The 70,053-nt window shown below is 42.1% G+C and overlaps 8 protein-coding genes across 11 annotated transcripts in view; 4 read left to right on the top strand and 4 right to left on the bottom strand.

The window, feature by feature from the left end:
• osbpl11 (oxysterol binding protein-like 11) overlaps positions 1-914 on the bottom strand; it is an 11,153-nt gene extending 10,239 nt beyond the window's left edge. For both annotated transcript variants that reach the window (XM_076263745.1, XM_076263746.1), the window contains exons 1-3: positions 500-914; positions 112-180; positions 1-11 (exon numbers count right to left, since the gene is read on the bottom strand). The exon at positions 1-11 is cut by the window's left edge and continues 165 nt beyond it. In XM_076263745.1, the coding sequence (XP_076119860.1) occupies positions 1-11; positions 112-180; positions 500-618 (199 nt within the window). In that variant the 5' untranslated portion in view covers positions 619-914. The remainder of the gene's footprint in view (positions 12-111; positions 181-499) is intronic.
• Positions 915-2,796: 1,882 nt separating this feature from the next.
• On the bottom strand, positions 2,797-11,282 carry lmln (leishmanolysin-like (metallopeptidase M8 family)). The gene is made up of 17 exons (XM_076263744.1): positions 10,967-11,282; positions 10,453-10,550; positions 10,311-10,341; positions 10,098-10,180; positions 9,851-9,968; positions 9,239-9,417; positions 8,842-8,947; positions 8,610-8,704; positions 8,261-8,378; positions 7,994-8,101; positions 7,697-7,773; positions 7,492-7,602; positions 7,071-7,203; positions 6,702-6,861; positions 6,343-6,473; positions 5,796-6,006; positions 2,797-5,502 (listed from the first exon to the last, which is right to left on the bottom strand). The coding sequence occupies exons 1-17, from the start codon at positions 11,096-11,098 to the stop codon at positions 5,408-5,410; spliced, it is 1,986 nt and encodes a 661-aa protein (XP_076119859.1). The 5' UTR covers positions 11,099-11,282; the 3' UTR covers positions 2,797-5,407.
• A 2,477-nt stretch (positions 11,283-13,759) lies between these two features.
• Positions 13,760-16,626, top strand: gpbar1 (G protein-coupled bile acid receptor 1). Of its 2 annotated transcripts, none has more exons than XM_076262627.1 (2): positions 13,760-13,941; positions 15,211-16,626. In XM_076262627.1, exon 2 carries the CDS (start codon positions 15,255-15,257, stop codon positions 16,266-16,268), a length of 1,014 nt encoding a protein of 337 aa, XP_076118742.1. In that variant the 5' UTR covers positions 13,760-13,941; positions 15,211-15,254; the 3' UTR covers positions 16,269-16,626. The 2 variants fall into 2 exon arrangements, with proteins under 2 accessions (XP_076118742.1, XP_076118741.1); XM_076262626.1 differs by having other exon boundaries at positions 13,929-13,941; positions 15,179-16,626.
• A 4,279-nt stretch (positions 16,627-20,905) lies between these two features.
• Positions 20,906-28,525, bottom strand: LOC143099898 (keratin, type II cytoskeletal 8-like). The gene is made up of 9 exons (XM_076262807.1): positions 26,916-28,525; positions 26,170-26,378; positions 25,696-25,756; positions 23,916-24,011; positions 23,647-23,811; positions 23,332-23,457; positions 22,945-23,165; positions 22,814-22,857; positions 20,906-21,060 (listed from the first exon to the last, which is right to left on the bottom strand). Exons 1-9 carry the CDS (start codon positions 27,396-27,398, stop codon positions 20,906-20,908), a joined length of 1,560 nt encoding a protein of 519 aa, XP_076118922.1. The 5' UTR covers positions 27,399-28,525.
• Positions 28,526-29,616: 1,091 nt separating this feature from the next.
• Positions 29,617-33,459, top strand: LOC143100507 (keratin, type I cytoskeletal 18). 2 transcript variants are annotated; one of them, XM_076263741.1, is made up of 8 exons: positions 29,617-30,108; positions 30,263-30,345; positions 30,541-30,697; positions 30,785-30,949; positions 31,041-31,166; positions 31,524-31,795; positions 32,252-32,286; positions 32,966-33,459. In XM_076263741.1, the coding sequence occupies exons 1-8, from the start codon at positions 29,701-29,703 to the stop codon at positions 33,295-33,297; spliced, it is 1,578 nt and encodes a 525-aa protein (XP_076119856.1). In that variant the 5' UTR covers positions 29,617-29,700; the 3' UTR covers positions 33,298-33,459. The 2 variants fall into 2 exon arrangements, with proteins under 2 accessions (XP_076119856.1, XP_076119857.1); XM_076263742.1 differs by lacking the exon at positions 32,252-32,286 and having other exon boundaries at positions 32,966-33,087.
• Positions 33,456-44,637, bottom strand: arpc2 (actin related protein 2/3 complex, subunit 2). The gene is made up of 10 exons (XM_076263743.1): positions 44,394-44,637; positions 42,929-42,963; positions 42,537-42,649; positions 41,663-41,708; positions 40,822-41,008; positions 39,371-39,464; positions 36,096-36,222; positions 35,130-35,230; positions 34,728-34,828; positions 33,456-34,079 (listed from the first exon to the last, which is right to left on the bottom strand). The coding sequence occupies exons 1-10, from the start codon at positions 44,465-44,467 to the stop codon at positions 34,058-34,060; spliced, it is 900 nt and encodes a 299-aa protein (XP_076119858.1). The 5' UTR covers positions 44,468-44,637; the 3' UTR covers positions 33,456-34,057.
• A 7,534-nt stretch (positions 44,638-52,171) lies between these two features.
• cxcr1 (chemokine (C-X-C motif) receptor 1) lies at positions 52,172-56,292 on the top strand. The gene is made up of 2 exons (XM_076263739.1): positions 52,172-52,500; positions 53,460-56,292. Exons 1-2 carry the CDS (start codon positions 52,494-52,496, stop codon positions 54,554-54,556), a joined length of 1,104 nt encoding a protein of 367 aa, XP_076119854.1. The 5' UTR covers positions 52,172-52,493; the 3' UTR covers positions 54,557-56,292.
• cxcr2 (chemokine (C-X-C motif) receptor 2) lies at positions 55,588-62,035 on the top strand. The gene is made up of 2 exons (XM_076263740.1): positions 55,588-55,717; positions 60,373-62,035. The coding sequence occupies exon 2, from the start codon at positions 60,374-60,376 to the stop codon at positions 61,412-61,414; it is 1,041 nt and encodes a 346-aa protein (XP_076119855.1). The 5' UTR covers positions 55,588-55,717; position 60,373; the 3' UTR covers positions 61,415-62,035.
• Positions 62,036-70,053: the final 8,018 nt, after the last annotated feature.

Raw genomic sequence — 70,053 nt, 5'->3', positions numbered from 1 at the left:
GGACAAAGAACCTTAAAAGTAAAAAATGTGTGGGAGCACTTAACTTTGTTGTGGAATTCCAAACAATATACATTGTATACATTGCATCCACACCGCTCGCTTTAGGCTCACCTGTATTGCCACCCAGTGACCAGGTTGGTATACTTCATCAGATAGCCATCGACATTTTCCATGTGATCACTGTAAAAACAAAAACAGGGTGATACAAGACCACGTTCTTGGATTAACCATGGGTGTTAGACAAAATATTAAGATAGCCAGGCCAGGCATGCGAATGCCGACTATGACAAAACCGAATTTGTGTTGTGGTCAATTCTGTGCAGAATGACATGGTGGTAACACATACCCAATCCTTTCGCACGTTTTAAATAGCACACACTTTATTGACAAGTAGTTTCGATAACGTACAATCGGGTGTGGTAAGGAGCAGTGGCACTGATTTGTGACACCAGTAACGTTAGTGGTGGGTGGGTGGCTAATGTTAGCAATAGCAAATCACCTGTATTGCCAACTTTTAGAGCTTCCTCTTGTAATGGAACCCTGTGTCCTGCTCTGGGTTAGGCCATCGAGTTTTCCTTCGCTTTCAGACATTCGTATTCCTGTGGTTTCACCTTGCATGGTTGCCCTCCCGGCCTCCCGGAGAATGCCAGATTAACGTTAGATGGATTTTGCACCGCGATTGCTAGCTTCCTGTGCTACGATAATATGACGCTAAGTATATAGATTCCTTGACTTTGTACGGCAAAGACAAGCGTTCCGTCTGTTAACGATAACATTTATAAAAGTAATAGGCAGAGAGGGCAAATTGCAGCTGGCCTTTCTATGTTAGCAGGCTTTAAAATGTCTAGTGTCTCGTTAAAACATCATTAGGGCAAATGTTTACTCCGCTACAGGTCCTAGGACCGCCATGCCTGACGTGCATTAGATAGGAAGTCAACGCACCTTCGGATCACGTTACCATCAAAATATATCAAAATAAAATTCTTGCAAAACACCAACAGTTAAATTATGGGATTCAACGACAAAGTTGAATATAGGCCTGTATATACATAGGCCCAGATGAACGTCTGTGGTAAACGGGAAAAGTCCAGGGTTTTCCCTTTTCAGCAAACCGTAGATGAAATTATACACTGGAACTCTATTTTAACAACTTTTATTTTGACATCATAGAGTGGTCATGTGAAACTCCTACAGAAATCATGACATTTGTTTTTCTCAACTTTGTGCAACATTATTTGAATTATTGCGTATTGCATTTTGTATAAACATTTTGTTGAATGATTATAAGCCAGTGTTAGATAGACAGCAAAATAAAAGTTAGGGATAGCGTTCGTTAAATAACGGCAAAATCACAAAGCTAAACATGGTAGGCTAGTAGGTGACTTTCAGTGGATCTCAAAGTGTGTGGGGGCGGGTTCCACTAGTGACATGTCCAGACATCCCAACCTGCAAAAAGTAATTTCAGGGAGGTATCACGAAGCCCCCCCCCCAAAAAAAATAAATAAAAATAAAAATAAAAATAAATAAATAACAATACTAAAAACCATAATAACAATACACCAAATAAGGAAGGCCTATAGATAGTAGCCTAATTGTGAAAATAAAATATGTAGATCTTGCAGTTTGGTCTTCATGTAGCCTTTGCAATTAAGCCATCTAATATAGGCCTGAATAATATGCACATGAATTGACACTAGTTAAACTCACCTCAACATGTCTTTGCAATCATTGAACCCACCATGGGCAATGCTAACACTGTTACAAACAGTGCAGCATGCAAGACTAGGCCTATCATTATTTTTTACTCTTATAAACAAGGGTACACTTTGAAATGGGTTTTACATTTTCCTTTTTGGGGGGGACTGACTCTGTCGTGACTCTCCTGTTCCTAGATACACTGAACTGATTAGGATCAGGATCAGGATGCTCTCTGTCTTGGATGCGCTCAGACACACATGCACCACCACCCCTCTCTCTCTCCCCTGTCGTGTGCGCGCTACACTCAGATGCACACGCGATTTTAGGTCTCCCTCTCGCGTGCGCGCTCTTGATCGCTCGCTCTAGATTCCGGGAGATTTTATTTAATTTGCGGGCGTCAGGGAGCCGCTATCAATATGCGGGAGACTCCCGGAACTTCCGGGAGACTTGGGATGTCTGCATCATGTCAGGTGGGCGCGATCAGGGCGAGATCATCAGGAGGAAATTTTTTTTAATCCTTATTAATGCCTTTCTTTTTTTGACAAGATCATAGATTCAAAACAAAATAGCCACACACAAACATAGAGTCATAAACAGACCGACATATGAATTAAAATACGATCATGGTTATGGGATTTGGCAGACGCTTTTGTGCCCCCCCCCCCCAATTGTTTTTTTTTTTTTTTAAATAAAAGATAATACAGAAATTGTCTTGAATCTTCTCAGAGCAATTAATTGTGATAAGCATAGGCTAATAAGTTGCCCTAATCAAAATTTACAATGGACACATATCTAGGCCTGCAAGCAAACTGATGTTTGTAGCCCTAATCTACTGCTAACCTGCATAGACATATCTCTGTGTTATGCATTAATATGTGTTAATATCATGTTCAGTCCAATTGCAGTTAAAAGATTAGTAGGAGGCTATATACACATATTTTTGTTGTCTTTTGGTCAGAGCACAAAATGAAGAAAGATTATTATTAGACTCACTGTAGGAATGACACTTTGTTCATTTTCACATTCATTGCATGTCATCAGTTTTTTAACAGAGACTATTCAGAGACATTTTTTTTATTCAGTTATAAATATCTTAAGACAGAAGACATGGAAAAAGGGAACATTTTGAATGGCTGTTTGAAAGTACAGAATCATTTTTTCTTGGCCTCAAAGAATGCCTGAGAAAAAGTAAATTTTATTAGTTTAACAATTCCTTTAATTTGCAATCTATACAGATATAGTAAAGAAAAGCCAGCCCCTTCCACCACAAAGTACTATTAGACTATCAATCTCTTCAGCTAAGCAAACAAATTCTACTGGCCACACAAATACATTTGTTCAAAATGAAAAAGATGTCTATGATATATCACAAATTATATCACACATTCTAACACATTTAAAAAAAAAAATAGATCATGTCAATGTAACACATATCAAGTAAAATGTAAGAGACATGATCTAAACCCTTAGATTACTGTATGTATAAAACTGTATGCACACTCTCACTGTCTCTCACACACACACACACACACATTTACTGTAGAGCCATCAGAACTATTTTGTTACAAATGCTTCAATAAAATATAGCTCACAATCGTCATCAGAGGTCTCCATTAATTCTGTCAGATCAGGGATAATATTATAATTCACACCAGCGCCAGACAAGAATAGCAAGTAAAACACTGCATATAACGTTGTGTCCTGAATTAACCAACAAGAGGGGAATTCAACTTTCAAGAGGATTAACAATTATTATATTATGTAATAATACAGTAACAGAGGTCAGAGTTGGATGAGCATAATCAAACTAGTAAGTGTGATAACAATAATTTATACAAATGCACAAATACAATACAGGGGGGAAATAAACACTGAATTAATCTCGGGGAACTACACTTCACATGAAAATGTGGTCCTTCCATTTAGTCAGTCATATGGGAGGATACTCCCTCATTTCAGAATGTATCTGAAAACAAAAACACAACAGAGATGTTCAGAACCTACCACATTACCACTTTTTTTTTTAAATCATTTAGAAAAAAAAAAAGATATAATGATTGGTAGGCATTGTGGTGCAGAATTCCTAAATAAACTGCCCCTGTTCTCAGTAGAACTGGACTCCTGGCATATTAAGGCTCATTTGTTCTGTGCGATAAAAATCACTACTGGCAAAGCAGAGTTGATGTGGGGGGCTGGGGTTTAAATAGATATATATACACACACATACGTATACACATAAATCATTGCAAGTATCGTGCCAGCCCTTTCCATAAAATCAATTTCTGCTGTAATTAAAAATAAATAATTAATATAAAAAATTAAAAAGTAACATTCTGATAATCTGTGCAACTTCATTTGCCTCCTGACCCATTGTTAGCAGTTCAGGAATAGGGTTTCTCCTTCAACTGTAAACAACACAAAGTATGTCAGCATAGCTGCCACCGCATAACCATCCGTGTGGCCGAATTTATATCTCCACTGGGTTTCTAAAGATAGTTCATCTTGATACATGGAAAGAAATGTAGAAATAAATGTAATATAAGGGTGGAAAAAAGGTCAACAATTAAACAGTCTGCAAGGAGGAGAGCAAGTTGATTCTTTGTAAACAAACAGCAGAAGTTTTGAGCCTCTGCAGTTTAACTTCACTCTAGAACTTGAGGCAATTGACATGTTTAACATCTCTACATTTCTAAATGTTCAGCAGTTCAAATGTTCAACAGCTGGATGGAGTGCAGGATAAAAATTATATTCAGCCAACTCCACTGAACAAAACTTAACTACAGATGAGTGTCACTACACATTTTGGGATCAACATAACATAAGGATCTGATTGAACAGAACTACTGGTTGTTCAACCAAGGAAAACATGAGGAACCATGATTCAAATCTAAAATCTTTTGTCCCATTTGTAGCTAAACTTGATGTCCTTCACATTCACATATTTGTTTTACGGTACTTGCCTAATCTCAGGCACACAACTCACATTATACACACATACCACTAGTTTCCAGACCAAACAACATTAAACATCTTAAAAAACTCAGCACATTTTAGAGTCTTAATAGACCCCATGTCCTAATAGAATCCGGGCAAGCGACTGTCTTGTATGTCTGTTTTATTGGTAAATTTTGCTCGCATCACATCCTGTTAGGAGATAGTGTTAGCCACCATTTTTGTTTACCCAATGCACAATTACAGAACAACTTTCATACCAATCCATCAGAATCATAGAAAACAAAGTTTGTCTATTTCTCACTCAACAGAAAAGCACAACTCTTGGTCAGCAGGAGGACAAGGTATTTGCCTGACATGTCCCCAGTACTGTAGAAAATGCTACCTTCTCCCTGGGGATGGATGGACAGTTGGACGTCATTTAGCACCTTGCGCATCAAGAGAACACCTGCCTCTCTCCAGCCCTGGAGCCTATGGCTTCTGACAGTGAACTATGACATACTGGCACTTAGCTAGATTATAAAGGAGTGCAATCAATGGCTTTTCCCACAGCATCTCTCTGCCACAGGCTCTGCTGGGTGTACCTCCCTGCTTGTTACAGTTGGGACCATGGATGTTAACTGCTGTTCTTTGCAGAGACCCTGCTGCACTCAGGTTCCCTCCCCCTGCAGCAGGATCGGGGTCCCAGTAGTTCACGGGCTGGGAGCTGGCCCTCGGGTTGGACTCCCTCCAGGCTCATGAGATGGGCTAACCCCTGTTAGCCACACAGGAGGTACCCAGCCAGGAGGGGGGTGAGGTTTAACAGCAGCAGCCAGAGAGTCACCACCAGGCCAGAGGAGCTGGAGCAGGGGTCTGTGAAGGCGAGACACAGAAATACCATTAGAAGAGATGCTCAGAGTGAGGTGTTCATTAGAAATGCTCACTGATTTACGCACTGTATAGACATTTGCATTACATCCAGCATTAGTGATGAGTGTAATTTGGCTGATAAAAGTAGCAAACTGTGAACTCTTAGCATGACAGCATCCCTTAGTTGGTATTAGATAGATAGATAGATGCTTTATTGATCCCCAGGGGAAATTCAAGTAAATTCAATTCAAGGTATTACAGTATTGGCTCGTGGAACAGATCGACAGGAGGCTCACCAATCTTAGCGCTCCGTGTGTTGTTGATTAGCGGCAGCTGGTGTGGGAGTGGGCAGGAGCCGCAAAAGTCTGAGCAGGCAGGGCAGACCAGCATGCCGCTGTAGACCCAGTCGTTGGAGCGCACGTTGATATTGAGGAGCTGGCCAGCTTGCCCACACAGAAAGGACTGGCCTTGCACCCACACTGTCAGCCCTTGGTCAGAGCAGGACATCTGCAGAGGAACAACACACACCCACAGCTAAGGCTCAACCTCTGTGATCAGCTGTACAATACTGAGGAGCCCTGCAGGGGAAACAAAAACAAAGACTGGGCCTGACATCACAACAGCGCTGCAGGACAGGAAGGGAGTGACCTGACCGCTCCCTGGGCTGACCTCACTGACTCACATTCTGAATTTGGACAGCAGGTGATGCTACCAAAATCTTTAAAACAGAGAAGGAAAATGCCCTGTGGCAGAATGGACTCAGAGTGGCGTCAGAGCTTTACACTGCGGGTGAAACCAAAGAGCCGGTCATCCTGACTGAGTGTCACCGCAGCGTTGGTGTACCTTGTAGCAGCCGCTGCCCCAGTCGGGGTAGGTCATGCGTCTGGTGCACTGCTCCATGGTGAAGGGGGACTTCTGGTACAGACACACTGAGTTGGGCCCATACTGCTCTGCCCCATAATTCCTCCATGCGTCTGCAAGGCAGTAGCAGTTCAAGTTACATTACTCCGGGAGTATATGTACGTAGAACTGTACAGTTGTACAATACTCTCAGGAGGGACAATCACACATGTAATGATAAACTAGTACAGAGAATACACATATTGCTCATTGACCTCTGAAACGGCAGCACAATGAGTTTTAGCAGCATGCTAAAATAAGCAGAGGGTGTGTGTGTGTGTGATGGCTTAGTCACGCCTCACCTGGCTGGTTCTCCTGGATGCGGCAATAGGAGCTGCGCTGGTACTCCCCACTCAGGTGCCAGCTGAACTCCTGACTGAACGGGCAGAAGTCTGCGATCTCTACAGCACCACCGTACGAGGGCAGCTCCGACGATGGCACACCAGCAATTTGGTCAAAATACTGCGGGGGGGTCAGATGGCTCGGTTGAAGATGAAAGGCCGCTTGTGTGTCATCAATCAGCCACTCAACCAATTTTATGAGCATTGTTTATGTATTGAGCCACACTTTACTATGAATTCCAAACATGCCTGAAACAAACCAAGTGATTCCTACTTCCCCGTTTATCACGTGCAGTGAGTGACTGTGTGGTGTGCCGTGCCCTGTTTTACCTGGTACTCCAGGGGGAGAGCCAGAGGGTATTTCTGCAGGTTGCACACAGCCACGGCCAGCTGGTCCTGCCTGCAGGTAAGCTGGAGGGGTGTGCTCCTCACAGAGTCACAGTATGGGGTCAGACTACGCCTCCTGGGAGAAACCAAAACACAGGTCAGACACACAAGAGAAACACAACGCCCTCTAGTGGCCTTTAGTGAATGACAAGGTAACACAGGGTGAAATGTCAGGCAAGGGTTAGACAATGCTCCTTTTGAGGGGAACATCCCATATTGGGTCAACCCAAGACAGATCTCCAGAATGTATACTAGGGGCTCCTGTATTAGGCAATGCATGAGGCCTACCCAATGGTGAAGCGTTATTAGTCATTACTTGGACCTCCTACATATTTGCAAGGTTATGCGCCATCCATTGTCTTACGTCTGGCGCTGATGGTCCATCCAGAATTTGCAGCTCTTCATGACAAAGTCACATCCCAAACCTTTGCCCCATTCCAAGTTCTCTGCCATGCTGTAGTTTGCTCTGTACCACCTAAACATTTTAAAGGGAAAAGGAAAAAATGAGTAAACCGCTTAACAACTACAACAAAGAATGGCTCAAATCTGATGTTGCAGGGAATCCTTACCCAGTGTCCTCCATTATGGCTAGTGTTATTCTTGAGAACACTCTGTTCTGCGTGTGAGATCCAGTCATCGCTTCATTCTGTTAAAAGCAATGGTCGAGTTTATTAGAATTGTGTAGAGCAATTGGACATGCCCACTCACTGACATTTTTCATGACATTTAGGAGACCAAGCAACTTCTGCATCAGGCTTTTGAATGTGGGAACTGTTTTCAGTTGTCCACATAAGAAACACGTGTTTCTTGGCAGCAGAGCAACGTTGCCCAATTTCAGGTGCCATGAGGCTCCCAACAGCCCTTACCTCAAGCAGCCTCTTCTCCCAGTGGTTGAGTTCGGTCCCCATCCCCCCCTGGTTCTCCAGCTCCATGCCCTCCAGGATGGGGCAGTCAAAGTGCCTCCTGGCCTCCGCCTGTGGACACACAAGACAGGAGCGCGAGATGGAACAGCGGAGCCTTTGACTTGAGCATGAATAAAATGCAGAATAAGTAATACAGCACTTAGCACTGTGCTTAGGCTAGCAGGAGCTGGATTTAGATGTTGCTTTGCTGAGCACTAAAAGCAGCCTCACCACCACGCGTGGGGTCACCAAGAGGTAGACTTCGTGCCGGACCATTCGCTGGCCGCGAATGTCCCATAGTCGCGTGGCCCTCCGAATCACCTTATCGCTCCACTGGAACAGTCCTAAGCTGAAAGAATAGATCATGTCATTATTAAAACAAATCATGCAGTTTGACAGACAATGAAGTTATGAACAAATTGTGATCTATACTCCACAAATAACATAAATTCAGGTGAAAATGTAATCTTGAACCTTGAAAGAATCAAATTTCAGACAGCAATGAGCAGCTCTGAGGCTGGGGTCAATATTTTCACCATTTCATTTTCTGAAAACAGAAGTGGTAAAAGAAATAGGCCACCTCTCATTGAAGGCTGGTAAGCCACTCGCAAAACGCTGGGTAAGTGGTTTCCCATCATCATCATGATAGAATGCAAAGAGCCCTGCTGAAAAACCCTGTCAACAGAAACACACACACACACAGCAATCACCCACTCAGGTCAACTGATATGACTAAAGGACAGAACACAACGTTTTAAAAAGACTTCATGTTTAAGGGGATATGCATTCTTTGGGAGCGTGAGGGCATTTACCAGGGCATGTATGATCTCATGCTTGACCGTGGACAGCATGCCTTCAAACTCCTGAGGTAGGGTGGAGATCATACGGGGGCACAGATTGGCATAACCAGCGATGGGCCTACCAATGTTCGGAAAAGAGGGAATAAAGTCAACATCAGGATGAAGCTTGAATATCAAATTTCAGGAACATCAGCAACAAAAAACAAACAATCCAGGAGGCTCCCATAACACAGCTTGCAGAGGTCATAACAAGGTGCAATACCCACTCAGTACAAGCAGTAATAAAATGCATGTCTTGCATTGTTCAAAATGGGTGCACAAATGTTAACAGCCACAAAGGGATAAAACAAGGCATCCTGGTCAGCTTTGTGTTTGTCCATGTGTTTTGCATGTTTATGCTTTTGTGCACCTGTCCAGTTCAGACTCCAGCTGGCAGTAGGCTGCATAGGCCACAATGTTCTCCTGCCCACAGCGTTCCGTGGTCACGGCGCTCACGTACAGCACAAAGTCCGCCCCCTCCACCCCGTCTCCATCAGGGGGCCCGGCCGGCCCGCACGACTTGCCCGTCTCGCTGCACACTTTACATTGCTGAAGAAACAGAAGAAGTGGAAGTATGCGATCATTTCTTAAGCATTTCCCTAAATAATCAAATCAGATGTGGAAGCAGACAAGTGCTAAGAGTAGGTAGTGGCAGGGGTAAAAAATGTTTCCACGTGCCATTGGACTGGATGAGATAAGGACAAGGCAATGCCTCAGTATCCTTAAAAGATGCTGAATGTGACAGAATGTAATCACAGACAACGCAGAGCATATGGCCAATGTCACCACCCCCCCCCCATCATCCTGCTCAGTCTAAATTCCTGATCTGATTAACTGTTGCAGGCCACTTAGTCTGTGATGTGGATGTGTAAAAAAAGGCTCTCTCTTGCAGTTGCAATGGCCAACTTGGCAACCCAATTAAAAAAAAAAAGACTGATAGAATGGCACTAAAAGCTTTGGATGATATATTAACTGTGATTACCTGCAAATGGTGCTCTGGAACAACCACTGGTCCACATCTGGTGACCTGTGCACAGGCTCCCTGGCAGTAACGATGAGGGTCATCTTTCTTCCGCAAGTACTGATTGGTTGCACATTGTCTAATTGGGAACGGTTCATGCACAAATTAGGAAACCAAATAACAAGGAAAGTTATGCCCATGATATTAAATATAATAAACTACCTGTGTATGTGTGTGTGTGTTTGAGAAAGAGAGAGACAAAGGTTACCTGCTGAGTAGTACAGGGCCTGCTCGTCTTCGGACTCTGAATGCTTTCTGAAGATAATCGATTGCTTGAGGAAATAGCTTTTCCTTTAGAGGCAAACAAACCATTTACAACCAGAACATAAGCCATAAGTCTACTTAAGTTTTCCACTTTAACTGAGACATCACAAGAAATACAAGTTATGGGACTGTTTGCAAGAAAGGTCCATCAACATACCTTCACAAGTTTCCCTTGGTCTTCAGGTAGCCTAACAAAATATTGACATTCAGAATTCAATAAAAAGAAAAAAAAATGGACAGCATAATTGCATGTGCAGCCTACTCATCTTATTGGTGAAGACAATATGGGTATTACTTACCTATCAACACTTTGGTCATAAATTATCTTTATATTTAATTGCTGATCGATGCTCCTTTTAGTGAGTCTTTCTGGTTTTAGATACACTTTGTGAATTACCTATAAAGAATATAAAAGCTAAAGTTAAAAAAACGTGTGTTGTCATTAAACATTGAGGATACATATTTTAAGCACCGTTTGCATGTAAGTGGCATGACAAGTCTCCAGAGTTAGCCAACTCTAAACCTTTGAGGTAAACAAACTTACTCATGTAATTTAGTAAATTCCTTTTCACGACAGTGCATGCTTAACGTTAACGTTATTGCACATCCAAAAGCTACACTTTACTTGGCAAACTATCAACAGCGTTGAACCAGAGCCCATCTAAAAATCCTGTGGTTAGCTAGCTAGCTAGCAGCTAGCAATGGCAAGCTGCCTGTCATAACAAGAATTAGCTGCAGTTACCTCTAAGCTTGGATTAAAGCGTTAAAACGCCAAAACCAATATGAAAGTTAGTTTGCAATGAAATGGCATACCTCTGAACGATGAGGTACTTCATGTTTACAAATATGACACTGTACAACTAAAAACAGGAGAAATAAAGTATAAATCCGGCTAACGTTAACAGATCCAAAGGTCTTCCCGAAGCAGCTCAGCCTTGTCGCCATCGTATGAGCCTGGCAGCAGCTGGCTACGCGACGTCGACACCGGTATTTCAGTTGCTGCTTGCACGACAAGGGCACCTATCCAATTCATACCTCAAATACTTTGATGAATTGCAAATTCCTGTCGTTATGAAAAAATTATCAAATGAGAAGCATATTATCCCTCTTGCAACATTTGAGAGCTCCCTATCCAATTGCGACGTCACTTCCCTAACAACACAGCTCAGCGTGCGAGCTCTCTCGGCCCTCCCCCAACCTCCTGTCATCCACCCTAGTCGATAGAAATAGATCTCAGCATGGGATTTTTTAATTGCTCACTCTTCGCCATCCAAGATGCAAATAAAAAAATGATAATGTAGTCTTTCTTTAAACGGAACACAGATACTGCAAATTGGGAAGACTAGTTTGTATCGTACTAGGCCTAGATGATTTTAAGCAGCTAACCTATATGGAACATGCCTAAAATTACGTCTAAAATGTGACTGTTATTGTATGGCTGTGGCTCTAAACAAAAAGTAGAGGCCTATAAATATGACACTTGATGCCGTTACCGAAAACATATTGTCCACGAGGGGGCACCATAGACATTTTCAGACTCTTGCAGTGCTTGCAGCAGGTCAGCGGAGCAAAATTTATTACAGCCCTCCCCAAGTGGTATGGTAGCCTTAGCCAGTATCGTTATACTAGTGTCTCATAATGTTGTTGAAATCAAAAGCTAAAATATATTTTCTTTTTATATATATTTTGCACAGACCCATCGTCCCAATGGTAAATTATTGTATTTAGGCAAGGGTTGGTGGTCCCTATGGAATTAGTAGCTTATTAGTTCAGGAAATAGCCTACATTGATTGGGAATTCTCCTCACAGAAGAATGCCAAGAGAATGAATGGGGATGTGACTGCCTAAAGTGGGTCCTGCTTTATTAAGGTTGAAATGGACTTTTTATCGTTGTTTTTGTGTTGCTAGGAAATGGAGTCGTTTACTAGCAATTATAGTGCTAGAAGAGGCAGCACTTCCTGTCCAGGGCTGGTGAGTGTCATGATTAGCATAAATAAAATTCTGGCAAAAACATTTAACATGTTTTATAGCTGCTGGCGTATTTGTTTTTTGAGTAAGCTGCAGCTATATGGTCTTTTAGCCTACAGACTTTTGTGACCAGAGCCAGTGGCTGTCTAAGGTTTGTCACAATAATGTTGTTTGATTTGGACTTTGAATTGCATTTGAATGTAACTTATATTGACTTTGTGTTATCCGCCAGTGCTAATATTCCTTAGATGAGCAGAAAACCAACCTTAAGCACTCTAAATACGGTGAATATGTTTTCCCCTAGTAGTAGCCTAGTAGTGCAAATAGTAGCAGGCCTATTTCCAGGCTACCTCTGAAATGTAATATCCGTTTTTCCAAAGATTTTAATTGGAGCCTTCTCATGAAAAGCATAAGAGTATTTCAATAAGACCAGTGTTTCCAAATTAGCCCTGACTATATTTCACTTTTTACCAAGTACTCTCACATAAGGAACTTGTGTCAAATGTGATACAAAAAGGGGAGGGGGGGTTAAGAGGTTATTTTAAAAAGTTTTCTTTGACATGACAAAATATTTTTTCTATCACACATGACAGTTTGCAGATGTGTTTAGGGAGTCAATTCCTCTCACCTTATCATGGACGGTGTCGCCCCAGTGACCCTTTAAACATTGGAGCTGCCTCCTGCATGATTTGTGTGTTTGCAAGGGTTTCTCAGAGAATACCATCCAGATGGCAAAACAGGGGAAACAGAGTGCTACAAAATGATCAATGGCTTCCACCCCAGATAATCCCTTTCGCCCCTGCGTCCCGCAGGAAGGGGGAGTATGTCTCTCACAACCAAAGTGTTTCTTTCCTGCACATGTCTCCCTTGGCACCAGAATTAGCATTTGTTTTGCAGGTCAACTGCCCACTCTGCAATGACGTTAGCTTGTCCTGTCGCCCAAACCACCACCTCCAGTATGGCTGACCACCCGGAGAGATAGAGGGACTGCCTTTGTGACAGGTTAGTGATGCATTAAATCTTGATGATCAGGGCCAGCCCCACAGCGCAGGTGTGCAGGTGAGACAGGAGGTGATGAATCTGTTTGCTCTGTCTGTGAACGGGGGAAAACAGGCCAGCAGGTCACGGCAACTGATCCGATCGTTCTCTGGGATGAGATGGGATTTTCAAAATGTATCATGATCATGTCAGTTGGATTCTATCAGACACTGAGGTTATTGTGTGGGATATGAAAGTGAGTATTTGTAACATAATAGTAGAATAGGAGATTTGGAGACCAGAATTCCAGCTTTGGGGTATTATTTCATATATATTTCTGTTATTTTAAGGTTATACTATATCTTTCATTATCAGTATGATGACGGTGCTAATATTTCATGTGGTTATTAGTAGAAAGATGTACGTGTGTTTCAGTCCCAAACACAAATACACAAACACATCTAACCACACACACACACACACACACAACTAACCACACACATACACACACACACCACAGACGCACGCACACATACACACACACACACACACACACAGTAAATACGTCCACCCACTGACATAAATACGCTGTGGTGGATCATTTCTGTCAGCAGAACCACTCTCTTCTCTGGTGCATCAGAGTTGAGGATGTCTGCCCCTTTAAGAGGCATCCTGCAAAGTTACAGCATTTCTCTTCTACTCGTATCTTAAACTGCATGGGAAACAGTGAAGAACAACTATTTAATACACACCAAGTGTAATGGAATAATCCTGGATTAAAGCATTCAATAGCCCTGAGTTTAGTCAGTAATGACTGACATGGAAACAGTGGGGTAATGGAGGTGAGTTTTAGAGTTTTTTACTTTACTCTATAGCAGCAGTTTATTTTTAGCGAATCCGTCAACATTTTGCCTGGGGTGTGTGGATATTGAGGAAGTTTTTTAGCAGTAACATTATGGGAGGAAAATATGTCTTTAAGAGGCAGCACCATTTCCTTCCTGTGTTGAAGATGACTTACCAAAACTTCAAGTAATACATTTGGTTTATTCCCGTCGATCATCTGCTATAAGTATTTGATATGCTTAAAAGAGGGTGAACAAAGAAGTTTTCATTCATTTAGAGCTGTTGACCTCTATATCCCTCTTCCCTCTAAAATAGTTGTATTTTACTAGTGGTGACTTTACTGCTGTTAGTTAAAACATCATAATGTCAAGCCTTGTGAGGATTTCTGTTTTTGGGGATTAAAGATTTCCCAGAACTGCAGGTTTTATAGATTACCTTAATGACGTTTTTGAGAATTGTGAAAACCATTCAATGTGATATCAGCCTGTGTAAATATTTAAATATTTGTTGAATGCCTCGTGCACACTGCCTTTGCCTTATTAAGTCCCAGGACAGAGGAGATGCTACAGATTGTTAAACAGATAAAAACAGCAACAGAGATCTTATGCTTGTGCTTTTATTGTCTGAAGTTCAGAAGAATGAATTTTAATTTATTTGAGTGAAAGATCACATATCACATGCACAGCAGAATGTGTCTGATTTGAATGCAGTATATTGTAGCATACATCTTCCTCTTTTAAATCCTTACAATGACTACTACGCTTTCATGAAATGTTATAAATTAATGTTTTTATTTTCTTTGACCTTTACTACTAGCAATCAACAATACGCAATACGATATGCAGATGTTAAGTAGACCATTTTACTGTGAACTGCAAGTTTCATTACAAACTGGGAACACATTTGATGAAAAAAACATTGATGAAACAACCTGAAAGTACGACAGACAGTAGCTGGTTATCTGTCAATCTTAACAGCAGGGAGCTGCACCCTCTGCATGCCACACATAAGTCTATGACTGTTTATTTAATATTTAAACAATAAATGGCCTGACATAAACAGGCAAACACTGCCAAAACTTGACATAAATGTTTAGGCATATCTGGGTAATGTTTACCTTTTAAAATCTCTGCAGGGCCACCCCTGCACCTACTTTTCCTAGAAACATAAGAGCTTAACACATCAGACTCCAGGACACTGATATCATTTTGTCCTCATTCTGTCATTGTATTTTAGCCATGTGAATTATATGGCAGCCTTTATTGCAGACCACTGGGCTGAAAAGATCACTGGGGAATTAACGTGAGACGTCATGGAGAGCGATGAACTCGAGGCGAGAGAGTGGCTCATCTCCTGCATCACGATCCCCCTGTCCACAGCCATCATCCTGGCCAACCTGGTCATCATCGTGGGCATCCTCTACAACCGACAGCTGCACAACACGCCCAACTACTTCTTCCTGAGCCTGCTGGTGGCGGACCTGTGCACGGGTGTGGCTCTGCCCTTCATCCCGCGCATGGCCCTGGAGCGGAGCCTGAACTTCCACACCTGCCTGCTGGTGCACACCTTCCCCAACTTCCTCTTCCTGTCCTACCTGTTCAACCTGGTGATGGTGCACTACGAGCGCTACCTGTGCATCGTCAGCCCCCTGCATTACAGCCAGTGCTGGGTCCACCGCTGCTTCCCTGTGGCCCTGCTGGCGGCATGGGTGCCCCCTCTGCTCTACGCCTCCCTGCCCGCCTTCGGCTGGAACGAGTGGAGCCAAGACGAGGTCAATGTCAACGGCACTCTCAACCAAACCGTGGGGGTGACAGGGTGTGCGGTGGACCCCCTGGACGACAACGGGATGTGCTCCTACAGGAAGGTCTTCCCCACGGCCTACATCTACCTGGAGGTGTACGGCCTCCTGCTGCCGGCCATCTTCCTCATCGCAGGCATGACGGGCAGGGTGCTGTGGATCACCCGGAAGCAGCTGAGGGACATCTGCAAGCTCCACCGGGCCGGGGTGCGCGACCAGGCCTCGGTCGGCGAGCAACGGCTCAACGTGCGCTACGCCAAGTGCGTGGCGGCCGTCTCCCTGGTCTTCCTGCTTTGCTGGGTGCCCTACGTCATCTATGTGAATGTGACGCTTAAGTGGCTGAAGGCTGATGGGAAGTCCCAGAACAGCACGACACACATCATCCTCTGCTGCACGGGGATCGGGAGCATGGCCATCATCCCCTTCATCCTGGGGCTGGCCAACAGGCAGTACACAGACCCCGCCCGCAAGGTGCTGCTGAAATTGCAGGACTGCTGGCACGGGATGCGGGATTGCACAGACATGTAGCACTGAGAGAGCCTTCTGAGGAGCATTCCATATGGAGGTGTGTGAATGGGCATGATGGGCACTTTATGAAAGAATTACAAACGGCATAATTCTGGTCAGACATCAAGTAATTATTTTAGGCTACTAAAACAAAAGTGTTTTAAGGGCTATGCCACACAACTATGTGTACTGCTAAGGTTAATGTTGTTTATGCATGATGTATCGGCTCAACGTGGCTCAGCTTTCTGATGATGCTGAAAAATCCAATTTCTTGGCATGGGAGCAAACAATCCAAGAAACAATTTATAATATTTGTCTGTAAATGAGAAGTGGCATAAAAATAAAGAATATACTAGAATATCCAAATGGATCAGAAATGAACTAGGGGGGTATATGAAACCAGACTAGGGGTAGGCCTATGTTGAGCACAAAGCCTGATAACTCCGCTCTCATATTTCCCAGTATACGCCTCTGAGGGGTATTTCACAAAGGCAGAATTAAGACATCCAAGATAAGTGATAAAGCGAGGTTTGACATAGCGTTGTCTGGTCATCCTAGCTAAACTCGTTTCACTAACGCCAATCCAAGATGAGTAGGAGCAACTATGTCAAGCCAGGTGTAAGTAATTCAGGATGTGTGCGCGTTCTCGTTTCTGCTCAAAAAAAATGCCCACGGTTGGAATAAAAAGACCCGGAAAATAGCGTCATTCACACAAAGTGAACAACCGCATTAGATATAGACTAACAATGAAGTAAAGTTGTCCTTTTTGGAATGGGGAATCATGGCTATTTCTGTAAAACAGCGTGAGTAGGCGTGGTAGACCAACTGAATGCAAATTTACGTATGCACCCACGTGTGAGTGCTTCCTTGTCTCTGCACGCAACGTATGAAAGCGCTTGCCACTGCAAAGATGCACTTAGTATGATATACCTTAATATTATAGTTAAAAAAACCTTCGAAAACTTGCCCCTCCACTTCCAATCAACTACAGTAGGCTATTCATCAAACGTCTAATAAAATAAGCAAACAATGAGTACCCAGTCCTATGTTAATAATTATAAGGCTATCACAATTAAAATAATAACCATATGGTAGTAGGCAGACAATCTGTTTTGTTTTGCGAGCAAATACATTTAGCAAATAGTTTATAAATGGAATAAAGCTCTTTAAAAATGAGCACGGAGGTCTGATGTGAATGACAGCTAGCTGAACCAATAAGACGACATAATTACCATTAGAATGAATTTAGCTTGGCTGTTAGCCTGGTCTAGTCGGGACCAGGCTAGGTGCAGAGAATAAATCCCCATGGTAACTTATGTGCCATCTCTTTTGTGAAACCAAGTCTAGGCTAAATTCATCCAGGATAACCAAAAAATCCCAGCTTAATCCCTTATCTAGGTTTTGTGAAATACCCCTCTGGTCCATCTGGATGTTTTCTTGTCATTGTCTTCATTTTTGTTTAGACTTTTCCCCTTGTGGTTTGTGGTCTTCTGATGTTACATTTATCTCACAACCAGTGCCAAAGTCCTTTAGTCACTAGAGTGCTCTAAAAGGGATGGTATGTTTTGCGTTCACTGTCTGTCACCAGCCATATCCTGGACACTCATCTATGTTTACAAACAAAGAGTCTTTTAAGATCTCAAGGGAAATTCCATTATGGTTGGCCACAATTCACATTGTCCTACCAGCATAAACCAGCCTGTATGCATGAAGAAATCATTAGGAAGCGCAAAAACACAGTGATGAAGCTTACATAACATGCTGGTTATATTATCACTGATTAGCAGAGAATCTTTTATGCCTTCACATGTTTCAAAAAAGGGGGGCTTGAATTAAATTTAACAAATGTCTGACATAAAATTTGTTTTACACTAAAGTACTTTTTTTGCTACAAAAATGGCTTCTCTGAGTTGCTAAGTAAGAACTCTTACTAACTCTACTCTAACTCTATTACTCTTGAGGGAGCACTGGTGTTACTTCCCTATATTTCACAAACACATATTTTCTCTCATTTCATTATATTATGGGGACAAATAAAATACAACTAAATAGAACATGTTGAAGCCTCAACCACTAACTAAACAGAACCACAGTAAAAAAGAGGCTTAAGATTACATTCCTATCTGATTTAAAACATTAGATATGTCAAACCCTTTTTATCCAACATTTGTTGTTTTGTTTCTGGGTGACGTCTGGAACAATTGATGAATTTATGTTTAAAAATTCATGCACTGGGTCTCATACGGAGAGGTGTAAGCAGTACAAGGTCTGTTAGGGAGTGAGACGGGCAGTCTCCCAAAGTCCACATGGACAATTTGTTATCCTCTTATCGCCCCCATCGTCCATTCCCAGAAACCACCAGCCCCCTATGGTGACGCACCACTACCTAATAATGACTGTGGGGAATCTTTTATCATACATGAGTACAGCTGCACAGGGTAAACCTTTTTACAAATAGATTTCTAAAAAAAAAAAAAAAAACCTCTTAGGACTAGCCTGACGTAGTCATACTCAATTCTAGTCAGAATATGACTTCCCGACCTCAAATGTTGTGGGCGGGACTAAGTTCGGAATGGCACCCAGGCTATCTTAGGACATCATGAATGATCAAATATGTATCTCCATAGCTGTTTAAGGCTCTTCATCAAACTGGACATAATTATTACTATAAGGGCATGATGAACTGATTAGTTACTCAACATTGTGGGGTCAAAGGTCAAGGTTGCACGGGGTCACACACAGAAATGCAGTGTTTGCATATCTCCCAAGCAGTTTGAAGACTCTTCATCAAACCTAGCACAGTTAATCACTAAAATAGGCCATGGACCACACACCACCAACCCCTTGGTTGGGGCCAAAATGTATCAGCCATACACTTCTTTCACCAATATACAATACAGAATTATGTAATGTGCATGGTGATCCACTAGAAAGGTGGGACATGTCTTAATTCATGTTATGTCACATCTACAAGGTATAGGCTTTTCAACAATATACAGTTTAGGCGGTTGAATTTGCTTCTTTTAATGGTCAAGGCCGAAATGTATCAGCCGTATACATGGTTCACCTATTGTGCATGGTTTGGAGGAAGGCGGGCCATGTTACAACTCGCATCTAGGAGGTATAGGCTTTAAGAAAATATGTAATTTATGCTGATTCATTTGAATAAAAATGTATCAGCCTAATACTTGGCTCACCAGTACAATATAGGACTTTGTATTCAGTATGGTGTGGAAGAAGGTGGGACATGTTTCACATCTCACATCTAAAGGGTGTGGCTTTAAGAAAATATATAGTTTAGGTGGTTGAATTACCTTTCCTTTAACACTAGAGGACAAAATGTATTGCTGTAGACATAGTTCATATACAATACAGGACTATGGACTACAGCTTAGGATGCAGCAAAATAAAAAGGAAGGTGACACATGTGACCTTTATAGTGATTAACTGTTCTACATTTGATGAAAATCCTTAAACCTCTTTGGGAGATATTGTCCAAATACTGTATTTTAAGAGTAACCACATGTGACCTTGACATTTGACCCCACATACATTTAGTACCTTATCAGTTCATCAGGCCCTTAGAGTGAATAAGTACCGGTATGCCAAGTTTGATGAAGGTCCTTCAACTGGCTTTGGAGATGTTGGAAAATATCATAATGTGATTTTTTTTCTGTGAAGGATTGGAGTTGTAGACCTGGAATTCTTAATCTACATAAAAAGATGATTCCAAAATGCCTAAAATGCCTTTGCTAAATTTACTTTCACCCTTAACCCTAATTCACGCAGACTAAAATGAATGTGATACTTTTTCCAGTGAATCACATTAATCACATGTACAATTTAATTCACGCTATTTAACAACCCAGGCTGCTTGCATTCATGCTTGCAAGGTCTTCCTTGTTTGACTACTCCACCTACTCAAATGCCACAGCTGACTAATTGAGCTGGTGATTTCAGACCAGACATTTGACCTCTGATTAAGCTTTTTAAATGTATTACACCACACATATCCATAGTTTTGCAGCATGACATGGGAATGTCATCACCGCATGGTTAAAAGACCAACTGTAAAGTCAAAAGTTATCATAGTTTGGTGTCTGGGTCAATACATCTTTGTTGTTTAATTGCTACTCTGTACGATCTGGCAGTACACAGTTAAGAGTGCTTTACTTTCTATCTGAACGTGCTGAATATGCACATACTGTATGTACATACACAGTCATGGATTTGTATGGTGTTATGAATGTAAAATAGCTATGGTCTCCTCTGCACTGTATGTTAAATGTTACTCTAATGCTCTAGCTGTGTAGCTTAAATGTTATTCTATTGCTGTTAGTCGCTTGGATAAAAGCATCTGCCAAATAAATACATGTGAATGTAATGTTTATTGAGGAGGATGACAGAGAAGATGGAATGGTAAAGGACAGTTGGGAGACATCTTTATTTCCAGACATAAATAAAGACAAACTCAGTGCAAAATATAGCAAAGTGTTAGTCTGCCCACACACTTAAAAAGTTACCTTTTGATAATAACAGAAAACCCAGAAGACTATTTGAAAGATAAAGTATGTCCAACACCAGTACTGACATTTTTGGATGGCGTGGGGCTAAGAGGAGTGACCGGTGCTATCTGTGTGAGCCTTGACTCTGAGCCACTACGCCTCAGACATGTGGGAGCCCTCAGAGATGACTTTGTCGTCCTGGGTCTCGATTGTTTTGATGAGGATTACTTTTCTGGGGCCAGGTTCCACCAAGGCAGGAGAGGGAGGTGAAGGCGGCTTCTGACTCTCTGATGGTTGTGTCAAGTCGTCTGCATAAGCAAGACAGGATGTTTTTTGTTTGTTTGTTTTGTTTTGTTTAGAAATCTGAGCAAAAAATGAGACAGCTTACTTTTAGAGTGACATTCAGTTAAATGCCAGAAGCTAATCCCATCAATTGATAAAAGAGTAGCAACATACAATCAGCCATACATTTGTCAAAGCATATACTGTAAGTCAGGGCTATTCAATTAGTTTGTAATGGGGGCCAGTTCATGAAAAGCATCACAACTGAGGGGCCGGAGAAATGCGGCTTGAAATATGAGTAATCACATTAACAGCTGTATATACAATGAATTACAACAGCAGCAATATGGGTGTTCAAATGTTGTATTTTGTACATGCATAACAACATCATTGGCTGGTTGATGGTGGCTAATATGGAATGAAATCTGTGATGACAGATAACACAAATGGAATCTGTGCTTTGCACAGTACTGCTAGGTCCAAGATTTCCAGTGAGTACAAACAGGATTCAAACACTGTTCAGGTGAATTAAATGTGTAATCAGTCGCATATGTAGCTCTTCTGACTTATTCATGGGTTTCATCTGGTCCCTTTCCACAGGTGTATCAAAGCACCATGCAGCCTGCATTGATAATCAAGGTGCTTGATTTTATACATCTGTGGAAAGGGACCTGATGAAACCCATGAATAGGCCTACTTGTTACATTTGACGTTCCCACCATTTTTGAGATGACCGTGACACCTAGATTTTTTTTAGCAGTGGGGGCAGGCCAGTCATAATAGCCTAATAATAATAACACGGGGGTCCGTGGGTGTGTCCCCCGGGATTTTTTTTTTTTTTCTGGTTGCTAATCACGCTATTTTAACATGTTTTGAGAGGGACAGACCCATCTTTTTTCTGACGCACCTCACGTTACCCCATGCATTAAACCAAATGTCACTGCTTGAATAAATGAAACACATAGCCTACTGAACATGGGCATCGTCATAGTTCACGATGACAATGAAAACGTTTAGCCTACTTGGTTTCTGACAGAAATTACGTTTTGTGCCAACATATTGTAGAAACACAACCACGGCCTTTATTTGGTGAACGGAGGTGCAAATCATCTCCTTTACTTTCTTTATTATAAAGTCTACGATTCACTTTAACGTTTTGCCGTCGCCATTTACAAATATGCAATTTACCTTCGTTAGGCTATCATAGCCTACTTTTTGCTTCGAATCGCAATTGAGTGCGCATTTAATGGAACATGCCACATGATTTCCAAGAGGCTGTTAGACAGGCTCATTTCAGACTTCGCTAGTCTATAATTGCATTTGTTTATGTTAAGACGTGAAGAAATGAAGGACATCGGCAATAGCCAGGCTACTATATAGAAATACTTTGAAATTCCCTTTGAGTCGGATCTGCTCCACCTTTCCACCAAGTTTTGCAGAAATTGTGCCCGTGTTTTTTTTGCGATATTGTTGACAGAAACTATTTGTGTGGTGCAACCTGTTAAATATTAGTAGATAAACTCCAACGTGCCAATTTAGGTTGAAACTAAACTATGGCACTTACGTTCAGCTTATAAATGTACAAATGTAATGAATTGTAATGTAGCCTAACTTGTTCAATGGGCTGAGGTGCAGTGGCTGCAGCACTAAAGCGAGTGAGAGATGCAAGAGTGGACAACAGCTCATGCGCTTGCTAGAGATTACATTTTTTTTAAAGGGCCAGTACAAATGACAAAGGACAGAAGTTGTGTTTATGAAGCAAAAATTAAACATGGGTACCTGTTTTACTGGCTGCTTCATTAAGTGTGGCGTTCTCAGTCATTCTGCATAAAAAAAATTGTTTCCATTCAGCTGTGTTGATTTCTCTATTGTGACATCCAATTTAATAACTATTTTTAAAAAAAACTCACCTCATCTCCTCCCCTTCCAGAAGCTTCCTGTACGTCGCTATCTCGATGTCCAGGGCCAGTTTGACATTGAGCAGCTCCTGGTACTCGCAGAGTATTAGGGCCATGTTCTGCTTGGCCTTCTGCAGAGCAGCCTTCAGCTGATTGATCCTCTCTTGAGCATCCAGGCTGGCCTTCCTCCCCCTCTCATCGCATTCAGAGATATCACTCTCCAAATGCACTTTCTGAAAATAGACCAATGGAACAAGAAGATACTCAGAACTAAATAAAAGAGGTCAAAGGTCACCCTCAGTGTAGAGACAATGTCAGTTGTTTAGGCTACATGACGTGCATTAGATGTTCACTGCTTGTCTAATGTCAGGGTCTGCCCGGGGGCTAACAGATGCTCACCTGCTTGGAGAGGATCTCCAGGTCTGTTTTCAGCCTCTGGATCTGTCGCAGGAGCTCGGCTATGTCGTTTTTCTGGTCTCTCACCTCCTGTTCATGCTTATGTGCCTGTTGCATCATATTCTCCATCTAAGCACAGAAAGACCACAGACACATGACAGTGGAACCCCACAGATGTGGAACGCAATGCAATTAATTAAAGGGTAAGGTTCCCCCATCAGTATGTGCTGTGTGTGATGCAATTCAAGGCAGTTCAGGAATACATGCAGACAGTAGTACATTCCTAAAGTGTAACTGTGAGAATAACGCTGTGCTGACCTTCTCTTGGTTCAACTGTTCTGCATCCTCACAAGCCTGGGCCGCCATGGCCTCATACTGGGCCTTCACTTTGTCCAGGATGTCCTTCATGTCCAACTCTGGGGGCTTCTCCACCTCTAACACAACAGTAGCATTCTGCACCTGGGACTCCAGCTCCTTAATTTCCTACAGTTGGCAAAATCAAAAGCAAACATGAGGGGAGAACGTATCATGGCTGGGATGTTAATTAAATCAGATTAACACCAGTGTTCTTGAGTGTGTGGACAAACCTCCTCATAGCCCTTCTTTAGGAAATCCAGCTCACCAAGCAACTCTTCCATTTCCATCTCAAGCTGAACCTTCTGCAGGTAGGCATCATCCACAAACTGAAATCACAAAACTCACTTTGCTTATTCGGCCAGACACATTTAGAGGCCAAGAGCAGACCAGCCTGGCCAGTTTACTAAAGTTTAGGTGAAGTAGGAAGAACTGTTTTTCTGAAGATCATAAGTAGCAGTGACAGAATTTGACAAGTGACAACTATTTCCAGAGGTCTAAATAAGCAGGGGGTTGTTTCCAGAAAGCGTCGTTTGCTAACTTGCGTCGCAACCTTGGTAGTACGCTCCATCGTTCTTGGATTTGGTGTTTCTAGAAAGGGTAGTTCGAACTCTCAATCGCAAACAAGGACGCAAAGTTTGGTCGTTTGAACTACTGCCCCTAGGCAGTCGCACTTGTGTCGTTCCTTGGTAGTTCCTGTTGGTGTCCGGAGCGCCTAACCAAAAATCACAACCGCCTAACCAAAATTTGCGAAGTGGATGTTTATCTCGTGACTCAATGATTGATCTATCCTGTAGCTTAATTTGGATTAAGACACTGCTCCCCTACTTGGCTCATTCTTGCTATTTATGTTAATTAAAGAATTGCCTTGATTTTAGTATTATAATCTTCACAGTCCCTAACAACAGCAGCGTTAAATGGTGTAGTGGCTAAAGCAGATGACTTATTATCCCAACGTTGTAAGTTCGATTTTCTTATGATGTGAGATTGTCCTCTTGCTTCTCGCTACCTGCAGGTGAACTAGTGTGACACATAGATTCAATTGTTTTTGACTGATGTATTGTACCTATGGTCTCTCGATGTAGAGTAACTATATACATAAATATGTATGGTCAAAACCTATTGTTGTGTCTCGTAGGCCTACTCTTACTCAGAGATGAAAAGAAGAGATAGGATGCGAACTCCGGCCGAGCGCGCAGTGCACCAATGCGCTGCCGTTAAGCCACGAGACAGTTGATAACCTATGGGATACCCAGATATTTGTCCAGGCTATATATTTTTTCCAACACATAGATATTTAACACAAATAATGACTCATATTGGTCTGCTTAAGTTAACTGTTTTATATGCTTGCAATAGGTTTAGGTTTTGGCTGATGGCAATGACAATACCAGCATTAATCAGTCGGTTTAGATTAGAAACATGTCGACATAGGCCGTGACAGAACATTTCAAGGGGGTGGGGTATTACACGTTGCCACTGCTTCCACCAATGATATGTATCGCTGCATCATCAACAACGTTGTTGGAACAATGGTGTTCGAACGTCGGAAGTAGCGAATTGCGACACAGGTACGATGCTTTCTGGAAACAGGTGTAACAGTGTCGTTGTTTGGTCGCAAGTTGCGTCGTACCATGGTGGTTGAGCAACGTCGTTGCTAACTTTTCTAGAAACGACCCCCAGGTCAGTGGTACATTTTGAGGGAGGACCCAAGGTGTGGCAGTGGATATGGTGAGTTAAAAACAGGTGTTTCTCAGATTTCATAAGAACTCCAGTAATGATGGTCTCTGTCACAGCTTTGTGGGACCTATGTTGAAAGTTAATGAGAGGGTAACAAATGTCCCCAGTTTGAGATTCCTCGGGGATGTCAAAGATGGGGGTGGGGGCTATTGTGAAACCATTACCTGTAAGATAAGAGGAGTCTGACACTTGTGTTATGACAATTGATGGAAAATTTGCATTTTGAGAGGAATTTCACGCATGCAAATAACATGGCTGATGCTGTTCACATGCCTTTTTCTTCATCACAAAGTCATCCTCCGCCTCAGCCTTCTTCTGGACCTCCTTCTCATACCTTAATGATAGTTCAAAGGGACAGAGTGAGAAGCAATTGAGAGAGAGAGACACCACAGAGGAGGGGATTTCATGTGACAGAGCTGTTCTTTTCTGAAGAAACGCAAATGACTTTGTCTTCATTGCAGCAGGATCTATGCACCAGACATCTGTACCGGACAGCTTTGCTGTGAACTGTTGGTGTAGTCCTGCAGCCCGAGCCCTATCTGCGCTGATCAAATAAAAGTGTATAGTTTACATGCATTTATGACCTCGTGAGATTTATTTATGACCGCAGTGAGAGTCCTGAAGATAAACTTCCTGTTTACTGAAAAACCTATGCCTGAACTGTTGCCTACATTCATGTCACCATTCTGTTCCTTCAACAAATGACCCATACAGTCCCTGAAGGAGAACATGTTTGGACAGACTTACTTGTCCCTCGAACGCTCAACTTCATCCTGAGCCTGCTGCAGCTCCTGCTGCAGCTTGTCGTTGTCCAGGGCTAACCTTTCCACCTGTCTCTTCAGATTGTCTTTCAGATCATTCACAATCTCATTAATGTTGGCCTTGTAGGGCTCCTGCTTCAGCAGGATGTTCAGTCGTGTTTCTAAGACTTTGTTCTGATCTTGCAGACCACGCACCTGTGGAAGATAACAATGACCATTTCAGATCCGATTCACAATGATTATCAGCACTTGCAATACAGTATAGTTTTATATGGCTGGCAGAGGGCTAATTATGCTTGCTAAAGACAAAATAGGGTAATAAGTAAGACTAAGGATGACAACAACATCCAAGAACCCTGACAATGAGCAAAGCAAATGTGACTAAGTAATATGCATTTGACAGTAGAGTCAGTTGTTTTGAGAGTATTTAGTAATACGTTATATGTTTGTAATGGATAATGGACATAGACATAGAGGTGGATACTTCTGAAAATAAATTAAATGGCATGACCGAGTCAAAACTTCTTTTCCTGCATCTCTGATGAAATTAGGATGTATTTCATCGATATTTTAGTTTACTTTCTATGCATTCATTCATCACATATGAAAGTACAATATTCTAATTTCACCAAACTATAAAGAAACTTGCATGTGCCTAAATAAATGAAAAGCTAAATAAATATGTATACTGTACATCCATATTACATTGTAGCTACATTAAAGGCTACTTACCTTATCAATCAGCGCCACGAATTTGTCGTTTAAACCTACGGCAGCCCCCTTGCTTTTCTCTTTGTTAAGGTACTCGGAGCTGCTTCGGACGCTCGCCATGCTAACTGGTAAGTGAGGGATGGATGGATGGTACCAAAAGTGCAAAGTTTGAGAGTGTGTGTGTACTGTGTTTTGAGAGTGAGTATTTAAGGCCTGGCGTGCCCCGCCCCTCCTGAATAATGAAGTAGTTCTGGACCAGGTGTGTCTACAGATGTGCAGTCTCACCTGTCCAGTGACGCGATGAGGAATGAAATAGGGCCAAAGACAGCTGTCCACTAGGGGGAGATGAACTCTTGAAAATGTGAGAACCATACGGTCAGCTTTGATGGCTTCTGGGATACATAAACATATCACTCGAGATCTGTGAAGTCTGCTAGGCGCGCGGGAACATGTTTGACCAGTGTGCTGAATAACAATAATGGATGTCGATTTCTCCCCCAGCATGATATGCTTCGAATTTACACAGCTAAATAGTCCTACGCCATTTCAGCGCCGTGTATGAGTAAGATTGAGAAGTTTTACAATGCCCTGGGTAGCCATATTCTACCATTCAGTAAGTATGTGCAGCACTTGCCCCTCAGTCTCCGACTCACGAATGAACACTATGCGCACACCAGACTCACAGAAACGCACTTGACTTAACATCAGTAACCTTTTCAGTATAGGCTAGTGCGCTAGTCAAAGGTAAATTCCTTTTCTGATTGTTGAAGTAGCCTAACTTATGCCGTCTCCACAGCAAGAGTGATCCTAACCACGTTACAGCGGTTTCTATCCGAGCGACTCCAATAGTGAAATTATTTCAATGTCATATTTCGGTGACACTAAGCTGCCGTCGAGAGGACATGTCTACTGATAGGCAACAGGTCTCACCAACACGAAATTCGGCCAGTTGGATCGGCCACATTGCCCTGAAATTAGGCTACACATGATCAGAGGGGTATTTCACAAAGGCAGAATTAAGACATCCAAGATAAGTGATAAAGCGAGGTTTGACATAGCGTTGTCTGGTCATCCTAGCTCAACTCGTTTCACTAATGCCAATCCAGGATGAGTAGGAGCGACTATGTCAAACCAGGTGTAAGTAATTCAGGATGTGTGCGCGTTCTCGTTTCTGCTCCAAAGTGCCCACGGTTGGAATAAAAAAGACGCGGGAAATAGCGTCATTCCCACAAAGTGAACAACCGCTTTTGATATAGACTAACAATGAAGTAAAGTTATCCTTTTTGGAATGGGGAATCATGGCTATTTCTGTAAAACAGCAGAAGTAGGCGTGGTAGACCAACTGAATGCAAATTTACGTATGCACCCACGTGTGAGTGCTTCCTTGTCTCGGCACGCAACATCATTAAGAAAGCGCTTGCCACTGCAAAGAATGCACATAGTATGATTTACCTTAATATTATAGTTGAAAATACCTTCGAAAACTTGCCCCTCTACTTCCAATCAACTACAGTAGGCTCATTCATTCATCAAACGTCTATCAATAAAATAAGCAAACAATGAGTAGGCTACCTAGGCCTATGTTAATAATTATAAGGCTATCACAATTGAAATAATAACCATATGGTAGTAGGCAGACAATCTGTTTTGTTTTGCGAACAACTACATTTATCAAATAGTTTATAAATGTAATAAAGCTCCTTAAAAATTAGCACGGAGGTCTGATGTGAATGACAGCTAGCTGAACCAATAAGACAACATAATTACCATTAGAATGAATTTAGCTTGGCTGTTAGCCTGGTCGGGACCAGGCTAGGTGCAGAGAATAAATCCCCATGGTAACTTATGTGCCATCTCTTTTGTGAAACCAAGTCAAGGCTAAATTCATCCAGGATAACCTAAAAATCTCAGCTTAATCCCTTATCTAGGTTTTGTGAAATACCCCTCAGCAGTCAGTGAAATGTTTGAAAACTTAACCATGCTACTTTGAAGACCTGCTGGCTTGGGCAACTGCTGTAGCAAGACAACACCATCAGCCGTGTTAACTTGCTACAATCATCAGCTGACTTCTTCTAATTGTATAGAGTAAGTCAAGTAAATTTCACTATGACTTATTAGCTGGTTCGTGGCGCAAGTATGTAGATGAATGGTTATCATTTAAGAGGTTTCATTTAAGAAGCAGGTTCGATACCCACGTGAGTTATTATTAGGCTGTTTAGGTATTTCTTTTTTTGGTGGCATATTTATGGTCCAGTGCATGTAGCGTACTACGGACAATTTTGACATTTAAATATGTCATGCATATTTGTATTTGTTCGTCTCCAGTTTCCATCAGAAAGTGACAAATCTGCAAGCTGCCACATCTGTCAAAAAAACGTCATCACTCGTGAAACGTCACCAACGCAGCCAGTTAACATGGGTGCCAGTTGCACATGCCAACACCGGTTGAAGAAAATCGTCTATTCTTTTCTGCAGTAATTTTCTGCGACTCATAACTACAGTCAATAGCCTGCTTCATGACCTTTGCATGGAATTTCCCTATAATAAAAAGCCAAGGTAGGCCTACATAGTTTGTACCAATACAATAATGATTAAACGCCTGCATGATGTCATCTGCACCTTTAGAGCGTAGTAGGCTGAGCAACGTTTTTCAACCAATCAGCTTTCACAAACACAGCGATGCGCACTGGCACTACATACTACCTGTATAAATAGGACCCCCTTCGGGACACACCTTTACAGGTGTGAACGTTGGTGAAGTTACCATTAGCCCATTGTCTGCTCGCATCCAAACGCATCCAGAATAATGTCGTACTTTGCGAGATCTAGCACTGCTCCGAGGAACTTCTCCAGCTCAAGCGCCTCCGGCAGCCTTGGGCAGCGAGCGGTCCGTTCTAGCGCGGCCAGTGTGTTCGGGGGAGCTGGGGGCATTGGCTCCCGCATCTCCGTCTCAAATGTTCGGAATATCTCCAATATGCTGCGCCCTCACGTGCAGCTGGATAACGGGAAACTAGTTATCTCTCCAGCAGATGAGAAAGAAACCATGCGAGGTCTTAACGACCGCCTTTCCGGATACCTGTCCAACGTGCGAACGCTGGAGGAGTCCAACCGAAAATTGGAGGATCAAATTAAAGAGGTCTTGAGTAAAAGAGGCACGGGCGTCGAAAGAGACTGGAGTGCATATGAGCAGCCACTTGCCACCCTGAAGGAACAGGTATTCTAAATAGTTTTGATGTCTCTCTTGTTTCTTTCTGGCTGTGTCTCTGTGTCACAACCCAGTTACACAGAAATATATCAGCTAGTGGAGAAAAGTAACAGATCTTTCATTGCAGGCCTGTGTTAAAATACATTTTCATTTATTTGTATAGCTCCAAGATATGACAATGGAAAATGCCCGACTCATGCTGCAGATTGATAATGCAAGATTGGCTGCAGATGACTTCAAAGTAAAGTAAGATGAATTTATCTGAGTTGATCTATTTATACTTATATTTATTCATTTGCTAATTTATTTGGATTCTCTGGATCCTAAACGTTGTAGGGGTGTGTATTCTTCCTGAATTGCCTTCTACAAATAATGTACTGTCTGTTATGCTGACAGTTTGAACACTGTAAACTTTTAAGAAATTAATATTTTCTGTTACAGATTTGAGACTGAGCAGGGCATGCGGCAGGGTGTGGAGCAGGACATTGCAGGCCTGCGCAAACTCATCGATGACACCCATATGGGCCGCATGCAGCTGGAGAGTCAGATCGAGTCACTGAGAGAAGAGCTGGTGTACCTCAAGAAGAACCATGAGGAGGTACTGTAGGATTCAGAGCAAGCTGACCCAGCAGTTGCAGACTGTCTGTCTTGCCTCTCTGGTGTAACACAATTTTCACCTTTGCAGGATGTTGACCAGCTGAGAGGCCAGATCAGCAACTGCGGCGTCTCTGTTGAAATGGACAACCGCAAGGGCGATGATCTCAATGAGACCATCAACAAGATCCGTAAGGATTATGAGAAAACTGCTCAGAAGAACCGTGAGGACACAGAGACCTGGTATCAGTCTAAGGTTGGTTTAATAGGAAAAGATGTATGATTACTAATATGTCCACGGCCCCCTTTCATATAAATAAACTATGGACCTTTTATCTATTTGACAGTTTGACAACATTACAGCTGAGGTGACACAGAACACTGAAGCACTTCAAACGGGCAAAAGTGAGCTGAATGATCTGCGGAGACAGAAGCAGTCCTTGGAGATCGACATTCAGGCTTTGCACAATATGGTACTGCATGTACTCCTGTATCTGCATGAGACTTCCTCCGTCAGCTCTCATCTATCCCCACCCACCCATGTCTGGCTCAGCCTGTACCTGCCTTTGATACTAATCCATTGAGACCACAAAGGAATTCCCAGCGTATGACTGAACAAAATGTTCTGCCTGCTGCCATTGCTCAACTGTTTTTTTTAATTATCTCACATCCAACTTAATTACATAACTCATCTAAAGCATTTCTCACTCCTGTCTATGATGCAATGCTTTCTTACACACAACAGGATAATTCAATATTTACAAAACAACTTGCATGGATGCGCAATATCTTGTCTGTATATGCAATTACATTTAACCTGTTAATCCCAGAACCGCTCCCTTGAGGACACGCTGGATTACACGCAGAATCGGTCAGCCCAGGAGATGACCCAATACAACAAGATCATCATGCAGCTGGAGGATGAGCTGGGCCAGGTGCGGGCCCAGGTGGAGAGGCACAGGTTGGACTACCAGACTCTGCTCAACCTCAAGATGAAGCTGGAGGCTGAGATCGCCACCTACCATGGCCTACTGGAGGGCCAAGGTCCAGACGACAGTAATGCAGGCTACAGTAATGCAGGCTACAGCAATCCTGACGACAGGTAAGACAGCTTGCAAACATAACTGCTTTACAGCTAGCGTGGCCATTCCCACCTAAATCTCCTTGAGTCTGGTTTTAACCAGGCTACTTTACAGCCCCATCAAAACCCCAGCGCTTAACACAGAGCATGCATGCATCAGTTAAAACAACAACTCATCTTATGTTGTCAAAAGATGAAGGTATCCCTTAATGTGTTCAGTATGGCCAGGTAGACTCAGGAGAATGGCTCATTGCACCAGAATTCCAGAGAGTTCTCAGCATTGATTGTAAATAGAGCAGTTTTCCATGGTGAGTACTGTGGTAGGGGCCTTAAACAGGCCCCAGCGTGTCACAGCAAGTAGCCGTCCTCTGTGATAACACACACATAGCAACCCTATATCTCCTGTTCCTTTTTACTACTCTTTGTCTTCTCTCCCTTCTCCCCACTTCCTCTCATCTCTCTCCATTCCCCCCACAGAGTGGATTTTTCTTTAGAACAGGCATTGCAGGCTGGTAAGTACTGTGACACATAGAAGTGCCGCAAGTTTAGCCGTTTCTGTTTGTCACTGTGGCTAACCCACTCCTAGCATGCACTGAACCCAATCACATCAATTGTTTTCCATGTTAACTTTCACTACCATTACCTTTCACTACCACTTTTCACTACCACTTTGGTAGCTGGATCTCTACTGCCCAAATCTGCATGCTAAGTGCAAGCTTCAATGGGTACTATTTCTCTTCGTCATGAATGTACTATACCAAATGACATATAAGGTTTATTTTAGATTGGCAACATTCTTTTATCAAAAACATTGTTATTTTATGATCTTTTTTATTATTATTATACAAGTGACTTGCACTCTTAGAAAAAAGATCTGCAAAACTCTGAAAAAGATTTTGCAAAAGCTATCATCAACTTGCCTCTGTACAGGAGTTCTGTTTGTGCTAAAAAAAAACATAATTTGGATGGGAGACAACTGAATATATGTAATACTGCATGACAAAATATTTTGTCAGAGACAAGTTTCTTTCTAAGAGTGGAGGCAAACTGAATGGATTGCTCTCAAAATAAGGATATAACAAGCCTAATCATGTCTGATCAGATAAGAGATGAGGTGAAGGTATATTACACAATGAGTATCTCTCCCTCTAACCCCACTCCCAGTCTGAGACATGCCCATTGTCTTTCCAGCTCCACCCCCAGCCAGTCTTAAGAAGGTTCTCATCATAAGCCAGGAGATGGTGGATGGGGAGGTTGTCTCTGAGAACGAGCGTGAGACTTTCCTCACACAAGCTGACGAAACCTACGAGGTAGAGGAGGAAGAGGAAGAACAAGAGTGGGCGGCACCACAGAGTGTCACTCCAGCTGAGGAAGAAGAGGAGGAGAGGGAAGAGGAGGAGGAGAGGGGAGAGGAGAGTGAGACAGCAGAGCAACAGTCAGAGCAGGGGGGTGAAGCAGAAGAGGGACAGCTCTCCGACAGCCCACCAGCGGAGGACGAGGCCGCCCCAGATGAGGAAGAATAGAGGGAATGTCACCACCCGGCTCCACCCAACTCAACATTCTTCTCCTTCCCCCACCACCACACCCTCTGCATTCCCCAAGTGCCTGATCCCCCTCAGGAATCTGATGTCTCTGGAGATTGACCGACATTATAACTTCAATAAATAAAGCACCTCAAATCTCAAGTCTTTTGTTGAACTTTATTTGATATTCAAATGAGAGTATAGTATAATTACTCTATTCTAATATACAATCTTCTTAAGAATCTTATGCTGATTAAAACAATACAGGCTTTCACTTTTGTCAGATGTTTAAACATTTAGAATTCATAATTTTAAGTTGCAGTTGCATTTTGAAAAGAAAAAAAAGGTCACACATCATTTTTGTAACAAGACTGGTTTATTCTTTACCATCATCACATGATTCCAAAACAGGACAGGTGATTTAGAGCGAATAGGATGAGAGTAGCAGGTCTGGTGAATACTGCGTTGTTAAAACAAACACAATCTAAGAAAGAATGCAAGGCAAGAGTACCAAATGGAATACAAGGTCATACTGTATCAAAAAAATCATTTGTTCATATTGTCATATAATTGCATCAAATATTTATCCAAGGAATGCAAAGCAACAAATTGTAGTCCTCCCTTGTGAAGCGTGAACTTCTCTTGGAGGACCCAGAGCACTGGCCAGAGAGAGGGAGTTTGATCTAGTCCAGTGAGGCATGGAACTGCGGATGCGTGTCTCGCCATGTCCCCAAGCGTGTTCAAGTCTGCGCACGCATCCTTAGCGAGAGAAGGTCTTACCCCTGCATGGATACAATCAACATGGGCATCAGATTTTGACCTCAGAGCATAATTAAAAGTGGTTTAAGTGATTCAATATTTAAATTAAAATGAAGAAAATAATAAAAACACTTGGGAGGAACATCAATGCTAAAAACAACTCGATTCCCCACAATGGCCAATGCATCTCAAACGCCCCTCGGAAGCAAATAAAATGATAGGGTGGAGATAACAGCACTGTTTTTCAAGAATGTGTTGTTGCTTGGTCCCATAGATCATAGTAATTAAGAAAAGCTCTTCAATTTGGACCATGACATCACAAAAAATATACAGAAGAAAGAAGCTACTTCTGACCCAAGACTTGTTATATTGACCGAATCATACATGTGCTAGCAATGTCTGCCATAGGATGTCGGTTTAGCAAGTCAGGTTGAACATCCACAAAGTTAAAATACAATTTTAAATCTTAAGGGGAGAAGAACAACTTGTTTCCCATGTTTTTTTTCTTCAGACATTAATGTCCTGAGGTGCTGTGCTTGCCTGCCAACCTCTAATATTCATTAGTTCTTCAACGCATGCCATTTCGAGCTTGTGCAAGCAAACCGCAGCCATCTTAACAGCCTGCAGAGGCAAGCTTAATTTCAGGCAGGGCACACACTGAATGTACTCACGAGATAGTTTTCATCTCTTTCTTCTCAGCATCGGGACGGGCGCGGTTCAGAACCTTTAAGAAGTCAGAGGTCTTAGCTCTCATGCGTGTGTGAATGTAGGCCTGTGCAGAGAGAAAACACATACACACACACACACACACACACACGTTATGACCACACCAATGAGCAAGTTTAAAGAAAACAAGGCCGCATAGTTGAGCTCACACATTAACTCTGTGGAGTGTTTAAAAGACATGCATACACACCCCCACAAAAGAGATGAATGAGCAGGGTGTATGCAGCCTGAGCATTACTCACAGACTGTATACAGAGCCCACCCACTGATTACAAATGAGAACAAAACCAGTGACCCCCACTCTTGGGCAAGAGCTGTAAAGCTCGCTCTGTTGGCCACACACATACCTTGGAGCACTTTATGTGGTAATGCAGATAGTCGCGGAAGGTGTGGATGAGGTTGATGGTGTTGTCTCTGGCATTGGCGCTGGTGTGACGAGGAAACAGAACTATCGAAAAGAAAGAGAGAAGTATTTTCAGGCTGATCAGGATTCCCTTCATATACAATAACTACCATAGCTTAGCACAAGAATCCGGGAGTGAAAGTCAGTCTCCACCAGTCACCAGTTTTGTCGGTTTGTGGCTTGCTGGCTGTGCAAGATCACCTGCTACCAGCTGCTCTCTCTATGTCTGTCTGCTTGGGGGGTTTGTTTTGAAAGGGTGTGGCATTGTTTTGACAAGCCACTGGGTAAACAGCAAATACGACAGGCAGACACACAGTCTACACACAGCGATGGAACACCGGTCACAGGTGAATCCGCCTCCCAGCTTGGTAGTCACACAGTTTGTTTGATGTAACGACTTCCAAAGGGAACCAGTAAGTCTTTTGAATGAGTGACTAGAGTAAAGCCAGAGACATATGCGAGGAAGAGGAGCTTACACTGTATTTAAAGGTTGTATCAGTGATAGCGGGGATACGCCCCTTCTCGCTACTCCCTCCCCCTCCCTCCCGTGCAAATAAAACTCTCCTAAGTGCGCATCTCGTCGGTTGAAACACTTTATTTTGCCTTTGAGTGGGTTGCCAACCGTTGTTTGTAGCAATTGTTTTTGTGTACAGATCTCGGAGCTTAGGCTGCCTACAGAGATGCGTTTTTTTGACGGCCTGCTTATGGGGCAGACAGCTAATGGATCATTAGGAAAGATTAGATGGATGTGATCATTTATATTTGGGCCTTTTTTGGGCCTGAAATCGCTGATACAACCTTTAACAATGCATATTATGTTATTAGCTCAGTCACTGAAAATACCAAAGCATGCACTACAGAGAGATAATGCCGAACTGATCAGGCTCCTAGCACAGTTAACAGAACCCACCGAATGTGATGTAACCGATGTTGTCTCCCACGGCGGCGTCAGTGTCCTTGAGTTCCAGAGGAGGCTCCCTGTGGCTGAAGAGCACCTGGGGGGCTGTGTGGCTGGCACGCCGGCCCTCCTTAAACTCCTGCACAGACACAAGGAGACGTCTCAGAACAGCACAGCAGGCAACACCAGGAGCAAGAGCACGATTCAATGACAGGGGAAGAGTGCTTCAAAGGTGGATGAGGTCAACAACTGTGTGACCTAGCTTTCACAAAGCATGCCGTAAGAAAGCCTGAGAACTGAAGTCAGACAATCAAACTGACACTGTGACCACTACCCTCATTAATTAAATGAGGTGTGGTAGACTGTGATATTAAAACAGTCATAGGGCTATATTTTGGGGCACCAGCGCATGGCGTACAGTTCGTTTTTCAGTCGCGCAAAGTTGAATTCGGTATTTTGCACCTTTATTTTTTAAGCATTGCGCCCAGGGGTGTGGCAATTAACAACCTAGGGCGGGCCCTGGCGCATTGTCTAAAAATCGCTATCATACACCACCTAAACCTGGTCAGAAGTCAATGGCGAGTTGTTCATATGCTATTTTAAGAGCTTATGTCAACAGTCATATTGGCAGGTGCACGCACCATCCTTCTATCATTCATGAACGCACACCAGCGCACGTCCATGCAAAGCATTACAAATTGCACGATTACAATGGTAAACATAATTAGAATAAAGATATTACGAAATACTGTACATCTCATGATGAGTAGTTATTCACCATCATTTGCAAATTGGTAATGACGGTTAAAAGTGATTAGGGGAGAGGCGAGAGACACGTATGGAGCACAGCTGAAGACGCACTGTCACGAGATATAAGCAACTCCTCTGCAGGATAAATGTTGTTTTATTCAGTCATTTGAGCAACATTAGGGTAAGTGTTGCTTTTTCCAGCCTATGTTTTCGATGGTAACCCATTGTCAGTCAATAGTGAAAGTAACTGCATATAACTGTCTTGTCATTGACTGACTCCTTGGTGAAGTTAGTTTCACTTTGCCAATGAGTTCAAATAATAGGCGAGTGCAAATGCGTGAAGGCTATGCTAAGTTTTAGTAAAGCATGGTTTAAGAATGACTATTCCATACGGTCTCGCAAGCAGCCTCCTTCCAATGCGCCGTTGAATGCCAAAATACCGATGCATTTATTTGACATATCGCGCGTTGCGCCGTTAAAGGGAATGACAGATGTCATTCTCATTGGTTTAAAATGATGTTACGCCCCAAACACACCCATATGACTGATTAAAAGACCTAGGAACACCTTGTTACGCCATGCGCTCCACTTTTGAGGACGAAAACCCTCCCAATGTGAACTGGACATCCTACTAAATTTGAATAGACTTTTGACGAGTGACGATGCACTTTAGAATGTCATGATAGGGCCCATAATGTGGTAAGAAGTGATTTACGATCACTGAGTGATACAACAGTTGTACCTGTCCAAACACTAACATATCTTATCAGCAAATTTTAATAGGCAAATTTAAACCAATTCCAAACCCAATTAACTAGATGTACCGCAGAGCGGTACAAAATATGACCGCCGCCCAGTCCAGCACATTTTTTCCACAAAAAGAAATTACGCGGAAAGGCCTATATGATTCTAACTGTCTCACTAAATTGCATTATCCACACTCAATTCTCACTGGTATCTGCTAGACAACAAGTACCAAAACATGATTAGTTCATAGATTTCACATGTAAAATTCATTTTATACAACCCCACCTCCATCTTGCCTGTTCATAATTCTGAGAAATTCTTGATTGTTTGTGTTATGTTTATGTTATGTGTGTGGGTGTGGGTGTGGGTGTGTGTGTGTGTGTGCGTGCTTGTGTGTGTGCCTGTGCATGCAAGCGTACATATGTCTACTGTGTCAGTATGTGTCATACGTATGATTACTGTGAATGTATGTGTGTATGTGTGTGTATCTGTTTGTGCACATGTGTGCACATGAAATGGGTTAACATGACCCCTGGAGGCAAACATACGGAAAAAAAATGGTCATCCTAGGCCCTACAGTTCTCAAGATATTCACAGAGAACTGTGTCTGCCCTACCCTCCTTTCTGGGGGGTCCAGTCCAGCGGGGGGGCTACAGATCAAAACGAAAAATGACGGTTCCATGCTATCCATGTGGGGGTACATGCCCACCAAGTTTTGTGTACCCCGGTCTTTCAGTGTCCCGGGAATCCTTGTTGGTGTACGTCACTAAATGTACACATAAATTATTTTATTGTAAGGCCCCCCATGAACAAAAGTACACAAAACTTGGCATGCATTTGGAGGGTGTCATAATGATCCTACACTTTTAATTTCGTGCAGTTTTGACCTTGTCAGCCAGAGATATTGTGATGAAAACACCTAATTTTTTGCTTTTTAATTTTTAACTAGGTGGCGCTATACATGAAATAAGTGGTAATGGGATGGGTTGACATGCCCCCTTAAGACCAACATACATAAAAAAGGTGGACCTCCTAGGCCCTACGGTTCTCGAGATATTCACAGAAAACTGTCTCCGGCCACCTACAGGCCAGTTGGTGTATAGTAACATAAATTAATTTATTGTGTGGCCCCCCATGAACGGAATTCCACAAAACTTGGCGTGCATACAGATGGTGTCATAATGATCCTACACTTCCAATTTCGTGCAGTTTTGACTATGTTAGGTCACAGATACCTTCAATTACAACACCTCATTTTTACTTTTTTGTGTTTAACTAGGTGGCGCTATACATGAAATGAGTGGTTATGGAATGGGTTGACATGGCCCCTTGAGATCAACATACAAAAAAAAATGGTCCTCCTAAACCCTACGGTTCTCGAGATATTCACAGAAAAAAAGAAAAAGAAAAAAAAAAACAAAAAAAACAATTCTGACTAAACCTATATGACCGCCGCGCAGCGAAGCGGCGGTCATAATTAATTAAACGAGGTGTGGTAGACTGTGATGATGTGGTAAGAAGTGATTTACGATCACTGAGTGATACAACAGTTGTACCTGTCCAAACATTAACATATCAGCAAATTTTAATAAACAAATTTAAACCAATTCCAAACCCAATTGACTGTCTTTGCCAATCACAGCCACTCAGAAATACTTAAAGGCTGCTGGATTGCTTGTGATGAAAACAGCAAATAGACTTGTTTGAACATAGAAAATGGACACTTGTGTGAAGTTTAAAACTGAAAGAGGACCTGCGAGGCTGCGCTAACACCATGTCAAAACACAAACCTGCATGAACACTTTCCCAATGACGACATCATCATCATCCTTGAACACTGTGCTGAAGACCACGGTGACTCTGTCTTTCTTTGCCTCAAGGTACCTGGGAAGAATCAAAGGAGAAGAGGAACTAATGCGTGAGAACAGAGGTTTGCTTGGTTGAAATCACAGCACTCCACTTCAGTTACGCCTCAAAACAAAGCAGGGTTCTGTCACTTGGACAGACCACGGTCATTTAATAATAGGGGTCAGAAGGGCAAGAACAGACAGCTACGTCACTATCTACACTTCAAAGACTTCAGGTGGTTTACCTATGGTTTAACTGATATGTCATCCTGTTCATTTACTTCAAAATATCTTGTCTAGTTGCAGGGTTCCCACTCTAAGTCAAATGTAAAATTCCATGACTTTTCCCTGACAAAAAAACTGAAATTTCATGACCTACTATATAATGAATGGTACAATATACCGACCAAAGATTTCAGAGCAGCCGCAGAGCGTTCAAAAATCTTTTACTTTTTTAGAGTGGGAGATGAATAAATGTAGCCTGGCGGGCCATCCTATATCATTGAAATGTATAGTCTGGAATCGAACCATTCACCTCGCTTAATCCAAGGGGCGGGCAGAGAATTGTCTTTCAAACTGCCTAGGCACGCAATAGGCCAGCGCTACGACCATATCCGTATCCAGTCGGCAAAACGGCAAATACATCCTTCTTTGAAAGGAATGACTTAAGTGCATTGTGTTGCTCAACTTTCAAAGAAAAGCACAAGTCCAACTCCTCCAAAGTTGACGCCAACGCCAATTCAAACAACTGCTCTTCATTCGCCATAGCCACCTTCCTTGTTGTTCACAGTCGCAGGACTGTCGTTATCCTGTTAAGCCCGCTTTAAGACTCTCTAACAAAATAGAGCGCTGTGATTGGATGAAGTCCACGGCGTCAGCCAATAGAAATCCCTATGGTTTGATACTAGACGTACAGGCTGAGCAAATTAATTTGCCGCCGCTAGGGTGCGTCTAGATTTCTAGGCTAGAATAAATGGCCATTGAATAAACAAAGTTGGGCTAACCACAACTACTCAAACAAGCAGTAAATCTAACAACCAGATATACACCAATTCTGCGGGGAAATATGTCTGTATTAATGTATTTCGGCAAGTAAATTTTAAACTGCTACAACAAAATTCCTGATATTCCATTACTTTGCCCCAAGAAAGGTTAAATTCCCTGACTTTCCATTTCTGGAATAGACTTTCTAAAATTCCATGACCCGTGGGAACCCTGTAGTTGTCTTATTATGCTCTTTTTTGGTTTCTTTTGTCTGTCTGTATGCATGTATGCCATATCATGGTCCTGAGGACACACAAGAATCATCTCTGTGTTCTGTCTGTGATGACAAAAGACTTGACTTGAACTGCTGTTTTGAAAAGCTTTCTCCTGCTACAGGAGCCACCACCTACATGGTCTCATCATCTCTGTAGTGGACCACAGCTCTGCTCTGGCCTTCTTGGCCCTCCTCCTGGAACTTGAAGTACTTCTCGAACACAGAGGCAAAGCAGTTCCTCTTCAGCATGCCTGCTTGGTGGACCACCTCCTCTTTGTTAGAGGGCACATTGTCCAAGTCATAGAGCAGGGACACATTGTACCCTGACAGTGACACAAAAGGGGAACATGGTCAATCAATCCAGAATATATAACTAGTTTTAAGACAACTGGAACAATGTAGGGACAGAGTGTTGAGAGATACATATATAAAATAGCAGGTTAGTGTGAGTAAAACCTAGGTCGCCGTCAGACAACATGGAGAACATTGCTTACATTGCTTACAGGATCTAAATCAGACGCTTTTCTTTGATGTACAAGTAATCAGTCTTATTCAATTTTGTTTGTGCAGCTTGAGCTAACTGTACGTACATATCGCCGCCGACTTGAGCTGCAAAAGAAGCTCTGGCCGCCCTGTGAAGGACGCTTGTCAAAAAGTACGGGGAAGCTTTCAACGCTTTGGCCGCTCTGACGTGGCAGCATTCCATGTTGCTGGTCGTTTGCCGCTGAACCGCGTCATAGCTCATTACCATAAAGTTGACCAACTTTCAACTTTCTGCTTGACGCTCTGGTCGCTCAACGCGCCCAAAACGCGCCGCCGCCGGATTTGCCGCTTCTTGCAGCTGATAGAACCCAGCTTCCATTGAAAATGAATGACTTCCTGTAACTTTGAAGCTCAAGTCGGCGGCGGTGTGTACGTACAGTAATGTGTTGCTGTGCATGTATCTGTCTGGACATCTTCCAGTAACTGACATGTACCTGACTCAGGTGACACCAGGTAATTTCCATACATCCGCTTCAGCAGCTAAAACAAAACAAAACAAAACAAAACATTGAAAAAAATCGGTCACAGAAAGCATCAGGACACATTTTCATCAAATAGTCTTCAACATGACATTCCCATAAACCTGAAGTTTAGGTATGAGCGTGAAAATACAAATTGTTTACATGATTCAGAACTTTAAGATGAGTGATGAAACACAACACACAAACACATCGTGGGTGCCACGGGACGGGCCCCACGTCTACTCTGGCCACTTCCACATTTTCATCTGTTTTGCATTGACCCCGTGTGGCTCATTCAAACACCAGAGTGGTGGTTGAGGGAAATTTGAATTCTCATTTGGATGTGAAAGAGAGATGATCGTGACTGATCACATCGCTTAGAAGAAAAAAAAAAAGCATGTCCGAGCCATGGGATCAAGTCACAAGAGCTCCTCTGTGCATGTGGCACAAGCTGAGCTGAGGAACTTTGCGATGCTCGCAGCCAGTTATTTTAGAAGCCCATTACTTCCTACATCAGAGGTGAGTCACCCTGACTTCCTGTTTCACTGAGAAACCACAGGGCCTGCTTACTCCCCTATATGGTGCCAAAACCACCTCATGAGACAGACAGCAACTAATGACAGACGGCAAGAATGAAAACAAAAACTAATCATCAGTTTTAAGAAGTGTAAGGATCAAACTTCTTGGAGATACATTTACTCATGATATATAGTACCACTGACAATGTACATACATGCAAAGGCTGCTGGTCAGGTTCTTATTTGAAAAGGTAACCATAAGAAAAACACAGAAATGTCAAATACCATCTGCTATATATAAACTAATATTATAATGTGGACCACGATACCTCATCTGCTCCATGGTCCTGCAACTCCTTGTAGAACTTCAGCGAAATGCTGACCATCAATTTGGTCTTGTCCCCATTTGGATTGGAGATATGGTAAAGGACCCCATCAAAATCTGTTGAGGGTAAAATAAATGTTGATTATTAGTCTGGCAAAAAAAACCCCACAAAGATCACAGAATTAGGACAGCAATAAGACAGCCATCACTGGTCAATATGGAGACTATAGGGGCTTGTTGAAAAGCCAAAACCTAGCTTAACAGCAAAAACATTCAATGTCTATAGTAAACTAAATGGTCCCACAAAAGTAGTCAACCACTACAACAATATAAGGACACACAGTATAATAATTGGAGAACTGTGATGGGTGTTTGAACTCAGACTCAGCAACAAACCTGCAAATGTAACTTCTACTGCCTCAGGCTTGTTCCTGTAAGGAAAAAAACAGTTATAAGAGGCAATGCTGTGCAACCACTAGCACCCGTGCTCTCCATCATACACCCTACTTATTCTGCATAGTGGGAAAATATTTTCTAGTGTGTTGTCACCTAAAACATTGGGTTAGGAGTAGGACTGTCCAGAGTTGTTGCCCATGGCTACAGAGTTCAGAATTGAGAGGATATTGTGGTGCCACCCAACTTTGCTTTTTTTGGACCCATTTCAACTTCCTGCTGCTTGAGAGTGCAGCGGTTCCAACTATTTTACAAAGGAGTCTTTTGAGTCAGCACATAAAACGCTGCAGCAGCAAGAGCTCTGAAGTGGTCTTTCCATCTGCAGATACTCAGAATGGATAACCGTAGAGTCTTCTATAAAGGAGTCTTGCCATCCTTGCAGATTCAAGGAGATTCTCGTCTGAGTCTAATATTGCGCGTGGATTTGCACTGTAAGAACTTGATAAGGTTCAGTAAAGGGAAGGGAACTGGTGAATGCGGAAATGGTTGTTCCATAACAGAGGGAGGTAGCAAACTATGTGGTGCATGCCACTGCTTGCAGAGCTGCGAAAAGCTGTCCGAAGTTAAGTAAATGATCATTACAATTTGACATGGTATACTCAAGAGGTTTTCCAGAACATAGCTATCAAATGCCCTACATATTAACGAAGAGGTTTTCCAGAACATAGCTATCAAATGCCCTACATATTAACGAAACCTGTCCCAGAAAACAGCTGGATGATGATCCAACATTAAGCCCCGGAAGCCACTTAGCTAGCTAGCTAACAGTTACCGCTGACTTATCGACAGCTAGCTGGATATATGCAAATGCATCCAACCCTTGCTATCTTTACGTCGATTCAAAATAAACGTGCACGTATGCATCAAGAGAGGCAGAGACAAATCGGTCAATCACTACACGTACAGTCACTGACAGGTTAAAATGGATTCACCGAAACTAACGTTAGCCTTAAAGAGTGGCTAATGTTTCATTAGCTAACTGCATAACTAGCTAGCTAACGTCAAGCGATAAAACAATTACGTCCCCCCACCATTGCTGCCGCCAGAAGACACGGGGTGAAAGAGAGTAAATGACAGAACTTTTAAATGGAAATGAATGCGTATAAAAAAATAGGACGGGATAGCTACAGAAAAAGTAACGCTATTATGTTAGATTTGGAAATTCTCCGTGACCGAAAGGCTGACACACCCCATCCTTGAATGCCACACGAAACAGCTTGATTCAACAAATGCAACGCAATTTAACAATGACAATGAGCGCTAGATTGTACACAGCACATACGACGGCAATGGTGCACATACACAAATCTAAAACCGTGTGAAAAACATAAACAGTGTATAAATTGTGAAATATGTTAGCTGGGAAAGGTTAGCTCAGACTATTCAAATTGCTAACTTCATTGCTCACCCGTTGGATGCACTCTCAAATTTAAGAGATATTGTTTCTTCTATGATCCGATTATTTATCTCCAACAAAATCATGCTGACGGTTACTGCTGTGTTTACTGTTTATAACAAAATAACGGCTAAACAGTTAATATTCTCCAATTTGTAGTCGTTGAATTTTTCCTCCCTTGTAGGGCTTTCCAATCTGTCACGTCTTCCGCATTGGTGTGTAGGACCCTTCTGCAGCTGGTCGCGAAAATGCCTGTGCTCCTCAAACCGAGCCACAGTCTGGTTCTGCTTATCAGGGGCGCCTGCAGGAATTAATGCTATGGTACGCACACCCGACCCACCCCCCCGCAAAAAAATAATTCACTCGTGAACAATATTTGTCTGTTTTAGGTCCGTGCATTGGTCAGTCAGCAAAAAGTAGCCTACATAGCATAACAACATCCACATGCAATAATACAACGACAACGTCTACAATGACCTATTCATTTGAACAACTTGATACAGCCCTATACAGGCTAAAGTTACCTTTAGTTTTGTTCTAGCGTGACGTGACGTCTGGCTTTAGTGCAGTCTAACGTTCTGACAAGCACACCAATTGCCTACCTTGTTCTTGTCCATCTGGAATAACTCCTAGCTTTGCTGCCTCCATCCTTTCTGTTTTCTTGTTTAAAGCTTGTGATATCCATGATGAGTATTGAGTTAGTGAATTAGCTCAACATTGTGTGCTGATAACCATATATAGATAGCCGAGTAAAAGAAAACAAGTAGGGGAGAACCGGCACAATTGTAACACTTTTTTATTTTTCCAATTCAAACTCGATTTACACAAAGACGATAGACTTGAGAGTTGTGAAATTTGACCAGAACAGAGTCGTACATGTCTACTCCATGAAAGTTGAAACAGAATTTAAAAAAGATGTTATAGTTTGTCAATAATTTAACTTAACAGCCATAAAAAAGTGCGGTACAGTTGTAACAGTAGCGTCATTAATGTAACAGTGGTAAAATCGTGAATCCTATAACATATTTTAACACAAAACAGTGCTGGGTTAAACAAAGAGCTTCTGTTTTCATATAAAATCAAGAAAAAAAGTCCAAATGTATGACTGTCAAAGCTAATTTATTGCATTATTGATTAGCCATTGCAGACCATATGTTACGGTGTTATGCTAGCTCACAATAACCTTTAAATATGCTTATTTTGGCCATATCCACTTGATAAAACCAGTAAATATATTTGATAAACAGCTTATTTCTTACATGTCTGAAGCATTTGGTCCAACAGTGATATTTCAAGTTGCTGTGTTAACTTTAATTGGGTGACCGCGGCACAAAAATCATTATCCATAACTCGCAATGAGAATGTGCGCGCATGCGGATAACATCAGTTCATTTTGCCATAGAGACAAGTGTTACAACTGACCCGCACAGGTCATGTTTTTACTTTCATTTAATTGCATTTGCACAGCTCACTATGCCTTGCTCTAAGAGAGGGCCAGAGACTCACCTAGTTGAATATTCCATTACATTTCATCATAGGCTACTGCAATTTAATACTATTGTTAGCTGTGTTTATATTGCAATCATTCCATATCATAAAATGTAGCTCATAATAGCTCATAATACTAGTAAAAAAATAGCATTCCCAAAAGTATTAGCAGGGAGTCCCAAAAGTGTATTTTATTCAAAATGTGTGAACTCTGAACTCTGTGTTTTTGCATACACAGCTCAAGTTGTGAACAAGCAATATCCTACAAATAATTTGAAGTTCTCAAACTATGAGAGTTTTATGAAGTGCTGGCAAAAACATCTGAAATGACCACTTTCACTCACCTGATGAGAACTTTGTGAATTGTGAATTTGTATGAACATTTGAACGAGTGAATAAAAAATAGAAATAATTATCCCAGAAAGTCCCAGAAATATGACTTGAATAGAAGTTAGTTAGTTATTAACAATTAATTGATAAACTTTTAGAATACTTTGAGCACTGATGCAGTCAGCGCCTCTTACCTTGTTTGCAGGTAGGCCTACATTTCATTCCGTTTTCGATGGCAAACGCGAAACAGCGCCAAAACAACCACCAGTGGACAAAAAGAGTATTACATGTGTACTGTTAAGACTCGCCATAGAGAATGAATGGGGGAAATTACGGAGGTTATAGTTTGACGATGTCATAGTCCCATGCGGGCCAGATGCTATATACCACGGACATGTTTTGGGGGGCCACCCAAAATGAGGTGGCGGGCCGTAGTTTGGGGACCACTGCCTTAAGTGAAGCATTGAACAGTTCAATGGCCCTGGGGACAAATGACTTCCTCAGTCTGTGCAAGGCAGTGAGCGAAGTCTCCAGCTGATCAGGCTCTTCTGCTTAACAATAGTGCTGTGGAGTGGGTGACACTCATTGTCCATGATGTTGATCAGATTGTTCAGGGTCCTTTTGTCAGATATTGAAGTGATGCACTCCAGTTCAGCTCCCACTACAGAGCCAGCTTTCCTTACCAGCCTGTCACTTCACCCCGTATCCTTCTTCTTTGTGCTTCCTCCCGAGCATACCACTGCATAGAAGAGGACGCTGGCTACAACAGACTGGTAGAACATCCTGAGGAGCTTGCTGCACACATTGAAGGACCGCAGTCTCCTCAGGAAGTACAGCCTGCTCTGTCCTTTCTTGTAGAGTGCATCAGTGTTGGCTGACCAGTCCAGTTTATTGTCCAGGTGGAGACCCAGATACTTGTAGGTGCTTACCACCTCCACATTGACCCCATCAATGGGGACTGGTAGCAGAGTGGGCTTAGACCTGCGGAAATCCACCACCATCTCGTTGGTCTTTGAAGTGTTGAGCTGAAGATGATTGAGTTTGCACCATTGCACAAAGTCCTCCACCAGGCTCCTGTACTCCTCCTCCTGCCCGTTCCTGATACACCCCACAATTGCAGTATCGTCAGAAAACTTCTGCATGTGGCATGACTCGGTGTTGTAGCAGAAGTCCGATGTATACAGGGTGAACAGGACTGGAGAGAGCACAGTTCCCTGTGGCGCTCCAGTGCTGCTGATCACAGTGTCAGAGAGATAATTCTTCAGTCTGACGAACTGTGGTCGCTCGGTCAGGTAATCTGTAATCCAGGTTACCAGGTGAGCGTCCACACCCATCTGCAAGAGCTTGTCTCCCAGTCTGAGGGGTTGGATGGTGTTAAAAGCACTTGAGAAATCAAAGAACATGATTCTCACAGCACTTTTCCCCTTGTCTAGGTGAGAATGTGTCCTTTGTAGAAGATAAGTGATGGCATCGTCCACGCCCACTTTCTCCTGGTATGCAAACTGTAACGGGTCTAGTGCATGGCGTACCTGGGGTCTGAGCATACCTAAGACCAGTCGCTCCATTGTTTTCATCACATGTGATGTAAGAGCGACAAGTCTGTAGTCATTAAGCTCACCAGGGTGTGGCTTCTTAGGGACAGGGTTGAGACATGATGTCTTCCACAGTGTTGGGACTTGTCCAAGGCGTAGGCTCAAATTGAAGATGTGCTTCAGTGGCTCCCCCAGTTCAGCAGCACAGGCCTTGAGTAGCCTTGGACTACAGCCTGTCAGGCCCCGCTGCTTTATTGATGCGCAGTGTCTTTAGTTAGGCTCTCACTTGATCTGTTGTGATGATGGGGGGTGTAAGGGGAGTGGAGGGGGAGGGGTGCATCTGGGATCTGTGTGTCTGATGGCTGTTGACTGAGGTCGTTGTCACCTCATTGTTGGTGATCGCCATGTGGGGGAGGGGTGCAATATCCAGTGATGGTGGGCAGAGCCAGACAGTAACGGAGTACATTTACTTGAGTACAGTACTTGAGTACAATTCTGAGGGATCTGTATCATTTTTGGGGAGTACTCATGACTTTACTCAAGTACATTTGAGAGGCAAATATTGTACTCTTTACTTCACTACATTTCTATCCATAACCGTGAGTACCCGTTACTTCTTCTAAAAAATTGGGAAAAAGAAAAATCTCGGAAACCCTCAATTTGTTGTTTCCCTCTCAAATATGATTGCAGGCGCCACTGATTGGGACAGCCTATCAGCAATCACCTTGAGCTTTCCGCCAAAGTCAACTCCATGGTCAAATTTAGATAAGAGACGAAACCATGGACGAAACAATGGGTGAAGACGCAACAGGTCCATCCCGGGAATGTGCCAACCTGGGACCCCACCTCGCCATTATTATCGCCGACTATTTCAATTTTCTGAACAAGTTAATGATAGTTTTCGCTTCAAGTGTTTCAATTAGGCTACAAAATATTATTTTGTATTTGAAATACGTACATATATTACTATAAATACTGCCCATCCCTGGCAACATGGTAAAAAGATGAAAATGACTTGAATTACTTTCAATTCCTTTTACATTCTCTAACATTAACATTTTTCATAACTCCATGAAGGATGATTCTGTACATAAATGTGAGCACTGTGGCAGTAGTAATGCAATATTTACAAAATGTACTCTTGTACTCTTGATACTCAAGTACTTCAGTACTTTTACTTAAGTAGACATCTGACTGTTGTACTTTTACTTGAGTAAAATTTAGCAAAGGGTATCTGTACTTTTACTCAAGTAATGAAGCTGTGTACTCTGTCCGCCTCTGATGGTGGGGGTACAATAGCCTGTGATGATGGAGGTGAGTGTTGCACTGGTATTGAGGGGGTGTGGGCTGGGGGATGGTGGACAGACCACCGCCATTGGAGCTGGAGCAGGGCAGTCAAACCTGTTGTAGAAGTGGTTCAACTGGTTCGCCCTGTCCAGGCCCCCCTCCACAGAGCTGCTGCTCTTCTTCAGGCCAGTGATAATCTTCATGCCGTCCCATGCCTCCTTCAAGTTGTTTTCCTGCAACTTCTGTTCCACCTTCCTTCTGTAGTCCTCCTTAGCCTCCTTCAGCTTGACTTTGAGTTCCCCTTGCACGCGCCTCAGCTCTGCCATGTCCCCCTCTCTGAACGCCATCTTTTTCCTGTTAAGAAGGCTCTTGACATTGCTGGTTATCCCAGGCTTGTTGTTGGGAAAGCAGCGTACAGTTCTGGTGGGAACAACAATGTCCATACAGAAGTTCAGGTAGTCAGTAGTGCACTGTGTGACCTCCTCTAAGTCCTCTCCATTCTGTAACACACTCCAGTCAGTGCACTCGAAGCAGTCTCTCAGAGCCTCATCCGCTTCAGGTGTCCACTTTCTGAAGGTGCGTGTGGCAACTGGTAGCCTCTGTACTTTGGGCTTGTACATTGGCTGGAGATGAATGAGGTTGTGGTCTGACTTTCCCAGTGGGGGGAGGGGGTTTGCACTGTATGCATCCCTCACATTTGCATACATGAGGTCTATTGTCCTGTTTTTCCTTGTAGGGCAGTCAACAAACTGGTAGAAATTTGTGAGTGTGGAATCTAGTGTTATGTGATTAAAGTCGCCAAAATCACAATAAAGGCATCAGTGAAAGAGGGCCTCTGACTCAAAGTGGTAACACAAAGATACTACAGTATTCTTTGTGTGCTTCTACCTGCTCTGTTCAAACATACCATCACAGTTTCTTTGTTGTTTGCTCTATCTATCTAGCCTGACGCAGTGTGGGCGGGACTAAGTTCGGAATGGCACCCAGGCTACTATCTATCTATCTATCTATCTATCTATCTATCTATCTATCTATCTATCAACTTTAAGGAGACACAGAAAGAGCTGTGACTTCATACCTGGGTTGACTTCATGTCAGTGGAATTTTCAGAGCACAATTAAACAGCAGAGCCCTTGTTATGTTGATGGGGGCATCACCAGTTTTCTTTTTACTATTTGAACTGACTATAATTTCTGTACTTGTAATTTGAGCCAAATTTGTCACAAAACTGTCAGACATAGCTGTACAATAAAAGTTGAGTGGAGTGTTTGGTCAACAACATCAGAACAGCAAGTAGTTTTTGAAATCTGGCATTTACATCACTCTCAACCTTGTGCAATTTCATGCATAGTATTGTAGACTCATAGGTTCAAATTTCCATCTGCATTCTTTCTCGCTGTCTTGGGGTGCATGTGCATGCATGTGAGAGTTTTGTCTTTGAGTCCATTTGACTTACCCTACCACTAACATTTTAACAAGAGTGTTTAGAAGGCTAAACCAAATAATTGTAAAAAGAGGTCTAATCCCATTTGCTTGTCACACAGTAACAGTGATTCAGTGATCAGCAAATTGATAATACTGTTAACATGATTTTTAAATTTTGTTTTTTTTGTAAATTATTGTTATGTACAAAAGCATTTAAAAAGTCACATTTTACAAATGTCAACACTGATTGATTTGAGGATCCAATTTAATCAGTGCAAACAGATACACTGCAAAAAACTGCTTTTCTTACCAACTGTTATTTGTCTTATATTAGGATCAAAAATATAGTTGGTATTGTTTTTAGTATAAAGAGACTTACTTAGCGCTTTCTTGTAAGATCAATACAAATATGACTTAATCGCAGCCTGTCTTATTTTAAGATGTCTTATCAAGACAAATTTGCCAATGGTAGTCAGCTTGCTTGCAAATTTGGCTGCCAGACTAGTGCATTATGCAAATATGTTTGTGATGACAACTGCTGCTGCTGTGGTGAACTTGTGAAGATGCAAGGAAACCAGTAGAGACCATAAGGTACACATAACACACTGGAAATGAAGTGATCTGTTTTACAGGGCACAGGACTTTGTTGTGTGTAATGCCAATTGTGAGTAACACGTGTGTTCTAATAATATCTATGCTGTAAGATGGTTTGGATAAAAGCTGCTAAATATTATAACATTATTCAATTTGCAAAAACTGATAACTTCATTTCTAGAAATGTAAAAAAAGTGCCTTTTCTTTGTTTATTCCGGGATATATCAATCAAACTGAAGTTGATCGAGTAAAAATAAATCTAAGTGAAACAAAACAAACCAATTCAGTTTGATTGATATGATATGATTTATGAAAATTCATAAAAGTGTCTGTTTTTGCAGATGAGTCTTCAAATGTATTCTTCTTTATGCATTTTATGAACCATATTATTGATGTAAATTCACTGGCATTACCACAGGCAAAGAGCAGTTTAATTGACCTCTTATGACCTTCATATGTGAATGTCATAACTCATTCATGCTTATTGCCTGCCTCAAAACCCATTTTCCTTTAAAGGGTACATTAACATGAAATGACCATCTGGTAGTAATTGTCAGAAAGCCCCGGTTGCCCCATATCCTTGTTTGCAAAAATCTGTGGTGAACAAAGATCAAGCGGGCAACATGTTCCCAACATTGACAGAGCTCTTCATAACGTGGTCAGATGTGTTCATGTTGATGTTGAAACTTAGCATTCATGTGACGTGAAGATGTTTAACATGGAAGTTAATGACTTGCAGGAAGCGTGGTGAAACTCATCTGCATACAGATGACATTGTGTTATTTGAAAGTCCCTTAGAGGGCCTGCTATGTGAAGAGCAAATGAGATACATTGAAATGAGATAAAATAATTTATCTTGGGAAAATAACACCAAGTAGCTTTGTGAAATCTTTACTGTATTGTAATAGCTACCATAATGTGCTTTGTTGGTTGATTTTGTGGGTTATTCCATGATGGGAAATATTGTAAAAAATATCCCTGTTGTTTGTGTTGTCATCACAAGGCTCTCTTATGATGCTCTTGGTTTTGCTTTCATTGTTAAGTCATGATGACAGGACCATGGGTATGCAGCATGGCTTTCACATAACTGATCATCTTGTGACTGGTCCAACTTCCCCCTGGCCCCCCATCCTTTAAAGCACTCTCTTGCCCTTCTCCTTTTCCACCTGTGAAACAAACTCATCTGTGAGGAGAAGTCTTTCAGTTGCCTTTTTCGGATTCTCGTCTAAAGCAGGTATTGCAGATGGATTATACTCTATTGTGATTAAAACCTTTCATATCTAATCTGGATTACAGTGGTCTTGGAGGAGCTATAGCTACATATGGGGACATAGACCATACTGCTGATTGGGAAAACAGGAAATATCATCACATCTCTGATGGATAAAGACAGAGACATTCACAGAATGACATTTTAACCTCTGAGCCTCAAAGAGCTGCCACATCAAAAGCCACAATGACAGGTAAGATTATTCTGCCTGCTGGAAAAATGTATCACTGTTTACCAATGATAGAATGTGAAAAAATTAAAACATATTGCCAGGTATTATAGAATAATAATTTATTCTAACTCTAACTTTAAATAGCAGATTAAAATATGATGTAATGATGTTTAATATGTATTATTTAACAAATTATGCTGAGGCATTTTCATAATGAAATGGGATTGTCTTCTGATAGATTTCTGTTCTGTTTTGTTCATTTCCCTCACGGGATCAAAAGAGTATATATACTTATACTACATACTATATAATAAGGTCAGTCAATAATTTCTTAGTAATGAGCATGGATCTTAATGCGTTATCATCCTTTTTCACTTTAAGCCTTATACTCTTGTGCGACAGCAGTGTAGGACTTATTTTGTTTGATCAGACAGTATTTTAATGTTATTACTATGGTAAAAATGCTTCTGAACATAATTACACTGCACTGTTGATGCATGCTTTAAAAAGTAAATCACCCATCAATTATTTTTGGGGGGCTGTGAAATATAACTATATAACCTAACTGAAGTTGAGATAAAATAATGAACCACATAAACATGATGACTAATAGATGTTACCTGAAGACAACTGGTCAAAATGTGTGTGATTACAGTATATATAAGAACTACTTCTAAGAATCTGATTTAATAGACTGAAACATTTTTATATTTATATAATAATTTACAGTAATATTTAAAGCTACTGATTTGATTGTGTCCATATGAAATAATATCTGTTTATTTTTACACATAAATATAATTTTGTAAAATGTATTGTATTATGTATTATGTATTTTATACTGTACACACAAATCCGACAATCGATTGTAAAGAGGAGACAGAAATGCTCATTATAAGTGGTTAACCGTTTTCTTTACTTCCCTCCTGTCCTTCTCTTTGTTTCTCCTTTGTTTCTTTTGTCCCGTTTCCCCATCACAGACCCAAACACTTCCTTTTTCATCGAGGACTTTGGTGACTTCTACACTGACTACAATATTAGTGAGGAGCTGAACTACACCGACAATCTCAACCTCACAGACTTTGTGGTGGACGAGAGGACACATTTGTGTGACCCTGTCGTCTACGCATCTGTTGTGAACATCGTAGCATGTGTGTTCTATGTGCTCATCTTCGTGGTGGCCCTTCCCGGGAACCTCATCGTCGGGCTGGTGATTGGCTCGAAAAGACGGGTCCTCTCCCCGTCGGACATCTACCTGTTTCACCTGATGGTGGCCGACATCCTGCTGGCTCTGTGCCTGCCCTTCTACGCCACGTCGGTGGTGCGGGGCTGGCTGTTCGGCGATGCGATGTGCAAGCTGATCAGCATGATGAGGGAGGTGAGCTTCTACAGCAGCATCCTGTTCCTGGTGTGCATCAGCGTGGACCGGTACCAGGTCATCGTGCGCGCCATGGAGGTCCGCAAGGGCACGTGGCGCTGGGGTAGCTGCTCCGTCTGCCTGAGCGTCTGGGCACTAGGCCTTGTGCTCTCTCTCCCTGCCCTCTACAACGAGGCCGTCTCGCCGGCGTCCGGCGAGACGACGTGCGCCGAGCGCTACGACACGGAGAGCGCGGACGAGTGGCGCCTGGCCACGCGCGTCCTCCGCCACCTGCTGGGCTTCCTGCTGCCGCTGGCCGTCATGCTGGGCTGCTACGGCGTGACGGTGGCGCGGCTGATGCGCACGCACAGCTTCCGGCGCCAGCGGGCCATGCGCGTCATCGTGGCCGTGGTGGCCGCCTTCCTGCTCTGCTGGAGCCCCTACCACGTGGCCCTGATGGCCGACACGCTGCTGCGCGCCAAGGCGCTGGCGCACGGCTGCCCCACGCGCACCGCCGTCGACGTGGCCATGTTCGCCACGCACAGCCTGGGCCTGCTGCACTGCTGCATCAACCCTGTGCTCTACGCCTTCGTGGGACAGAAGTTCCGCAGCAACCTCACGCAGCTGCTCTACAAGAAGGGCGTGCTGGACAGGGCCTCGGTCAGTCGGACCAGCAGATCCACGTCCCAGACGTCAGACCACACCTCCACTGTCCTCTGAACCTCCTGCCCAGCTCAGGGCTCAGGCAAACTGAAGAGATTAAATATTTTTCCCCTTTTTAAGATGTTTTGAACATTTAAAACCTATTCACCAAAATTTAAGAAGATTAGTTTCCTAAAATCTTAAGCAACACTGCCACCTAGTGGAAAATGTAACCACCTACAAACACATTGCTGTTTTAAAGGGAAAGATTGGATTGGTCAGGATTCACCATCTCTCTTATTATTAGCCTCATTATGAATAGCCAGGGATTTTATTTTATGCAAATATAAGATTCCTAGACTATCTGAGAGCAATGGTAATCCGAGCTGCTCTGTGAGCATTGCCATTGGATATTATGATGTAGTGTGTGATGAAGTGTAACTTTTAGTATGCAATTTTTAAATGCAAGGTTGACACCTTGTGGTGAAAACCATTCATTGACTTGTAAGGTGTATGGGCAATTTTTTTTGCCAATTTTCCCTCATGTAAAAAAACCAAGATATTTTATTTACAGTGTATCTTAATGAAGAAAATGGTTATGCATTTCAATAGAAATAGGGAAGTTTAATGAGAAGTCTGGAATGCACAACACACATTCACAACATTTTGTTTTTATTTGTTTCGGCTTTTTGCCTATATTTGGATAGGACAGTGAAGATTGACAGGAAGGAAGTGAGTGGAGAGAGAGAGATGGGGTGGGATATGGATATGATCACAGGTCAGATTTGAACCTGGGTCCCCGTGGGCACTTGGGCCTGTATATGGTATGAGCGCTGTGGCCTGTTGCGCCACAATGTCCCCCACATTCACAACTATACCTCAAGAGTCCATAATATGTTTGAGAAACAGACATGTATATGTAGATTCAGTTTTCCATTCTGCACACAGGCAGAGAGAAAGAGAGAGAACCTGTTTTGCCACCTGTGGGGGCATGATATTGTTTTTCTGCGGTTGAGTGATTAAATCTAGACCCACCCACACAACATCTTCAGCTATAATGCTGTTCTCATAGCACTGAGGAAGTTCTTGCATCAGAATAAGATGTCAAACTCAAGACGCTAACCTGCAGATAACAAGCAGACTGCTGAGTGCATCCTTGGCTGGTGACCTGACCACAAGCGAGGAGAGAGGCTTTCACCTCAAGTTTGACTTGCTTCAGCACACGCCATCATAGAACAGGTAAAGTTGCCATCAGATAAAAGTTAGTTTCAAAGATCTGGAAATATTATGCTTATTTTCAGCCCGGCAGATTTAAGAGATCAATTTCTGAAAACTAAACTGGGAAGACCTTAATAATTTGTAGAACTTCAAAGGCATTTGTGAATTTCAATCTTATATACAATCTATGATTGGAATTCATGTTGAAACAGTTCTAATACTCTGACATTACACTGAATATGCAATATACAATCACTATGTCAACCTTGCTTTTTAAACAAGAGTAATAGAGTCTTTTTTTTTAATTTAAAGATTATCTGCACTCATTTACTCAAACGTCCATAAAGCTGGAAACTGACCACTAATGAGAATGATGTATTCACGTGCAACATCTAGATGACAAGTAACATTACATAGTGCAATGTAAATAGTACTTTTTTTATAGAATGCAAGGGATGTTTTTTTGCCTTAATGTCAAAATGCTACTGCAGGCTCTCTGGATGTATGTTTAATGTGCTCACTTGTAAACTTGGAATCGTAATGCATTTTTAAAGGGTGATGTGTTTTTTTTCATGAATAAAGTATATAAATGAAAACATACAGAGCAATATTCCCCATGCAGGGTTGGGTCAGATTACTTTGAAATGTAATCCATTACTGATTACAAATTACATGGCAATTTTTGTAATCAGTAACGTAATCAGTTGGATTACCAAAAACATGTAACGTAATCTAATTACTTTAGGATTACTTCAATAAATATGCCCATTAAGTAAAAGACACCACCTCAGAATTGATGAAATAATTCTCATTCTATTTTTCTTCTCCACCCTTCTCCAAACATGCACAACCCATCTTAACCTTTATAAGGGCACACCTGGACAAATAATTTAGCTTTCGCTAGATTTTTTTGACCCAGGGACATGGCCTGAGATTGGCATAAAAAAGGGAAGCGTTAAACCCAAATGACTCCATGTCCGTTTCAATTGTGGGGGTGAGAAAATTATTATTTTGGGATGTTGTTCAACCAGGGGGACCTGGTGACTTTCTCAAAGTAAACGGTAACACTAAAACAAGAGGCTACATTAAGATTAGGAGGAAAAGATCAGGCAGTGTGCCGAGAGACCTGCCCCAATAGTAGTCTATGTAAGTTAGTAAGTAAGTATATCTTTTGATCCTGAGGGACATTTGGGGCCTCATTTATAAAGCGTTCTTACGCACAGATTTGATCTTAGACCGTGCGTACGCTCAAATCCATGCCAACGCTCAGATTTATAAAAACCGTCTTTGACGTGGAAAAGTGCTTATCTCCACGTCAGGTTCAAACTTGACGTACGACAATTTCCTTGTGGTAATGCCGGGGTACTGCAAGTAATCTGAGGTCTTAGTTAGTGCGATGCATTTTCAAAATTCCAAGACCAACGATCTCATGTCTTTCTTTGCCATATGCATGATCAATATCAGAAGATTTTTAAAGACGTTTTTGGACGCAGCTTAATGTTTCATGGTTTGGCATAAAACTGCTAATGAGAACTATAGCCCACTTAAGAAAGTGAAAAGACGTATAGCTTACGTATTTCACAATATCTAAAAAAAAAAACACCAAGACCTACGATAGAATAATTGAAACATTCTTACAGGTGATCTAGTATATTTAGTGTTGCCCTGGTTTAGGAGAGGAAGGCATTCAAAAAGGCATTCGAACAGTTTGATAATGTTGGAGGTTATTGTGCAGTATTGGGAATATAGGATAGTATTTGATTATACAGTTTTGAATGTTAAAAGTGAATAAACTTTTTTGAGAGGTGGATAAACTCTAATAAGAGGTGGGTAGCCCTAAACTCTATTTCTGAAATTTCAGAGGTGGATAAACTGCGTTTACTCGCGTTTAGCCTCCACTACATCCTAATTTGCGCTCATAGGCCTATTCCCAGCTTCGTAACAGAAAGGTAATATTTGACTGTAAGCTATACAATGTAGGCTATAGATATTTTATATCATATATAGCCTACACAACCAAGGGACGGAAGTTATCCTCTTAAAGCAGGGCATCTTCATATTTAGTGTTGCGTCGGAGTTGCGTAAAGAGGTGCAGAGCGCGCACCTGTTTGTTTTTTTGACTGGCAGTGCCCAAGATCAGATGACAATACGTGAGTTGAATAATGTAGGCTAAAATATAAAGGTAGGCCTAAAGCAACAATAAAGGACAATGTTTAAACCATTGGACATTATTGAAAGAAAACGGGATATGCAGAATGAATGAAAAATGACCGGCGAACTAGGCTACTTTTTCAGCAAAAACATAGCCTACCCTAAAAGAAACGTTAAGCCTACATGACATATCACGTTTATAATTTAGTCCTCTGTTTTGTAGGCTAAATCAGCATATTACCCTGGGTCATATTGGAAACGTACAGTAGCCTACTGTACCATAACGTACAGGATTATATAGGCCTAGAGGTCTTTCCTTCATAAGCTAGGCCTACCCATTTTTTTTTTCTACAAAGTAGGCCTAAACATACGAAATGTTGATTATTCACATTACTGCAAGCAAACGGAATGAAAGCGAGCAGAGGACAATGGACATGGATGCATACGATCTCTTTCCAGAAAGCTTTGCTGGAAAAAACATAATTAGGTAAGCTATTCGAACTGACGCATATAGGCTAGTTAACATCAGATGGCATAGGCTAGGCCTATACAATGTTTTCAATATATAATTTTACATAAGCTACAGCTTTTAGGCCATTGATTTCATTAAAACATATGCTAATGATATTGATGAGGGGGTGTTTACAAGGCGGAGACCTAAAACCATCCGGCTGCGCACAAGTTGACGTTCATTTGTGATTTATAATGGGCACATCTGGAAGGGTGGCGTACGCACGTTTTTTTGTGCGTACGTTCGTTTTCTCTGAATCACACGTACGATCATTTCAGAAATGATCTAAGATCAAATGAAGGATGGTTTCTACGCAACCCTTTTATAAATGAGGCCCTTGGTCTCTGCATCTATCCCAGTCCGTGAATTAGTGAAGTCGAAACGGCAAGCCCAAAGGCCGAAGCCCTAACCAGTAGGCCATGGCTGCCCCAAAAGTCAGCATTTGAACATTAAACCACACAATGATCCAAAACATACAGCCAAACAAGGCAAGAAATGGTTAACAGAGAACAATATCAACATTTTAGAGCGGACCTCAATCGATCAAAAAAGTGAGCACAAGGCCAAAGTGATGGCAAATAATCGTTCCTGCCTCAAAACCCAGATTGCTGCTAAAAAGGTGCAGTCTACAATCATTGTGGAGACATGAAGAGGCTTAGTGGGTATTATATGAACCATTTTGAGAGCTGTGGTGGTAAATAAAGATGTTTCCAGTGATTGTTTAAAAAGGGTATGAATAATTTTGAACACGCAATTTTTCATAAAAATGTTAAAAAAGATAAAAACACTTTTTTTTATTCCATGTTTTTACCACATTGTCTTGCAACCTTTTGGCATGTGCAAGTGCCATTTTAAGTAAGAACAAACATATTGGTCAAGAGAAAAATCAATATTTGCCAGGGGTATGAATAATTTTGTTCTTAAAGGAATTATCCGGAGTAAAATGCACTTTAGATCGATTTACGGATGATTGGGGATTACATACGTTGAGTTGACATCAAAATCATGTCATTCGGATGTGTTTTGAGAAAGTTCGATTGCTACAAAACGCTATTTTTATACCTCTTCTACAGTTCCAACACGCTCTGGAAATTCACAATTTCGTCGCCGTTTAAAAAAAAAAAAAAAAAACATAGTCCAGTCCATACAACTTCATTTCAATTTCGAAAGAAATACTGGACTATGTTTTTTTTTTTTTTTTAAACGGCGACGCAATTGTGAATTTCCAGAGCGTGTTACAACACACTCAGCAATAGGCTAAGACTCCTACAGCAAAGATGGCAACATTTCCGGAAAGGTACTGGCTTGATGAAATTCATTCTGGACTCTCTATTCGACCACATAAAGACCTCGGGATACTTCGGTTTGGCTTTAGGGACCCTCTACTCACTACCACGTAAGTGTTATGTTGTTTGGAACTGTAGAAGAGGTATAAAAATAGCGTTTTGTAGCAGCGAAATTGAAATGCCCTGCTCACTTCTAGGCTACGAGTTGTGACTGAAAACGGTACAATTGAACTTTCTCAAAACACATCCGAATGACATGATTTTGATGTCAACTCAACGTATGTACCCCCAATCATCCGTAAATCGATCTAAAGTGCATTTTACTCCGGATAATTCCTTTAACTATATCTTAAAAAAGTCTAAAAAGTGAACATCCGAATGAACTGCTTGTCAAATTAAAAGATAGCTATGCTATCATAAAAAAAGTTGCATTGTTTGCATGATAAAATGTAATCAGGTAATCCCCAACAATGTAACTGTAATCTGATTACACAATTTTTTTATTGTAATCTGGGCTGATTATAGTTACTTGATTTTTGTAATCTGATTACGTAATCCAGATTACATGTAATCCGGTACTACCCAACCCTGTCCCCATGTCTTATAAGTTGATAGCAAGTAAAATGTGAAATATAAAGACTTTCCATTATCTGCACTGTCATTTCAAATGTTCATAAAGCTAAAAGCTGACCACTAATGAGAGTGATGTGTTCATGTGAAACATTTAGGATGACAAGTAACATTACCGACACCACCACACCTACCTTTGACTATGGAGGGTTTGAGGACTACACTCCGTGTGAGCGGCCCAGCTTGAACGGCTTTGCCCTGATGATCACGTACTTCATCGTGTTTCTCTTGAGCCTGCTGGGCAACAGCGTGGTGGTGTTTGTCGTCTGCAGCATGGTCAACCGCCGCTCCTCCACCGACGTCTACCTGATGCACCTGGCCATGGCTGACCTCTTGTTCTCGCTCACCCTACCCTTCTGGGCCATCTCCCTCAACAGCGAGTGGGTCTTCGGCAACTTCATGTGCAAGGTGCTCTCGGGCATCCAGGACACCGCCTTCTACAGCTGCGTCTTCCTCCTGGCCTGCATCAGCATTGACCGCTACCTGGCCATCGTCAAGGCCACGCAGGTGGTGCTGCGGCGCCGGCACCTGGTGCGGGTGGTGTGTGGCGCGGTGTGGCTGGCCGCCGTGATCCTCGCCCTGCCCATGGTGGTGCAGCGCGAGGCCTTCACGCCAGCGGGCTTCCACGCCGTGGTGTGCTTCGAGAACCTGACGGCCGAGAGCATGGACGGCTGGCGCACGGGCATGCGCGTGATGCGCAACACGCTGGGCTTCTTCCTGCCGCTGCTCGTCATGACCATTTGCTACGGCTGCACCACCTGCACGCTCTTCCACGCCCGCAACAGTCAGAAGCACAAGGCCATGCGCGTCATCCTCTCGGTGGTGCTGGCCTTCATCGTCTGCTGGCTGCCCATCAACGTCACCTCTGTGGTGGACACGCTCATGCGCAGCAAGATTCTCCCCGACGAGTGCGACCGGCAGAACCAGGTGGACCTCGTGCTCCAGGTCACCCAGGTCCTGGCATTCCTGCACTGCGCCGTCAATCCCATCCTCTACGCCTTCATCGGGAAGAAGTTCCGCAATCAGTTCCTCCACTCTCTCTACCAAAGGGGTCTGATCGGAAAGGATTCAGTGGCCATGTTTAGGAAGGGCTCGGCTCAAAGCTCTTTGAGCTCCAGGGTCACATCAATCACATTGTAAAGTGTGTGTAAGCGAGCCATCCGTTTCTTGGTATTTTATGCCCCCAACGTTGTCTTCAAGGCAGCGCTGCCTGGAAGGCACTATGATTAGGCATGGGGTAAGGTTAGGGTTGGGTTTAGGATTAGGTGCCTTTAAGTCAGTGGCCAGCGCTGCCTGGAAGACGACGTTGGGGGCATAAAACACCATCGAGCGCAAGCATCCCGCATACTGTAGGTGACACTGAGTAATGGTCTGTGAATTGAAATGTGACATCAGAGATGTGTGAAGTTCACAATATGTTTTCGTATGCTGTGTATAGCTTTCGTAGAATGTCGTAGTAGTATAGTATAGCGCCATAGAATGTCGTACTAGAATGCAGTTTCAGTGTTTCAATGTACATTGTAAAGTTGTTTATAGAATGTAAGGGATGTTTTTTTGGCCTTAATGTCAAAATGCTACTGCACCTTCTCTGGATGTATGTTTAATGTTTAATATGAGAATTTTAATGGTTAATGTGTTTTTTCATGAATAAAGTATATAAATGAAAACATACAGAGCAATATTCCCCATTGACTGATGCGAAAACGTTTTGCACTTTGGTAGCACTTTGCACTTTTCATCACTGGTTGGATTAAAATTTGCATCGGCAACATTGGTGAGCGAGTTGGTGAGCTTTGACTGAAGGACTGATACACTATTGAAACCAACGCACCCACCAGGCCTGGAGTCGTAGTCGTTGATACCCTGTTTGCCCCATACCATTGACTGAAATAAAATGTGAAATATGAAGACTTTCCTTTATACTAACAAGAGAATTGATTTGAGTACAAACTCAAAAAGAAATTAGATTCATCCGTACAGAAGTAATCAGGTTGTTTTTGACAGAGGAAATCTGATCATATCTACAAAGACGTTCACAGAAGTGCTGCAGGTGGCCACAGATACTACATCTCTTGACATTTATTCCAATTAAATAGAGACAAACATGTTATGAACTCAGTAGCAGTTTTAACAGGACTGCTGTTTCCTTCATTGGAGCAAAACAATGTAAGGTTTCATAAGAACTCCCTTATCTTAGGTGACCATATCTCCGTAGTATAGTACTGCTAGATGAAACTTCCCCACTCATGGTGAAAGGCCTCAGCGCGAGACCTATCTGCCCTCAAGTTCCTCTCAGTCTGCTGTGTGGTTGCAACAGCATTTCTCAGAACTCAAACTGAGGATGAGTGTTTTTTAAGCAGACACTTTACCATGACTGAATATCTAATTCATGTACAGCGAATATGTACAGACTAATACTGTCAGACTAATACTATCTATAGTGTTACATATAGTAGATTATGATTATTACACTTTTTCACAATTGCTATAAGAAATTTTTTTGAAACCTTCCACCCTTGTCTCAAATCTGTAAACACAAACTCAAACTGCATTCATAAAACCTTACATATTACTTGCAATCCTCTCAAAACAGTTTTTCCTGTGCTCAAAAACAGACAAAGTCTTAAAATCATTCACAAAGCAGTCAAAATCAAAAAAACACTACTGAGCAGCCATTACACACGTCAAAAAATGGAAAACACATTGACATTTTGCATACATCATGTACATACTGTTGTTCAAAATCCAAAATTCAAATCTTCTGTCTCTGAGTCAAAGTCATCTGCAGAGAGAAATACACACAGTGACATGCTTCTTTCACCTCCAGAATGCCAGTATTCCAGTATTCCTGGGATCCACTTGATCTTGAGCTTCACCTTCTTAGCACAGCAAAAATAATCTCCTCCATACATTTTCATTGATTTAACATTTTGTACATCCTTTTTTAAAACATTTAACACAGATCTCATACAAAGACTCAAAACTCCATTGGATTACCCATGTTGTACCATGTTGTACCATGGATGAACCCATGTAGAAAACAATTATTTACAGCTAATAGATATTGCTGCAAAATTATGAACTTGTAATGTACTTTTACATGGACTGTAGGTGTCTCTATACACTCACTAGGATCAGACTAGATTCGATTCGATTCGATTCGATTCAATTTTGTCGTCATTGTGCAAAATACAAGTACAAAGACAACAAAAGTGCAATGTGATATACAAAGTATAGACAGATGGTGCATAGCAGGACAAGAAATGGGGCAGCCGTGGCCTACTTGTTAGGGCTTCGGACTTGTAACCGGAGGATTGCCAGTTCGAACCCCGACCAGTAGGAACGGCTGAAGTGCCCTTGAACAAGGCACCTAACCCCTCACTGCTCCCCGAGCGCCGCTGTAGCAGGCCGCTCACTGCATCGGGATTACTGTGTGCTTCACCTCACTGTGTGCTGAGTGTGTTTCACTAATTCACGGATTGGGATAAATGCAGAGACCAAATTTCCCTCACGGGATCAAAAGAGTATAGCCTATACTTATACTTATTATAATTATAGTGCAGTGTAGACAGTAGTATACAGTTGGTTTACAGGAGGTGGTTTACAGCAATATAAATTAAATATAAATATGTGCAGTGTACAAGCAGTTACCTTATGACCAGAATATGGTAGTACGTATGAGCAATGTATGAACAACATGTACAGATATGTGCAATGTAGTAGCAGTAACAAAGGGATCCACTTGGTCTTCATGAACACCTTCTTACCACAGCAGAAGTCATCTCTTGATGTGTTCACATGTTTTCATTGGGTTTACACATTTCTCACACCTTTTTGCAAAACAGTTGCCGTTTTTCTTGTTTACACACAAATACTGGTACTTGAGAAACAATGACCACAGCATGTAACTTGTACACCAACCCCCTGAACCGATTCTGCAAAACTACAAGCACAATTCCTGCTTTACACTCAAATTGCAGTTCAAAAACACACATTTTACAAAACACTACACACAATTATCTGCATTTGGCACAATTTTCAGGAAGAAAATCTCTTGTTTTCACAAGGAACACATTGCCTTTTTAAATTCTAAAGTTAATTTCCCTACTATGCACACTGACTCATCACATGAGCAAACACCTGTCACACAGTTTTACACTTCAGAGCAATCAGAGCTTTAGTATAATGCTTGTGATGTGGATGAGGTGCTGTGGCCAAACCGAAACAGAAGAGAGGATGCAGCATAGTATTTTTTTTTACTGTAACTGTAAATTCTTCAGTTGTTTTGTATGTAGACCACTGTATGTGCAACTTTGTGTTGGTTGGGATGTACACTGTGTACACTAGTAGTAAGCAGGGCTTGAAAACGAAATAATTTTTCAAACGTTCCGTTCCGAACGGTTCAGGTAGGCCTATGTTTAACGTTTTCGTTCTTGCATGCGTTCCGCCACCAACATATCGGTCCTGAACCGGTTCGGAACGCAAAATATCGTTCATTCTTAAAGTTCCGGCAGTGTTTGGCGGGCCTATCAAGTCTATTTTTGTGGACTTTACCTTAGAATAGACATACTCATTATTTCCCCTTGATTTAGCCTATACCGTAGCTATGCCCAAAAATAATAAATCACAGGCGGCATCCAAAAACATTCAGATGGGCTATCCATCCCATAGCCTACAGACTTACTATAGGCCTAACCTATGCCTATAAATAATTTCTTATCAAAAATATTTCTGGATACTTGCTAAACTCCTTACCTGGTTGTAGCCTAAGTTTTATCCATATGGAGATCTTCAAAGGCTTGCGCTATAATTTCAACCCTGTTTATAAACGAACCTGTCTGTTGCTGACAAGGCCTATCTCAAATTTCCCGTTTAACTCTTCTACATAGAATAGGCTATAATTGCGCAAACATTTCAAATCCCGACTTTAAAACGACAAGGCGTGGACAGGCAAAATAGGCTATTACGCATAGGCTACAAACAATTTCCAAATCAGTTTCAGTAGCCTACACTACGAGCTGGCCTAAGATCCGAAGTGGCAGACGGATAGGTTACATTACAACAGCAAGACAAAATATACACATTTGGACCAAAGGTCCATTTATTCGTTTTTTTTTTTCAAACTGCAGAAATCAAATTATTAGACTGTTCGCCTACAGTAGATGGCTACATAGCGGCTTGTTAGCTCACATTAACAGTGTAGATGCAGGCTTGTTTTTCGCACAACCGGAAATAGTCTCCCTGACATAGGATATGCTTTTGTGAAATTTTATAAAATATATAGAGAACGGAAAAAAAACGTTATTAACCGGTTTTGTGGATTTCAGAATAACGTTTCTGTTCCGGAACAGTTAAAGACCATTTTGTTTTCGTTTCCGTTTCCGCTCCTCGTAAAATTCCGTAAAAATCCGTTCGTTTTCGGTTTTCGTTCCTTGAACCGGTTCGGAGCCCTGGTAGTAAGTGTAACACTGAACAAAAAAATGCCTAAGTCATTACAATGAATGGAGAAGAATACGTTTTCCATTCATCATAGTCTTTTACATTGAGCACGTCAGTGTTCAACTGGTTCTTATAGATGTATAGTCATATGATGGTTTGTGTGTGTCATTTGAAAACAAAATACCATTTTGTGAGGAAATAACATTGTTTTGAATGTAAAGTTTCATTTTGCAGGAGAATTGAGGGTGTTTGCCCATTGTGTGTGTGTTTTTCAATTTGTGTGTAGAGTTCTGAGAGTATGAGGCATGCTCTCAGAAAATGTATGTAAACAATCAAGAAAAACTGTAAATGTCTACTCATACGATGGTTTGTGTGTGTCATTTGAAAACAAAATACCATTTTGAGAAGATTGTTTGAACATTGTTTTGAATGTAACCTTTCATTTTACAGGAGAATTGAGCGGTTTGCCCATTGTGTGTGTGTTATTTGATTCTCGGAAAATGAGGCATGCTTTCAGAAAATGTGCGTAAACAATCAAGAAAAACTGTAACGCAGATGTCATTCAAAGACCCCAAACCATATTGGTTTCCCTTTGCTAAACAAAAGGAAAACATCTTTTCACAGGTGGTAGAGATTCCTTGCATAAGTCTGAATCTCTGACACACCTGTGTGAAACTCCTTTGTACAATTCTTCAATCAGCAATAATTCATTATCCATTAGGAGATGCCATGTCTGTTGCTATTTCCAAGTATGCTATTTGAAAGACATAGCAAAAAGGCTCAATTTGAGAACTATATTTTGCATTCTGTTGTCCAGTGTGTTATGACTGATTGAAATCACAGAGTGATTTGACGACAGGATGTGTTGTTTGAAGGTAAAATTTGCTTTTGCTGCATGTTATAAGTGTTTTGAGAGAGTAACAGCCTTTTGCAAGAAAAATGTGTCATTTTGTGCCAGAGTGCTTTTGTTCAGACATGGGTTTTTAACTGTTTTGAAAATGTGATGTCAGAGTTGACACAAGCATCAAAGCGATTGAGAAAAACTGTAAATGTTTTGAGAGTGCTACAGTCTTTTGCAAGCAAAATGTGTCATTTTGGCCAGATCGATTCAGTATAGTTCTGTTTAGACCTGTGTGTTAACTGTTTTGACAATGTGATGTCAGAGTTGACACAGGCATTAAAACAATCGAGAAAAACTGTAACAGAATATATTATAAGAAAAACAGAATAAATATGGATATTCAGTATGAACCGTATAGACAGATATGTACAGTATGTACAGCTATGTGCAGTGTGGTAACAGTACCATTGTAGTGCAGAAACAGTAACAAGAAAAGTGTATGTGCAGGATGAATAGCATGAGGAGCAGTAGAATATGGCTAAGTGTAATTACAGTATGTTCATTTGTAAATAAATAAGAACACTATGGGTGGGATAGGGTAGTGCAATTGTCTGGGGGGAGGGGTATGTTAAGGGACAAAAATGTTTGCAAAATGTCTGTCCCTGTCAAGGTTGCCATGGTCATGGACACCTTAACAGGCAATTTTTCGGGGGAGAGGGGGTTGCTGATGGTCTGAGGGCAAAAGTCTATATAATGTCTGCCTTTTTGATGTCCCTATCAAGGTTGCCATGGTTGTGGACACCTTAATAGGCACAGGCAAGGAGGCATCGGGTGGGGGCTTAGTTGGTTGGCTATCACCAGGATGCAGAGCTAAAGTTCAGTAGGGTGACAGCCGCAGGGAAGAAGATTCTTCTGAACCAGCTGGTTCGGGTGCGGACAGACCTGTAATGCCTCCCAGAGGGGAGCGGTGTGAACAGTCTGTGGTTGGGGTGAGAACAGTCTTTGAGTGCAACTAGATGGCCTCGATGGAAGGGAGTGAGGAACCGATGATGCGTTGGGCAGTTTTCATCACCCTCTGCAGTGCTTTCCGGTCGGAGGCAGAGCAGTTGCCATACCAGACTGTGACACAGTTGGTAAGGATGCTCTCAATGGTGCAGCGGTAGAAGTTCACCAGGATCTGAGGAGACAGGTGGACCTTCTCTCCTCAGGAAGAAGAGACGTTGGTGAGCCTTGTTGATCAGGGTGTAGGTGTTGAGGGTCCAAGAGAGGTCCTTAGAGTCAGAGATGTGGACACCCAGAAACTTGAAGCTTGTGACACACTCCACCTCAGTCCAGTTGATGAGAATGGGAGGGTGTGTGCTAGCTTTAGACTTCCTGAAGTCCACAATGAGCTCTTTGGTCTTCTTGGTGTTGAGAGCCAGGTTGTTTTCAGTGCACCACGATTTTAGGTGCTGGACTTCCTCCCGCATTGTTGATGATGAGACCAATCACCATAGTGTCATCTGCAAACTTGACAATGGTGTTACCATGTACAGGTGTGTAGTCATAGGCGAAGAGGAAGTAAATGAGAGGGCTCGCCGGTGTTCAGGGTGATGGTTGAGGAGATGTGGTTATCTAACCTAACAGACTGAGGTCTGTTGGTTAAGAAGTCCAGGATCCGGTTACAGAGGGAGGTATTGATGCCCAGTTCACTGAGTTTGGTGATCAGTTTGGAGGGGATGATGGTGTTGAATGCTGAATTGAAGTCAATGAACAGCATTCTTAGGTGTTGCTATTGTCAAGGTGGGACAGGGCAGAGTGAAGTGCCATCCTCCGTGCTCCTGTTCTGACGGAAGGTGAATTGGAAGGGGTCCAGTAAGGGTGGTGAGCAGGTCTTGAGGTGGGCCAGGACCAGCCTCTCGAAGCGCTTTGTGATGATGGGGGTGAGTGCAACTGGACGGAAGTCATTAAGGCTTGTTGCAGTGGAGTGTTTTGGCATAGGCACGATGGAGGTGGTTTAGGATGTGCTCACACCGCAAACTAGGGGAAGGCTGCAGTCTTAAAGTTACCTTAGCTGTGTTACCTGACCTGTGGAGTGTACTACGAAACTCGATTAGTGGGTTAGCGATGTATGTTGCGCTCAAAGCCAGGCTATGCTGTGACATGAAAGTGGATCTGTTTTAGTGTCGCTATATCACCATGGTATTTTATGCTGTCAACCAAACCTGGTCGGGGGGAGGTTATGTGCTAAGTTATAGCTCAAATCGTGTAATCTAACCCACACTGACCAATCAATTGTCTTAAAAACGAAGTTCTCTCATGTGTAGGATTCTGTCATATATCTTACAGGTGGAGCTCCGCCTCTAGGCTACTAACATTTTGGATCTCGAATGTGCTTTAATAGTGCTGTGCGTGCAAATATCTCACTATGGACGTGCATACCATACAACAACTGATGACAATTGATTTATTTGATGTTATAGGTTAGACACAAAAAATTACCGCAGTGTAGATTAAGCTATTGCTCATGAATGCGGAAGTAATTGTTTAGGCGGTCTTGTGCGTCTCCACGTTTCACGTTTCACGTGGCCAACGTCATCCCAACACCGAGAACGCGCACAGATCTGAGCTGAAAGCCTAGTTTGACAAATATATCACATAACTGCTATTGTAGTATCACTTAACGTATACCCCTGAGCAGAGGAGGCTCCTTCACTGAGGAAAGGGAGGAACACCCTCCCTAAAATTTCAGAGAAAAATAAAAAATATATAAAGTGAATTACTAATCTGATAAATTACTGTTAATATTACTATTTTTAACACTTTGAATGAACAAAATCGTTCCCCTAGGTCAAAATGCCAACAGCACCCCCTATCGCTATTGAAAATTACTGTATGGAGGAGCTTCCTCCTCAAGGCCCTCATTGAAGTCCATTATAAACGCCTCGGACCCCAGCGGCTCGTGAATCACGTCGTTTTCAATGGCCAAGGGAGGAAGCTCCTCCGTACAGTAATTTTCAATTGCGATAGGGGGTGCTGTTTTTAGCGGCTACGGTTCAAGAACGTTATCTGCAGTCTACGAATCTTATGTTGAACGGAAAGCTTGTTTTTTGCTCGTGAAATAAACAGTACAATGGATTTAGAGGACAATCTCAAATCTTTTATACATTCAAATACACTGCGAATACACTGATGTATGATGAATGTTTATCAAAGCAGGAAGACCAGCTCCAACAATTCATATTCCAAAACAAAACGGTAAGGCTAGTGTAGGCTACTCATGGCTAACTGGTAACGTTAGCACAGAAAACAATCAGCCATTGCCTACTGCTGGCCTGTCACATACGTGGACAGTTCACTTGGTGATAAAACATTTTTGGATAGTTATGCGTTGTTATAATCATCCAAGTTATGCCTTAACTAAACAATTGTTAAATAAGGTTCTTGTTATGTTCTTGTTTTCACCGTTCTAAATGTATCTTTGGATGGTAACATTGTTAATGAATGTTTCAGACCATGA

This window comes from Alosa pseudoharengus, unplaced genomic scaffold (genome assembly GCF_046254945.1).
Source record: "Alosa pseudoharengus isolate Yale_2024_CS ecotype anadromous, Long Island Sound unplaced genomic scaffold, YU_APseudo_1.1 YU_APseudo_1.1_scf_3, whole genome shotgun sequence".
Classification (NCBI taxonomy): domain Eukaryota; kingdom Metazoa; phylum Chordata; class Actinopteri; order Clupeiformes; family Clupeidae; genus Alosa; species Alosa pseudoharengus.
This window is presented reverse-complemented; position numbering and strand designations above follow the sequence as displayed.

Excerpts from the sequence above, each read along its gene's own strand:
- lmln (XM_076263744.1), bottom strand. The coding sequence starts at position 11,098 with ATGGCGACAAGGCTGAGCTGCTTCGGGAAGACCTTTGGATCTGTTAAC. Across the intron at positions 10,181-10,310 it reads ACCAAGGGAAACTTGTGAAG|GAAAAGCTATTTCCTCAAGC; the intron begins GTATGTTGATGG and ends TTGCCTCTAAAG. Across the intron at positions 9,418-9,850 it reads TTCCAGAGCACCATTTGCAG|CAATGTAAAGTGTGCAGCGA; the intron begins GTAATCACAGTT and ends CTGTTTCTTCAG.
- gpbar1 (XM_076262627.1), top strand. The coding sequence starts at position 15,255 with ATGGAGAGCGATGAACTCGAGGCGAGAGAGTGGCTCATCTCCTGCATC.
- LOC143099898 (XM_076262807.1), bottom strand. The coding sequence starts at position 27,398 with ATGCTGGGGGAGAAATCGACATCCATTATTGTTATTCAGCACACTGGT. Across the intron at positions 25,757-26,169 it reads GTTGAGCGTTCGAGGGACAA|GTATGAGAAGGAGGTCCAGA; the intron begins GTAAGTCTGTCC and ends ACTATCATTAAG. Across the intron at positions 24,012-25,695 it reads ACTTTGTGATGAAGAAAAAG|TTTGTGGATGATGCCTACCT; the intron begins GCATGTGAACAG and ends TTGTGATTTCAG.
- LOC143100507 (XM_076263741.1), top strand. The coding sequence starts at position 29,701 with ATGTCGTACTTTGCGAGATCTAGCACTGCTCCGAGGAACTTCTCCAGC. Across the intron at positions 31,167-31,523 it reads TTCAGGCTTTGCACAATATG|AACCGCTCCCTTGAGGACAC; the intron begins GTACTGCATGTA and ends TGTTAATCCCAG. Across the intron at positions 31,796-32,251 it reads TACAGCAATCCTGACGACAG|AGTGGATTTTTCTTTAGAAC; the intron begins GTAAGACAGCTT and ends TTCCCCCCACAG.
- arpc2 (XM_076263743.1), bottom strand. The coding sequence starts at position 44,467 with ATGATTTTGTTGGAGATAAATAATCGGATCATAGAAGAAACAATATCT. Across the intron at positions 42,964-44,393 it reads TTTGAGAGTGCATCCAACGG|GAACAAGCCTGAGGCAGTAG; the intron begins GTGAGCAATGAA and ends TTTTCCTTACAG. Across the intron at positions 41,009-41,662 it reads CCTGGTGTCACCTGAGTCAG|GGTACAATGTGTCCCTGCTC; the intron begins GTACATGTCAGT and ends TGTCACTGTCAG.
- cxcr2 (XM_076263740.1), top strand. The coding sequence starts at position 60,374 with ATGACAAGTAACATTACCGACACCACCACACCTACCTTTGACTATGGA.